Source organism: Nansenia antarctica (genome assembly GCF_963989245.1).
Source record: "Nansenia antarctica genome assembly, chromosome: 4".
Lineage (NCBI taxonomy): Eukaryota > Metazoa > Chordata > Actinopteri > Argentiniformes > Microstomatidae > Nansenia > Nansenia antarctica.
The window spans coordinates 46,332,570-46,393,517 of record NC_137689.1 but is presented as its reverse complement, the minus strand read 5'-3'; the positions used below and the strand labels follow the sequence as shown (position 1 = coordinate 46,393,517).

Genomic DNA, 60,948 nt, shown 5'->3' with positions numbered 1-60,948 from the left:
AATTGAGAGCAATCCCCAGAGCCCCTTTGGTCTTGATCAGAGGGACGACCCGCGTAGTGACTGTGGCATGCTCCGCCTCTGCCAGGGACACACACACACTTATGAGGTTAATTTTGTTGGTTATGAATCAAAGAATGAATTCTGAGTTTAAGACGATTTAATTAAACAAAGCACAGGTATACAAGATATGAGAGCTGGATTCTGGTCTGGCTGGTCAGCTGGGCTGGGGTGAAATAAGAGAGCGATCTGCCCCTGTGCTCCCACCTTTATGTCCTTTCGTATGCAAATATCTACCACAGTGATCCTATCACAGTCACTACATAGATGCCTGAGGTGTGAAAAGTAGGAGACCCCAATATGATGTCACCTGGCCTTAAGTCAGGGGGCAGGTCACAGATCACAAGAGCCATTTTATAACATTCCTTCATAGCATACATACAGGCCCATACCATATACAATCCATGCATGTGTGTGTGTTTAAGTAGAAATATACTACACACACACACACACACACACACACACACACACACACAGACGCACACACACACACGCACATACACGCACACACATGCAAACACACATGCAGACGCACATACACGCACACACATTCACACACACACACACACACACACACACGCAGACGCACACGCACATACATACACACACACACACACAGTCAGACTATGACACTAAACAAGTGCATTGTAGCTTGATAAACGTGTATGCACAGTAGTAGCTAGACAGATCATGTTATATAACATCTGCAATGTCAATGACACTCAATGAAACATTCTATCTGACACAACATTCTCTGGACCGGACCTGTGCATAACCAGGCGATGTCCCTCCTGATGAACACGGTGAGGTACAGAACTCCGTGGGCGGCGGCGTGGAGCAGCTTGTAGCACGACCCCAGAACCTCCTGGAGACGGGCCTCCCACTGCCGCCTGTGACACACACACACACACACACACACACACACACACACGCAAACACACACACACACATACACACACGCCCACACACGGACACACACAAACACACACACACATACACACACACACACACACACGCAGACGCACACACACGCACATACACACACACACATGCAGACGCACATACACACACGCATTCACGCACACACACACACACACACACGCAGACGCACACACACGCACATACACACACACACATGCAAACACACATGCAGACACACATACACGCACACGCATTCACGCACACACACACACACACACACACACACACACACACATGCAAACACACGCAGACACACATACACACATGCACATAAACACCTCAGTTTTCACAACACTTAACCTCATTGTTATGACGTTATAACTCATTAACATAATCATGCCGTCTCATACACACCTGTTTGGACATCCCTCCTGGACTCCAATGATGTACAAGTCTTGAGGCTCAGACTCAAACAAAAGATCCTCTAGGTTGTTTGGTCCCTGAAAATGACACATGATTTACTGTTGGTTTGGTAAATGGACCTCTCATGTCTACCTAGTGCCAAAACTGTGGGACGAGTAGCCGAGTCCAATTTTGCTCGAATAATAAATAAAGAAGAAAATGTACAATACTAATAAGCGCTGCTTGCTACTGCAAGCACACTTAATAACACGCTGACCCTTCACCTTCTCTCCCTGCATGTTCCACGTGGTGATGTAGACGCCCAGCCTCTTCTCTGGGAAGGGCAAGTAGCGGTCCAGCACGTCCGCCCCCAGCAGCGCACCACCGTCCTGCACACTGCGATGGGGGAAGTATAGAGCAGATTTGCATGACCTGTCTAGCCATACACTCAGTGAAGCTGTTTACCAACTTCAAATACTCATCAATTAATCCAAGGTGGTTGACAACTTTTATTAAGGCCTACTCCTGTTTAAGACAATAATAATAATAATAATAATAATAATAATAATAATAATAATAATACATTAGACTTTTCTAGACACTCAAAGACGCTTTACAAACTGAAAAGATCGAGTAGTAAAAATAAAAATAAACAAAAAATAAATGTGATGTTTATGTTCCCTCTCAGAAGGTAAACAGAGGCGATTCTCATATGGATCAGTGCTTTATCTACAAACTCCAATTCATGACTGTGAATCCTACACTACAGTATTCTGGTGAACATATTGGATGACTGAGTTTATGTGTAACCAAATGACTTACCTCACTGTCTCTGTGCCATCACCTGGTATAACAATGCTCGTCAGATATCTTGTAGATATCATCTCTTGAAGTAGATGTCTTCTCTTCATCTTCTCTTCATCAGTTTTAGCTTGGCCCCTAGTGGCTGTCATAGTGCATGCCTTATCAGATTCATGTTGACTGGTGTGAACCTGTGTATAGCTATGGCTTTTTGTTTGAATACAGTAATTTAATGTATTCATTTTGGGGAACCATAGCATGTGGTTATGTACAATACATATCAATTGATATTCAGTTATCATACATTATATATTTATATCATACATTATATTTAAAAAACAGTATTGTGACTGCATTTCGCCTGTTTGTATTATGAAATGGGATTGGATGGTTCTGCACTTTTCATTCCAAGTTTGCATTCAAGCCTAGCTTATTATAGGTGACAGATTACGGCCTCTCACCTTATTGCTTAATTATGACACTTATTATTTTCTTACAGCTACCTCAGTATTGATCTACATGGAAAAGTCATCATCATCTGCATCATCGTCTACACAATCTTCTACAAGTAGTACCACACTGACCACCTCCTTAAAGTGATTTGGTTCACTGTGATACACACATATCAAAGTGCATGGCACCATGTTATGAAATCTATGCGCGATCACAATTTGCTATTTATCCACCCGCTTATTAACTACACATTAATAAGCCTATGAAACTACGAAATATTCCACAACATAATCACATTTGCACGTTTCAAAACTGTCCTGCTCACCTCTACTACTGAAACAAACTGTCCTGCTCACCTCTACTACTGAAACAAACTGTCCTGCTCACCTCTACTACTGAAACAAACTGTCCTGCTCACCTCTACTACTGAAACAAACTGTCCTGCTCACCTCTACTACTGAAACAAACTGTCCTGCTCACCTCTACTACTGAAACAAACTGTCTTGCTCACCTCTACTACTGAAACAAACTGTCCTGCTCACCTCTACTACTGAAACAAATTGGGGCCCCAGGCCCACTAGGTTGTACATTTCGGCCTATGAAATTGGTAGCAGCCTCACAAACACTTCACATGCAATTACCTTTTCAGGTCCACGACTTGCCATTGTAATTTCTATTAGAAATTCTTGATATATCTTATATATCTAACTTACTTATTTACTTTAGTTTCAGATTGAGACAAATGTACCATACCTTTCATGGATCTTTCAGCATTAATATAAAAACTATACAACTGAGCATCAAATAAGGATTGCCATGTAAATTGTACGTAGTGTGTATGTATACCAGTGGTTTGTACCTAACCTGAGCTCAGACAAGATAACTCACCCAGTGACATCAGCACATTGTGATGTCACAACTAGATGGCTATTACAAGAATTAAAGCCTATAAGCATGGAAACCGCAGGGTTCTAGCTGAAATATACAATTCTATAATTACAATTTTAACAATCACAAATACTATTTGCCTATTATTATAGGCTATATGTAATAGTTGCCTGGTACAGAAGTCAAAGAAGACCACAACCAACCAACCAAGACATTTGTAGGAAGATTGTTCACAACAATGTTTTATGTGACAGAGAGTGCAGCAGAGAGTGCAGTTGAGGAAGATTGTTTTTCAAACTAGAGAAATATTCACGTGTAGCCTACCTCGTTTGTCAACAATACAGACAAATCCATGCTTTCTGTATCATGTTATACATTTAATTTTAATTTTGTTTTTAAAAAGAGTTCATATTACTGGGGATTTTAAAAACGTCCATCATTAAAACCCTGTATTGTAAATGGACTGCACAACCAAAGCGCTTTACAACGGCCTCTCATTCACCCATTCGCACACACATTCACACACCAATGGCGGCAAGCTACCATGCAAGGCGCTGGCCCCGCTCACTGGGAGCAATTTGGGGTTCAGTGTCTTGCCCAAGGACACTTCGACATGTGGCCAGCCGGTGCTTGAACCGCCGATCTGCCAACCTTGCGATCATTAGATGGCGGCTCTACCTCCTGCGCCACAGCTGCCCCACAACAGTATTGTGCATTTGTATCCAGACTCGTATTGGCCAGTTAGATTATAAATCATTAGAAATGATCATGAAGCTGGCTAGACTGATATTTCTCTGATATCATTTCTGAAAACAAAGGTAACCCCAGTGCTTTTTTCAACCATTGATCGTCTGATTAACCCTTCAGTGGTTGCGCCTGTTGAAAATGAGTCATTTTAAAAACTTAGGCTGGGTTGCACCAACCTGGTTTAAATTTTAAACCGGTTTAAATCAAGTCTTATCTACTAATCCTGTTGCAGCAAACTTTAATCCTAGCTTAGTTTTAATGACAATATGGCTGCATATCCTTGCTGGTTGGGAATAAAGGAAAGAGTTTCTCGCAGGAAAATTCAAGACAGATTAAACCCAATTACATTTTATTACATTTTAATTTGAATAATAATTTTATCGTGATTTAATAAGTGAATAATTCAATAGTGAGTTTTCCCAACGGTAGGCCTATAGCTTTACAAAAGACTGTTTACTGTCATATACCTCAATGGGAAGGTTGGACCAGCTATCAAGCATGGAAGTGAGAGGAACTCTCAAACGCCCTCCCAGTTCTGGGGGGCTGCATGTCTACTATAAACATGGATTGTACAGTATTTAGAACCATCTTCAAACCAATATGAATAATGAATATGAATACACCAACCAAAGAATGTGATTGATTTAGCTATTATTAGCTATATTATAGGGTCTGGTGTCTATTTCAGATGCATTGTCCTGTCCTTTTTACACATACTCAGTATTTAGTTTCTCTCAAAAGTAACACTGCATTGAACCTGAGATTTACAAATTCATATTACACCTCTTGGAAGAGGAAAGAGAAAGAAAAAAAAATCAACATAGACAAAGGTACAGTTATATTTTGTGTACCCTTGTAAATGGAAAATTGTCAGAGTGGAATAGTGCTAATGGTACAGGGGAGAGTGGTAACAACACTGCTCCCTGTTTTATTTTAGACTCAATGCATGACATTGAGCCATGGTCACAGAATTAATCAAGTTTATTGTTACATCCAATTATGCAAGTATCTTTTTGGAGTTCACAAGTCCACAGTGTGCAGAATTGTCAGCAGAGTGTCAAAGGTATATAATAATACCATGCCATCTACCGCATCGCCTAACCCTAACCCTAACCTTAACCCTAACCCTAAATGTGGCCTAACTAATTAATGCAAGTGCAGCCCGACAGGCGCACATAACAGGCGCATCCCTGCGCTTTCAGAACGAGCTACCCCAATGTCACGTCGGAATTCGACGTTTGTCCATAAACGTCGAATCCTGACGTCTGCCGTGTGAGACCAGGCTGAACGGGCAGGAGTATGGAGGTGAAGGAGAGGAGGGAACGGGCAGGTGTATGGAGGTGGAGGAGAGGAGTGAACGGGCAGGTGTATGGAGGTGAAGGAGAGGAGGGAACGGGCAGGTGTATGGAGGTGAAGGAGAGGAGGGAACGGGCAGGTGTATGGAGGTGAAGGAGAGGAGGGAACGGGCAGGTGTATGGAGGTGAAGGAGAGGAGTGAACGGGCAGGTGTATGGAGGTGGAGGAGAGGAGTGAACGGGCAGGTGTATGGAGGTGGAGGAGAGGAGTGAACGGGCAGGTGTATGGAGGTGAAGGAGAGGAGTGAACGGGCAGGTGTATGGAGGTGGAGGAGAGGAGTGAACGGGCAGGTGTATGGAGGTGGAGGAGAGGAGTGAACGGGCAGGTGTATGGAGGTGAAGGAGAGGAGGGAACGGGCAGGTGTATGGAGGTGGAGGAGAGGAGTGAACGGGCAGGTGTATGGAGGTGAAGGAGAGGAGGGAACGGGCAGGTGTATGGAGGTGGAGGAGAGGAGTGAACGGCCAGGTGTATGGAGGTGAAGGAGAGGAGTGAACGGGCAGGTGTATGGAGGTGGAGGAGAGGAGTGAACGGGCAGGTGTATGGAGGTGGAGGAGAGGAGTGAACGGGCAGGTGTATGGAGGTGGAGGAGAGGAGTGAACGGGCAGGTGTATGGAGTTGGAGGAGAGGAGTGAACGGGCAGGTGTATGGAGGTGAAGGAGAGGAGGGAACGGGCAGGTGTATGGAGGTGGAGGAGAGGAGTGAACGGCCAGGTGTATGGAGGTGAAGGAGAGGAGTGAACGGTCAGGTGTATGGAGGTGGAGGAGAGGAGTGAACGGGCAGGTGTATGGAGGTGAAGGAGAGGAGTGAACAGGCAGGTGTATGGAGGTGAAGGAGAGGAGTGAACGAGCAGGTGTATGGAGGTGGAGGAGAGGAGTGAACGGGCAGGTGTATGGAGGTGAAGGAGAGGAGGGAACGGGCAGGTGTATGGAGGTGGAGGAGAGGAGTGAACGGGCAGGTGTATGGAGGTGGAGGAGAGGAGTGAACGGGCAGGTGTATTGAGGTGAAGGAGAGGAGTGAACGAGCAGGTGTATGGAGGCTGATCATTGCACCCTTACCCCCTCCGTCCACTCTCCCCTCCATAAGGGGAATGATTTTCTCTCATTTTGCGTGTCTGTCTGTACACACAGAGCCACACAATAAAACTCGCTATCAATTGGAGATCACCTGCTCTTGTCTTCACTGGTAACATAAGCAGTTATGGAACTAAGTAGTAATTAGAAGGGTAAAAGAGAACTGATAAAATATGAATAAAACATTAATGGAATGTAATAAAGATAATTTAAATATAATAATAGGCTACAGTATGACATCACAAAGACATGTGACAGGTCTCTTGAGCTGAGGGGCATGATTTGTCCAAAACAAACCCAATTTATAAAACTGATCAATATCAGTCAAAACACTGCAGGTCAATGAGTTCGAGCTGAACGTCGCTGAGTGTATTATCCACACTAAAAAATGCACCACTAAGCCCAGCGGTGGGAAATTGAAAGGGGAAATGGTTCAAGGCCCATGCGCCATCATTACCTGGTCAAATCCCACTTGTCTGTGATTAGGAATTGCTTCCCACTTGAACCAATAGATTTGGAGGGGACACACCAGCATCCCTCGCTTGATGGGCCACAGCAGGTTCAACGTTTTGGCCTGAGCATGTTTTCTTTACAGATTAACAGTCTCGCATGAGACTATCAAAAATTGTCAAAGACAACTATATTTCAAGTCATCCCGACGGGGTATTGGGTTAAGTTTTCAACCAGCAATAATCACACCTCAGGTAAACTTCATAGGTTACGATATCGTCTCTGCGAAAGGATGACCCAAGAGCGTATCACAATTTTGTTGTAAATTTCCAGCAAGGGAGCTTGGATTATGGTATTATTTTATGGTTTTGCCCATTTAGTAGAATGTACCTTGGGTTTTTGCTTGCAGGGGGGTAATGCACTGGCCTGGAGGTCCCACTGAAGCAGGCCTGCCACACCACCAGTCACCACTCAGTACATGCAGTAACTCATTGGACAGCAGATGGCGCTTGGGGGCTGGAGAACCAGTGTAACACCCATACACACAGACCCTCCCTGCCCAGGCCTCTCTCTCCTCTCCCCTGCTTCCATCCCCTCTCCCCTCACCCACCTCCAGTCCCCAGGTCCTCCTCTCCTCTCCCCTCACCCACCTCCAGTCCCCAGGTCCTCCTCTCCCCTCACCCACCTCCTGTCTCACTGGCTACAGGCCTCCAGGACCCCTTCTCCTCTCCTCTCCATTGCTTCCACCCACTCTCCCCTCACCTTCTCTTGGGTTTATGTGCACCTAGCCCCCACAGACGATGCCAGACCACCAGTCACCACTCAGTACATGCAGTGCCTCACTGGACAGCAGATGGTGCGTGGGGGCTGGAGAAGCAGTCTAACACCCCCACACACACTCACTCCCTGGCCAGTCATAGGACTCCTCCACTAACATGGATGTCCCCCTCAACCACCCCTGCCACACCAATTACAAAGTACTAGCTGACAGGGTTCCCAAACTTTTGCACAAGGCCTTTTTCCTTGTTTTATTATTTTGAAACTGCAAAAAGTAAAACATTAATAGTAATCTTGCTTTAAACGTTTTTTGTTTGTTTGTTTCTTTTATGAAATTAACACCATTATATACAATATATACAGTTATTATTAAAATATGTATCCTTCTTTCTTTTAAGGATAACTAAAGAAAAACATTAAACCAAAGAAATAAACAAACATGAATGGCATATCTTTCTTCAGAAGTATCTTTATTGGGTTACCAATACCAAATAAACAAACTGTTGAAAGTATAAAATCACCCGATATGAATGACATATTTTTTAAGCAAAAGTTCCTTCTTGTTTTTACGGGTACAGGTTAGGTTGGGGTCTGGTAGGTGCTAGGGACGTGGGATTGATGTTGGGTCTGGTGATAGGTCTCAGGGCTGGAACCTGGAGTTGGTGCTGGGGTGTCCTGATGTATAGTAGTATAGTATAGTGGATAGTGTATATAGCCTTTATTTATGTAAACCAGATCTTTTCCCTTCTTGTTTTTAGTATTTTTTTCCTAGCACCCCCCCTCCTAAATTTCGTTGTATGGTACCTGTACTGTATTAATGACAATAAAGACCATTCATTCATTAATTCATGATGGCGGCCCAGGTCTGCTGCTGGGTCTGGAAGCCAGGGTAGGTGTCAGAGCCGGGCCTCGTGGCTGGGATTATGTCTGAAAGGACAGGATAGTGAAAGGTGTTTTTTATTGGTTTTTATAAAAACACAACACCATGTATACATTCAATCAATCAACAAACAAACAATCAGACATTTAAGACATTTCAGGCAATCAGACATTACATTCAACAACAACCAACATTAAACTAACTAAAGTGCTCAGTGTTCAGTGTATTGTTCAGTGTAGTGTTCAATGTTCAGTGTTCAGTGTTCAGTGTCCAGTGTCCAGGTTCCAGTGTCGGTAGGAGGCAGGGGTAAAAAACCTGTGCGCTGTGCATCCAGGAAAATTCCCCTGCAGCCCTCTAGTTCGAGAGCGACTAATATCCAGTTTGCCCACCAGTGCAAAGCCGTGGCTCCCCCACCTCCCTCCCCCGAGGGACCCCACACACCCGACTCACCCGACCCGCCCCAGCACCGGCGCATCCGGCCCAGCCCACCAGGCTCAGACTCCCGTAGCCCTTCACGAGGCTAGCCGGACCAGGCTCCTGCCAGTGCTGCGACAGAAACAGCTCACACTTACCCCTATTGATCAGGGCGCCAATGGCTGCACAGTAGTCCTCTACCACTTTCGTTGCTGTGGAAATGGAGCGACTATCTGTGCCGACGATGGTGATGTCGTCCATGTACGCCACCACCTTGAGCCTCTCCCCCCGGGCCCCTGGTAGAGGGTAGCCCATGATGTTGGGGGAGCTCCTGATCTTCCGTAGGAACGGCTCCAGGTAGATGACGTACAGCAGAGGGGCCAAGGGGCATCCCTGCCGTACTCCAGCTTTGATGGGGAAGGGGTCTGTCAACTGGTTGTTGATCCGAACTCTGCTCGTGATGTTGTTGTAGCAGAGTTCGGTCCAGTTGAGCAGGTGCTGGGGGAAGTTCATGCCTTTCAGCACCCTCTGCAGGAAACCATGGCTAACCTTGTCAAAAGCCTTCTCCTGATCCAGGCTGAGAAGGCCTAAAGGGGACCTCCGCTCCCGGGAGTGCAGGATGAGGTCTCTCACCAGGAGCAGGTTGTCATTGATGGACCTACCGGGGACGCTACAGGTTTGGTCAGGGGCTATAACTGAAGGGAGGAGGGTTTGAAAACGTTGGGTGAGGGCTTTTGTCATTATTTTATAGTCCACTGGGAGGAGATTGATGGGGCGCCAGTTCCGGAGGTCCTTGAGGTCCCCTTTCTTGGGGATCAGTGTGACCGTACTCTGTCGCATGACTCTCCAAGCCTCCCTTCCCTGTAGACGGCTTTGAAGACCTCCGCCAAGTCCTCCTTGAGGAGATCCCAGAGAGTCTTGTAGAACTCTGCTGGGATCCCATCCGGTCCAGGAGCCTTGTGTGTATTCAAGGAGTGCACGGCCCGGGTGAGCTCCTCCGTGGTCAGCTCTGGGTTCTCACTCTCACCACCCTCGGGGACCCGGTCCAGACCATCCAGGAAGGTGGCCATGAGAGTCTCGTCGGTTGTCTTGATGTTGTAGAGACTCTCGTAGAACTCTCTTGCCACCCCCGGGATGTTGCCTCTGTCTGACACGGTGTCCCCATTGGTGTTGTATAGGGACAGGATAGGCTTGTGTTTTGACCGTGCCTTCCGGAAGAAGTGGCGTGTGCATTTACATTTTACATTTACATTTTTGGCATTTAGCAGACGCCTTATTCCAAAGCGACTTACAATCAATACATTTGAATGCTAAGCATGTGAATCATCAGTCCACCATTCGTGGCAGGAAGAGTAATCTAGCTCAGGGCCACTGATAGAAGGAGAAACCTTCTTCTACCACCTTTTTCTAAAAAGGCCCTGGAGTTTTTCCCTGAACTGTTTCTTTTGTTGTTGCTCCCGGTAGAGGGTGGCAAGGTGTTGTTTGGCCTCGGCCAGTTCTCGGGCCACATCCAGACCACCCAGCTGTAGGAGACTCAGGCGTTGGAGGGCTGCGTTGTGGTGTTGAAACCTGGCCCTCTGTTCTGCCGCTTTCCTCTTTCCGACTGACCCGAAGTAGCCCTTTGTCCTGGCCTTAACCATCTCCCACCACTCTATCCGGGAGTCGAACAGTTCTTTTAGGGTCCTCCACTCCAGGTAGCGCCTGGAGAAGGAATGCACCACTGTTGGGTCCTGAAGGATCGATGTATTCATCCTCCAGGTTCCCCTACCCGCTCTTGTTTGGCCATCCCATTCCAGGGACACGGTCAACATCCTGTGGTCCGAGAAGTGGGCCGCCTGACTGGTCAGGGTTCCCATCCTCAGACCTGGCGAGAGCAAGAACATGTCTATCCTGAGGAAGAATTCCCGGAGGAACTCACCCTTGTGTGTGTCGGCGGGGAGGTGCCACCGGCGTCTACCAGTTGGAAGTCGTCTATGATGGATTGGAGTTCTGTAGTGGATCGGTCTCTCCTGGGCCTGCTGCGGTCCTCATCCCGGAGGGCACAGTTGAAGTCTCCCCCCACTAAGACTGGTGTGGGAATGAGGAGGAGAGACCGAAGTTTCTTGAAAAGGGAGACTCTCTCGGCCACGTTGGTTGGGCCGTACACATTGATGACCCTCAGCGGCGAACCCTGGATCTCTAGGTCCAGAACCAGGATTCGCCTGCTCTCTACAACCTCCCCCTTTTTGGTCTGAAGAAAGGGGTTGGCCATCAATATGCCGACCCCATCAGCTCTAGCGATGTTTGAGCCTGACCAGAGAGAGTCCCCCCGTGTCCACTCCTCCTCCAGGGTGGCGTCCATCTCCTTGAATGGGATGGCGCACTCCTGGAGGATATATATATATCTGACGGATGTTGGGTGATGTACTGGTAGACGACTTCCCGTTTGTCTGGTTGCCGGAGGCTTCTGGTGTTAAGAGTTGAAACCGTTATTGTCATGGTTGTTGGTGTTGGCTTGATCCAGTTTTTGCTAGGTTGTTGCAAATGTAGATTAGGCCCTCCAATGGGTCGTTGGGGGCCAACAGGTGTGGCAACTCCCCATGGCCGCTCATGGTGTGGGGGTTGTCTCCCCACTGACTGCCTGGTGGCCCCCTCACCTGTGTTGATGGAGTCGTTTTCGGTGGGCCGGAGGGTCCGAGGGGCATGGACTGGGGGTGGCTGGTGGGCTGTGCAGGGTCAGGAGCATGTGGTGACTGGAGAGAGGAAGAGGGTGGGGAGGAGGGTTTTGGGGGGGGAGCCGGCTTACCTGTATGGCGTTGGGGTTTGGGGTCCGGGGTACTTTTTTTGTCTGTTTTCTTCCGGATTGCTTTTTTTGGGGGTCTTTTCCGTTTTGTTGCCAGGTGCCAGTCTGACTGTTCTTCGCTGTCAGATCGGGAGGGGAGGTGGATCTGCAGCGTGCTGTTGGTGGCTATCTCTATGGAGGCCGGATCCCCCTTCATGGTGTTTTTGAAGGGGGTGGAGGTGGTAATGGGGTTTAGGAGGGGGGGGGGGTGGTGAGGTTGTCTATAGGGGGTACTGGGACGGTTGGTTCCTCTCCTTCTCCTTCTCCGTCGCTCGAGCTCAGAACGTCCCCCCCATCGCTCGAGCTCCGGTCCTCCTCCGTCTCTCCCTTCTCTTCCTCCATGTTGGGTGTGGGTTGGGGTGTGGGTGGGGGTGGGGGTGGTGGTTGGGTGGATTTGTCGTATTCCCTACTGGCCCGGGCTCTACCTGCATATGATCTTGGGCAGTCACGGAAAAGATGCCCCTGTACCCCGCACAGGTTGCAAGGTCTGGTCGTGGTGCACTCCGACGTCGGGTGGTCTTGGCGGCAGATTTTACATACTACGGCCCTGCAGGCCGCTGCCAGATGGCCCAATTGGCCGCAGTTCCTGCAGAGCCTAGGCATACCGTAGTAGTAGACGGAGCCCCTGTTGTTCCCCAGGTTGATGGTGCTGGGGATATGTTGGACTCCGCCTATCCCCGTCGGGTCCGGACGGAGTTGCACCAGCCATTTCTTGGCCCCCGTCCACACTCCGTCTTCATCCAGGACCATCCGGGCCCCCGATTTGAGGGTGGCATGACGGTGTAGCCACACCTCAATGTCATATTCCTGGATCACCTCATTATGGAATTGAATTGTGACCACTTTTGATTCTATATCCGTTAGTGGGTGGGCTGTAAAACGGTTAAGTGGGGGGTTGTGTTCATTTATCCTATGGAAATTCCAGAATTTTTCGAAGAGATGGGGGGTTTTAAAGCTTACTTCAAAACATTCCTTGGGCCCAGGGGGCTTCACCAGGCAGTTTAGATCAGACGGCACAAAGCCCATACCTCTCTGTAGAACCGCCCTGCTGAATTCCAGGCGGGTCATTGTTGTTACTGGTCTGGCAGTCTTCTGTTGAGGGGCTCCATCCCTGGCAGCCTCCTCCGTTGGGTTGAGCATCAACCTGACGGCGTTGTAGCGCCGCATCGCTCCGGGGTTCATCGTTGGAGTGGGGTGGGGGGGGGATGAGGGAGGAAGGAGGGAGAGGAATAGGGTTAGGGGGAGGTTGTAGATAATTGGGGGGGGGGAATAGGGTACTTGCCGTTGGGTTAGGGGTGTTGTTCCTCTCAGGTCCTCACGGCAGATTTTGGACTCTGGCTTGGAACTGGAACTGGGTTCCCGTCTGGGGACAAAAGAGGGACACCTGAGAGCGAGTGGGGACACCAGGTGGCCAAAGACCTACGGTCTTCAAAGCACTCCCCTGTGTCCCTCTCGCTCCTAGCTTAGATGTTATAGTTGTCCTCCCTCCTGGTCTGGTTGGGGTCCACTGGCTCAGCTGGGTCGGCTGGTGGGTGTTGGGCCCTCTCTCACCTCTGGTGTGCTCTGTAGCCAAAGGGTTGCCTAGGGGCCTGACTCGTCCTCCGGTGGTGGGCAAGCCACCTACCGGAAGAGTCGAGGTCTTCGACAGCCCCCCGGGGAGAGGAAACTGCTCAGGGGCCGAACTCGTGCTCCGGCGGCGGTCAAGCCACCCACCGGAAGAGTCGCGGTCTTTAGCAGATCCCCTCGGGATCCGGCCTTGTCCGCTCAGAGAGAGGAAACTGCTCAGGGGCCGAACTCGTACTCCGGCGGTGGTCAAGCCACCTACCGGAAGAGTCGCGATCTTTGGAAGCTCCTCTCGGGGTCCGGCCTTTTCCGCTCGATAGAGGGGTGGGCCGGGGAGCCCGTTCCCAGCAGGATCTACTGAAAACGATCCCCCCGACGAAGATGGAAGAAAAGAAGGGTCATACAAAAGAGGGAGAAAGGGGCGAAAACAAAAAACTGGTCCACACCACGAACGAAGAACCCAAGCCCAAACCAAGGACCCGCCAGAAGACTAACAGTCTTCCGGCGAAGTCTCTAGCAAAGGCGACAGGCCCTTCGCTCTCAAAAAAACCAAAACCCCACCCCCACCAAAGACTAAAAGTCTTTAGTAAAAGGCGAAAGGCTTGTGTGTTTTTTTTTAAGAGAAACCAGAGTTTTTTTTTCCAGGATAGTGAAAGAGGGGAGGGGTGCAGGGTTTTGAGGAATTGTGTTGTTTGTGTCCAGGTGCTCAGTACTTCCCTGTGAGCCAGTGGTGTTGTTCAACTCTGGGTTGTGCTGTTGGTGCAGGAATGGCTGGTTTAGCAGGAGGGGGTGGGTTGGGTTGTGAAGTGTGTGTGATGGTGTTCTAGTGGGGTAGGTAGGGGGTTAGTGCAGTTGTTGTGTCTGTGTGTGAGTGTAGGTGCAGTGAACTTGTGCTGGAATTGGGGGGTGTTAATCTTGCTTTAAAATGTGATGAAATGTGTCACTTTGTACCATTTAGAGGTTATGTTTGCTTCTTTTCACTTAGATATTAATTGTAAAAGGCATTTTGACTAGGGGTGCCCGAATTGTTGCACCCCTGCACAACAAGTAAGCATGGGACTTTCCTTAGAATGTCATTTCACTTTTCATTAAAATGTAATGAAAATAATTTGAACGGATCTTGCCATCTCAAGTGTCATAATATGAGAACACGTTGATTTAACATTATTGTATCCTCGCTATGCATCGCTGCAAACTGCAACGCGCTGGAACACACCCACATGTAAACAAACGGTGACGTGGAAGGACTTCTGGGGGACATTCCATCAACGTCGCTAAAGGAAAATCCAGGCTTATTTTGTTAAATCACGCGAGAGTTATCGAAATAAGGCTGGATTTTTGTTGGGTAAATCTCGCGAGATTTACCAGAATAACCCTGGAGATGATGGAATACCCCCCCCAGTCCCAGCTGAAACCCGACACAAGCAGTCCCAGGGGAAATCTCCGAGGCGAGGTACGGAGAGAAGACAAAAAGACTAGCAGGCAGGACAGTCAAGATAAGAACTACTGATTTAGCAACTGTGACAACAAAGCAAGCGGTAGCTAGCTAGTGACGGTGGCTCTTCTTGTATGGCGTGAATGAGTAGCGGTAGCTGTAGCTGCCTGAGATGACTCAACACAGGTCAGTCGTTTAGAAGCTCCTCATATCACTGTCAGTGCAAAGATAGACAGATAGCTAGAGTACAAGACAGATAGCTTGCTGCTAGGCTAACGTAACCAGTTATTAGGTTTTATTTACATCCTTCTTGTTCAAAAGCCATGACCAGCCGACACTTCAATTGAGTACGATAAGACCGGTCTGTTGTATAAGCTTGTTGTTAGCAAGCTGTACTGGTCTAGTGAAGCTGTTGTCTAGTTGTGTCGTGTAGACTGAGTCACTGAATCATTCATCGGGTTCAGCTACAATGGACACCAACGAGGCTCCGGCCAAGGCCGCCACGGATGATGATGGCATGTCATGGTGGTACCGATGGCTTTGCAAAATCGCTGGCGTCCTAGGCGGAATATGTAAGTATATGTACATGGTGCAAGGCAACACAACTGTTGAAGTAGATGATGATGACTCATATCGCACACAATGTGAAGTGTTCTGAGCTCTGTTCTTTTTCTTGGGAAATGATGAATGACTTGTGGACTACAGAACAACTCTGCTGATAGGCTTTTCTTCAGAAAGCGTTTTCTCTAGGCTCTTCGTCTTCCCACTGAGCCCCCCCCCATCATCATCATCATCATCATCATCATCATCATCATCATCATCATCATCGGTCTGCCGAGACAAAGCACTGTCACATCACCCACCGCCCTCGCATCTCTCTTAACAACAGTATCGGTCACATCATTGGTACATTCATTGTCCTCAGGGCGCAGTGCGCTTTCCGGGAACACAAAAGCCATACCATCTGTTTTAAAAAATAAAATAATATATAAATATAAATGTTGTTGTAATTCTAGCTGCACATCGGCAGACAGGAGGGGTTCAGTGAGACAGGAGATGGGGAGATTTGCCTGCCTTGCAGTTCCTCAGTAGTATTGAAGCTTCTTATGATGACCCCCCCCCCCTCCTCCCTCACAGTGATACCGGAGTAAGGCACCTGTATCACATTCACACACCAGCCTGCTGCATATTCAATGGACTCTGTATTATTCAGGAGGCTTCAGAGTGCAGGACAGGGAACGTGCTTCCTCTGGGTGGTGTTAGCAGCCACGGTTGTTGGTCTCTTTTTTACCGGCCGTGATGACATTTCTCAAGTTTGATGACATTTCTCAAGGCGTAGAAGCGTTTGCATTCAAGTCTACTACAGTACAGTGGAAGGCTGTGTGTCTCGATGCTGGTGTGTGGGTGGGGGGGGACCGCCTCTGTGTGTGCCAACGACATGTGTATGCTAACTCTGGTCTGAGACTGTGGGAGGTTTGGCCAGAATCATTTCTTCTCATCACCATTTGTATGCGATCTTCATCACCAGCGTGAGATTTCGCTGAAGAATCAAAAGCACTACTTCGAAAAGACTGTCAATACAAATATTTAAATGGGGAAATACAACCTAGATATGGATGGTGTGTGTCCACGTCTGTACCAGCTTGTACTGTGTTTGTGTGTGTGTGTGTGTGTGTGTGTGTGTGTTCTAGAACAGTACAGTATGTCTGTCTCATCTGTTCATTGTTGGTAGTGTGGTAGTAGTGCACAGCAGCCATGACACCAGGCCTAGACCCTATCAGGATCTTAACGGGTCTGTAAGATCACATGAAGGCTCATCATCTGCCTTCCTTGTTGGCTCCCCCATTTGTGGTTTGCAGTTTTCATTTCAGTTTAATATGATTAACGTCCCCAGAGTAACAGTGCAGTTAATCATCTCTCCCACGTCATGGCATCATGTGGAACAAAGCCCCCCCCCCGTTCATTCCGGTTCTGTTGGAATTGATGATGTTCCCTTCAGGCCCAAACTGCCTGTGTGTACTTGATGATTTTTCTTGAGAGAAATATAACAGTGCACTATTTCTCCCCCCCCCCCCCCCTTTTACTAAAGCCTGCGCCATCGCAGGAGTGTGGAACTGTGTTACTGTGAACCCCTTAAACATCGCTGCTGGAGTGTGGATGGTGTAAGTGTTCCAACAATCCTTCACAGTTCTGATCCTGGTGTTCTTATTGGTGTGCTCTCTGTGTGTGTGCCTGGCTGTGATGACATCCTCTCCTTCCTGTCTCAAGGTTAAACGCCTGCGTGTTGTTCCTGTGTGAAGTCCCGTTCTGCTGCCAGTTCATTGAGTTTGCTAACGCAGTGGCAGCGCGCGCAGACAAGCTGAAGCCGTGGCAGAAAGCCATCTTCTACTGCGGGTGAGAGGAACGCCGAGAGACTGTACAGGTGGATGGGCCATTGGGCCAAGACCCCACGGATCTTAGGTTTAACCCACACCATGGGTTTGTGTGTTAGTGTGTGTGTGTTGGAGCATTAAAGGTGTGTGTGTGTGTGTGTGTGTGTGTGTGTGTTGGAGTATTAAAGGTGTGTGTGTGTGTTGGAGTATTATAGGTGTGTGTGTGTGTGTGTGTGAGAGAGTGTGAGTGTGAGTGTGTGTTGGAGTATTAAAGGTGTGTGTGTGTGTGTGTGTGTTGGAGTATTAAAGGTGTGTGTGTGAGTGTGAGTGTGTGTTGGAGTATTAAAGGTGTGTGTGTGTGTGTGTGTGTGTGTGTTGGAGTATTAAAGGTGTGTGTGTGTTGGAGTATTAAAGGTGAGTGTGTGTTTGTGTGTGTGTGACCTTCTGTCACCATGGGTTTTCTGTTGTAACCGCTGACAATGCACAGTATCGCCGTTCGCTAGGTATGGTAAGAATTGTAGACGACATTAGCGTTATCTTTGACTATCTGTTCACTGCCCCTGTTTTTTCTCTCATTTTTAGGATGGCACTATTTCCCATATTCCTGAAATTCTCCATTACCACCTTGCTTGGGAATGGGATTGCCTTCGCTACCGGAGTCCTGTATGGCCTCGCCTCCCTGGGCAAAAAGTGAGACATACTTAAGTGCTACGGTTGAGATTTAAGCTTGCATTATGTGTAGCTATGTGTATGCATATGTGTGTATGCTTCTCACCATTTCTAAATATGAGTATTGTGAAGTACTTTATTACTTTAGTTACTTCTTTTATTAAATATAAATTATTATTATTATTATTTCTATAAATATAAAGGGTATATCAAAAGACATCATTTTCAGTGCATTTCTGTAGATCTTTAGATTCATTTAATTTAAGCAGATGCCTTTTGATTTCATATTTTTTGCCTTTTGTTTCCATCCTTCACAAACTTTCTTTGTATTTAAATAAAATACAATTTTCATAACCAACATTTAGATTCCCAGGTTTTATTATTAATAATTAATCACTCTAATAAGATTTATTTTAGATTCTGACATACAAGACTGGAACAATTCAAGATGACTGCTTTATTCACACTCTCATTGTACTGATACATGTAATAATCCATGCAATATATAATACATTTAATATCTCCCCTGTGTTGTCATGCATGCTATCTCCCCATCCTCCTCCTCCTCCCTCCATCCCTCCCTCTCTCTTCTCAGGGGAGATGCGGTGAGCTACGCTAGACTGCAGAAACCTGATGAGGAGAAGATGACAGGGACCACTGATGAGGCTCTCCAGTGACATGGTCCACTTCCTCCCTTTATCTGGTCCACCTCCCTTCATCTGGTCCAGCCTTCCACAGAGGAACATCTCTGCCTCAGCCTCCCCTCCTCCCCTCTCTCCCTCCATGTTACTGGGTTTAGTTAGTTACTGAAATTGAGGTATCTTCGAGATAGATAGATATCTATCTTATCTTTTTTTTCTTCTATTATTTGTCTGTATAGATCTAGATTTAATCTGTCATTTAGTCCTCATTGTGTGTGATTTATTTTGTGTCAATAGGATTTCCGTTAACATGTGAAAGATAAGTTGTTGTGGTGGTTTATACATGTGTTGGGTTACTTATTGTTTCTTTTCTGTTCTGTGCTGTCCAGGTAACTGATAAAGTAGGAAAGACACCATCAGCCAATCAGCCTTTCAGAGAATCGATGTGAAATTATAGTTATACATTGAGACAGACATTTTGTTCAGAAGTTATCCAGAACATGACTTTAAAAGCACCTATTGGAACTAACTCGGTGTGTGCCGGCATTAGGAATTTGCCACTGGAAATTTCAGAATGTATCCAGTCAACCCAAAGATGATGCGAGTAATTTTTATACCTTTCACTTGCAATATCAATATGCATTCATTTGTCATTATACATGTTAGCATGTTTGTTGAGATGACATTCTCCTAAAGTGGACCTGGGATACGAGGAACTATGATATACTGTAATACCAGTAACAGTGAATTCTAAGAAAAGCTTTCGATACATGGGCAAGATGATATTTTGGGCATTTCATACTTTTCTGCATTCTACAGGTATTTGCTTGATGTCAAACAGCCAACACGAACTGTTGGCTGCTGGTTTTGTGTCCCCTGAGAAGAAACTCTTCAGGAATGTGAGCTAATTCGCTATGCTGCTTTAGAAACTCTTTTTTACCTTCCTACTCTTGTTGAACTCTGCTGTGACCTGATGAATCGAACACAGATGATTCAGTGTTTGTGAAACTACTGAGTGCTTATGTTCTGACCCCAGGTGGTTGAGGGGAATGTGTTTTGATTCAGGGCCTATTTAGTGTGTTGTCACACGATCAACAGAACCACCATGTTTAGTGTGTTGTCACACAACAGAGCCACCATGTTTTGCCTTCAGTCAGTGAGAATAGTCCAATGTAAAGATGGTACAAGACAGGTACAAAAGCATTTTTCAGCATGACGCTACCGTTGGTGTTGTTTTTGTTGCTTTGCGTCTGTGAAGAGGAATGAGTCAAGTAAGCATGCCGTTCACACCTCTTACAGCAGTGCAGTATCTCTTTATGTATGGCTCGGAACATGTATCAATTTACTTACAGAGCAGAATAGTCTCTAATTTTTACCTCCTCAGGTATGTTATTTCTGCAGCAACAGCAAAATAAGCAAAAACAGAATTGCAGGTCACTCAAGCCGTTGCAAAGGTACTATCCCCACATATACCAGCTTTTATGAAGTGAGGAATCAAACTACTAATACACCAGCAGGACTCAACAGCATATACATACAGTATGATACTGCACCATTTGGCTTTTAGAAATCCTGAAGATGTAGCATAGCAACTAAGGTAGCCTCATGATGTGGTGTTCCCCGAGACCTGGAGCAAAGGGTCACCTCCCACATGGAAATAAAGATACCCCTGGAGATGAGGTTGTCAGCATAGTTTTCATCATGTTACCCCTTATACCTTTCAGGTCAGACAGTAATACACAAGTTCTCAATCTCATCTACAACACAAAAAGCACAGCAACGTATGTTATAGGAACAGCCTTAATATGTGGACTCAATTATGTTTTATAACAGTTAGCATCTGTAGCTTGGGATCTGCAGATGACATGGCCTGTTGTTGGCTGTAAGGGGTGTGTGCAAGTGCACGTGTGTAGTGATGTGTAACTGGAGTGATTTTATTGGTTTCTGTTGCTTTGGTATGTTATGTTGCGGGAGATCAAATGGACCTACTGTTTTGCTTATTTATGTGGTATTGTAAGTTTTTTCCCAATCTGACAAAAAATAATAAAATATTCAGCCTTTTTAAAAAGATATATTTTTTTGCAGTTCTCATGAAACACACATACTCCATCATGTGGTTTCACTTTTAATTCACAATAAAGTTTTTACAGGTTAAGGCAAAAATAAATGTCTTAATACCTTGAAATTGAGTCAACTACTAATTCAATACCAAGAATAATGTTTATATATATCTTTCCCCCCCAATTCTTGGTAATAAATGAGTAGTTGACTCAATTCCAAAGTTTTGAAAAGACAGAAACAGTTGATTTTAAAACATTTTTCTGAACAAAAACAAACATTTGACGTCGACAAGCTTTTGATGGGAAGCTGTTTATCCTGGTCAACGCACAGTTGAAGAACAACACTTTCTTTGTGTATCACCTTTGTGACTGACTTGGGATAGAGCGGGATTTGAATTCGGTCTCTGTCAGACTGCACTTAGGTCACTAAGAGTTTCCTCAAATGAGTCCTCAGAAAGACCTCTCTGTGTCCACTCTTAGTGCTCACTAATACATTCAGTCAATCCCCTCTGCTACCTCCTCTTGGTCCTCCTCCTTGATGCAGCTTCGATCCTGACGAGTCTGTTTCATTTGTTCTTCGGGGGCTTGGGCTTTCTCTCCTTCTTCTTGGGTACGTCAGTGTTCTTACGGCTGGCTTTGATTTCTGCCTCCCAGTTTTTCTTCACCATTGTGTAAAGTCTCATAGTCGCTTGGGCGTCTTGAACCTGCAGTACACACACACACACACACACACACACACACACACACAGGAGGGGTCAGTCAGACATGGGGTGTGTGTGTATCAAGAGAAATGTCTTGACAGGACAGGATGGTCTCTTACGGATGAGTGTTCTCCCTGCTGGACTTTGACGTTGAGGATTTCTCTACACAGGAGCTTGAGAGACGGACGACCACTCTGAATGAAAATAAACAAATAAATGAAAAGAACAACTAGAAGCATTAATTCATGTCAATGTTTAAGCATTTGTATTTCCTCGGGTTTTCTGTTCAAGTTTGCTTACCTTCACAGCTTTCCGGAATGGTTTATACTTCTGAGTGTCCCGGATTTTCTTTTTTGGGTGATCCAATAATAAAATCTGAAAGAGGATTTCAGCTGGAGTTTAGGAGCCAAATGTTGAAACACCTCAGAAAACGCTACATACCATATGTCATAACGTACCTTGAGATCATTGTGGATGGCGTGGCCCACTAGGAGTCTCCCCTCCAGGATCTCAGCCACCTCTCTCTGCACCGTCTTCACTTGCTCACCTTCACAGAAAGGCATTGTCAAAATCTACGCCTAGACAAACCTTCTCAGAAACAATGAAACCTCCTTCCTCTAGGATTTGAGTCAATTTGTTGAAAACCACAACTCTTATCATAGAAACCTTGACATGTTATATTGAGAAGACAAAGACTTTGGCTGGATTGCTCCAACATGGTTTAGGACTTAATGCAGGCTTAGTAAATCTAGGTTTAAACAAGGTTTAAAATGACTGGTGCAACAGACTTGAATTTAATCTAGATTTAAACCAGGATTCAATTTAAACTAGGTTTAAAAGTTTGGTGCAACAGGATGAGTAGATAAACCTTGATTGAACCCAGTTTAAAAGTTAAACCACGGTGGTGCAGCCCAGCCATTGTTGATATGAAGCCAACCGTGTTTGATGTCTTCTGGTCGGATGCCGCTGACGGCGGTCCTGTAGTCCGTCACCCTCTCTGTGGGCCTGACGTGTTTGTCGTAGATGCATTTCCCAAAGAGGTTGACGAGGGACACCCGTGCCACGATGCTGTCCTCTCCATCAGGACCCACACCCACCATCTCGCAGTCCATCGCCACAGCTTTGGTGATGCTGACAGAAAAAAGGACAAAAAAACATGTTTTTATCGTTCAGGAGAAATCGTTTCATGCAGGATAGAGGCACATGTGAGATGTGGGGAGAATCTGACAGCTTATCTGACAATCTGACAGCTTGGGGTTCTTGAGAGCTGACTGTACCCTGTCTGTAATCCAGAGGATCCTGTCTCCTATTCCAAAATATTTGTCGCTGTTCATTTTGGCAGGCTATTTTACATGTAGTCTTTAGTCTTTAGACGAAGTTGCACATTAGTTTTAGTCACATTTAGTCATTTTGATCCTTCTTAGTTTTAGTCTAGTTTAAGTTGACGAAAACTGAAAAAATGTTTAGTGTAGTTTTAATCATCGACAACGTGGGTAGATTTAACATGAACAAGTGCTGAATGTACTTCAGCTTACCCCTCAAACGCCCCGTCCTTCACCAGGGCTTTCTCAGTGTCCTCGGGGTTGATTTTCTTAATGCCTTGCTTCTTCCGCATTACATCCGCCGCCTCTGTCCCAACTGTTGCCTCGATGTCATCAGGATCCACATCGTCAAACCAAAGGTCCGCTCTGATGGAGAACAGATGGCATTCGTACTCATTCGATAAGTGACAGCCAACAGAGATAACATCTAACCATAGGTTATGTTGCATGCTTGCTTGACAAACAATGTCGGGAGTGAGTAGAGACGCAGACAATACAATAGACAACAGATAAATACAAAACACAGCTTTCTCAAAGGTTATCAACTTAAAATGCAGTTGCCTGCATATCTGATATTTTGGATATATGTTTTGGCTGAAAATGGAAACACAACACATACTCTGTCGTTTTTTTTTCCTCCACTTCCTCTGCTTTCTTCTTTTTGGCCGCCTTCCCCCTACTGTCTTCCTGTGTGCTGTCCTGTTTCCTTTTCTTGGCTTTTGGTTGTTTGGTCTCTGAAGGCACCTTGACAATCTCTCCGTTCACCAATGAGTTGCTGGTAACAGCCTTGTCCTTCCCTGCTTTCCCAGTGTTCGTCTGCGTGGTTGTGGCATTGCCCTTTAAACAGTCTTTAGTCTGCTTCTTATGGATCTGCTCTTTCTTTGAAAAGTCTTTAGTTGGCTTCTTATGGGCTTCCTCCTTCTTTGAGTTCTCTTGAACTGGTTTGCTCTTCACTGGAGGATTAGATTTGAACACCTGCAATCACATGAAGTGATGATTAACTTTAACACGTTAACTTAACACATTTGACAATAATTCATGTGACAGCAATGTGCTAGTTTTCAAAGACAACAAATACATAAAACTGTTAGTGAGGCAAATGACAAAGTTCTCACCTCAAGTAACGTTTTCCAATTAGCAGAAAACTGTTGAGCATCTTTCGGAGGGAGCAAAACGTTCGTTTTAACTTGCTCTTTTGACAAGGGCTCCTTCTTCCAGATCTTTTTCTTTCCTGATTTCTTTTTCTTTTGTTTCGGAGTGGAGTTTGTCGTTTTTATAGTGACGGCAGAGTCAGTCTTTTTTGGCTTAACCGTAGACATAATCTCTTAATGATCTTTAGTTGAACAAATGCTCCTACTTTTCCAATCCTTCCAATCCTTAGCAGTTCAATGTGTAATTTACCATGTGGATACTGTAAACAGTAGCTACCTAGCTAAACACATTTACAAAAACAACGTAATCAAGGTACATAGCATGCAGACGTATTATTTAAACGTGTAGCTAAACAGCAAATTTAAAATCTACAAACCCACAGTAAAAGTCATGCTGTCTAAAGATGAACACATTAGAACTGGTTAACTACACGTTTCCTCTCTGCAACCATGCTGTAATGTGTACTTCCGCTATGTGTCACAATGTTGAATGTCCGATATGAAACTATTCAATGCGTACTTGGTTCTTAGTATCTAATCAAATCTTGAAGGATGTCGTTTTGTCGACAGTTTTCACGACTATCGATTTAGATTGTACAACAATGCTGGATGAAATATTAAGCACGAGTATAATTTGCTTTAGCAAGGTATAAAGGGACCAACAAGAGAACCAGTGAATGGAGATAATTCGAAAACAAATTTTTACAAATAAAGTACTTTAACACCAGATGGCAGTGTTGACTTATTCTCTCCTTCCACGACGTGCCAGGCCTGTCCGTGGTTTACCCAGAGATGGCTTATCCAAAGCCTCTGTCACAGTACAGTCAGTCTAATAATGTAAAATCTATCTGGCTTATCATGATTTCAAGTCAGTCCATTTTTAAACATACATTAAAGCCAGTCAGTCGCTTGATTAATTTGATAATGTCATGCATTGATCATGAATGCTGATGAACACGATGTATGAGGAATATAATACACAAATGAGCTGTGATCTTGTATGGCCTTTTTTTGTTTTGTTATCAACTCTAGGTGCATGAACGACTATTTATTATTCATACATTATGTTGGTAAATATTAAGCAGTTCGTAGTCGCTGAATTTTCCTACTAAAATATTACAGGCATGCTCCTCGAGCGACCAAACCATCTGTGGCTCCATCCCCCCCGCTGCCCCCCCCCCCGTCTCCTACCTCCCGTGCTTGTCCGTAGTGTACGCGCGTAAGCAGCTGTCATTTGGCTGAGAAGCGGGTGCCCGCGCGCTGCACATACTCCGTTTGAAGATTATACTGCGGCTCCTGGCCATTTTGTAGAATACAGAATGAAGAGGTGAAAAGACCTCGCATTTACGCACTAGGAGGGAAGGACATATTCGCTGGGCGCTCACAAAGAAACGGTCAACCTCAAAGAAGAAACACATAATACCCGCTGCAGTGGTTTAGCATTGCATCAACCCGTCTGAATCGTGGATTATTACGAGGAAATCGCTTTGGAACCATGAGCTGGGGGTCAGAGCTATGGGTAAGTGCACTGGTTTGCGCCCACTGTTATTTAGAGATAACGGTTTTTTTTAGTGGCCAATATTGATCAATAGCTTGGAGCCTCAACTGTGCCTGCGACCCAAGCCCAAATGTTTATTCATACACACAGAACCGTACATTTTCAGTCCTAAATTACTTAATAATATTGAGGGCTAACATCCCAAACCATGAAGAATGGCTCATGTTCCTTGACTGGCATGATGCCTTCGTGTGGTTTTCATGGCCAGTTCAAAAGAGCAGGTTGCTGGAACTGGACGATGTGCATTTCTAGTTGTTGTGCATCATGATCATAATATTATCAGTTGTACATATATCTACATACGGTATACTATAGGTACTACAGTACAATAACATCACACGATAGCAATACTGCTTCAACACACACACACACACACACACACACACACACACACACACACACAACGCACGCACGCACGCACACGCACACACACACACACACACACACACACACACACACACACACACACACACACACACACGCACACACCCCTTGACGTTTTTCTCCGCCATCACACTTCACGTCGCTCTTCTTACGTTGAGCGAGAGGAGTACCATAGTGTTCATATACTGTTCAGTGACTGTGCTCAGATTTGACATTTTTAACATCGACATAGGTTTCGTCATGAGACGACAGACAGGAGACTGAAGTGACAGTTGGGAGTCGTACAGGATGTCGCACTGGCATGGCCTGTGTGTGTGTGTGTGTGAGAGATGAGAGAAGGAGGGACTGGTTTCTCAGAAGCTACTGAGAAATCGAGCTGCTTGTTGTCAACCATGTTACAAGTACATGTTTTACAATGCAGCTAGTCTAGTCTGCCCTAACAAGCCGGTCTATCAAATATATTGTGCCATGGATGAACATGAACTCGACTTGGCCAAACCAGGCAGACCAAGTGTTACTACCCTAGAGTCCTAGACTATGTTTAAATAAGGAGGAGGAAGACGAGGAAGAAGAAGAGAGGCAAAGGAGGAGTCCCTACCACCGTACATTCCAAAGCTGTGATGCCACATTTTAATCCACCCACTCATGGCACCAAATGTTTTGAAGTTGTTACATTAATGCAGACATCCCTAGACTCTAGATACAGTACCAGCCACTCCCCCCCCCCCCCCCCCCCCCACACACACACACACACAAATCCTGGACCTTTTGTAAACTACATTATGGTAATAAGGAAGATCACATGACTGCCACTGATATTTTTACTGTGTATTCATACGTGTTCCAGCTGATGTTGTTGTAAACATTAGCCACTATGACATCGCTGAAGTTGACCAATTGACTGGTAGGGGCACACTGGGCCAGATTCTGCTGGCCTTTTGTGGAGGCCTATCTTGTGTGTGTGTGTGTGTGTGTCTCACCTCCTACAGCTGAAGTCAGTTTCAGCAGAATGAGAAGCAGTGTGTGTGTGTGTGTGTGTGTGTGTGTGTGTGTGTGTGTGTGTGTGTGTGAGGGGGGGGGGGGGTGTGTGTGTGTGTGTGTGTGTGTCTGTGTCTCACCTCCTACAGCTGAAGTCAGTTTCAGCAGAATGAGAAGCAGCAGGGTCTGGAGATGGTTACATGTGGGACATGTTTCTCCTCATGAGAGAAATGGTGGGCAGGAGAGAGAGAGAGAGAGAGAGAGAGAGAGAGAGAGAGAGAGAGAGAGAGAGAGAGAGAGAGTGGGAGAGAGAGAGAGAGAGAGGGAGAGAGAGAGAGAGAGAGAGAGAGAGAGAGAGAGAGAGAGAGAGAGAGGAGAAGAGAGAGAGGAGAGAGAGAGGGGGAGAGAGAGAGAGAGAGGGGCCTCTCCTGACTTCTCCAATCATTTCCCTGGTCCAAAGTTCACAGAGAAGAGAACACTTTTAGTCTCACTTCAGAGGCCTAGTATTTTACCAATGATGTCAACCTATTTCTTGTAGTACCAGTTGACCAAGATCCCCTGCTGCTGCTCAGGTAATGACAGTACAATGCATCGCCCGAGGGTGTTTGAAACGCTATCATCTGTGCTTGCTCTGTGAAGAGCATGTGTCAGTGTCGAAGCGGTCTGAGCATTTGCAAAGAAGGCCTAGTGTATTGCAACCAGATGCTCTGCTTTTTTGAGAGTAGAATACCAGACACTTGTTTTTTCTAACCTCAGGTGTGAGTTAGCTGTACCTGGTGTGCTGTAGCTGCTAGCGTGTTCGGTGTGTCCTGCTGTCATGCTAAACCCAACTTAAAAACAACATCATCACCATTGTTACCCTGTGACTTCTTTGCTGCCGCTGACAAAGAACATAGCCTACAATATGTACGCAGATTTGGTTCAGATTCAGTGAGTGATTGATTGGCTACGAGTAGTTGACAGAGTGCAGCAGCTTGCACTGGGCCTGGTCTTCAAGATACGCTACACCACAAAGACACCCAAGTACCTGTCAACATACTTCCAAAAAGTGAACAACGTCCACACATACAACACCAGAGGAAGCTCCACGAACCACGTTCAACCGCGTTGCACCACAAACAAGGGGTTAAACTCGTTTGCAAACTATGCAGTAAAAATGTGGAACGCCCTTCCTATAATCTTAAAGGAGTGCAAAACACTGCCCACCTTCAAAACCACTCTCAAAAAACATTTACAGGAGGCTGCAATCCGTAACTGGACCCTCTAAATCAAAAATCAGATTAAAAGACCCGAACTACCCACTGTACATACTTTGTGTTTTGTCCCCCGCCCCCACCTGTGGTGTATGTCCCCACCTGTCCTACCCGCTGTACATACCGTATGTTTTGTTGTACTGTTCTTCCCATGATGGATGTATGTTTATCTTGTAGATAGTAATAGTTATTTGTCTGTATTATCTTGTAGATAGTACTATTTTTTTTATTTTGTCTGTCTTACATGTAACGATGAATTGAGAATCAAGGACCCCAATTGAAATAAGCCAGTGGCTTTCTTGGGTTTTTATCCTTTTAGTTGACCTTGTATGTAATATGTACTTTCATGTACCTACTTCTGCAAACCTTCTAATAAAGTTTTCAATCAATCAATCAAAACTAGAATGACTTTCTAGAATTCTGATTCAATGTATTCGGCTCAGGACGGCCTGCTACTCAGGCCTTTTAGGAGGTGTGGAATGATAGCCCTGCTGTCTTTAAGGCCAGTTTCTTTCATCGTTATGTTTACCGACACGAAAAAGGAGTTAAGGGATGCCACATGGATCTGATGAAGCTCAGCTTGTGGTGCGTTAGCTGAGAGGAGAGGGAAGGAAGTGATATGTCAGGAAATGAGGTCAGTGTCATAGTCAAGCTGCATTTCTCAACAACTACTCGAGAACTTTGTGTAGAATAATAGCGGAGCGGCTCTTCTTGTGATGTTCTCTCTGTGGCGCTCCTGTGCTTGTCTTGAGGGAAAGGGTGGATGACTAAAATAAGCAGGCTCGTGTGCCCTTTTGTGCCACAGCAGAGGTCGACAGAACAGATTCAGGCCGATGTGGTTAATAACTTTAATGATTGTTTTCTGTTGTCAGCAGGACACCTTTTAGGAGGTGTGTGTGCGTGTCTGTGTGCATACGTGTGTGTGTGTGTGTGTGTGTGTGTGTGTGTGTGTGTGTGTGTGTAAGTCACAATGAGTAATAGGCTGTCCGTGGACTAAATTAATGGGCTCTGAGAGTTGTTGCATTCCATAAGGGTCAAATCATGTTTCAGATAGATTATACCCTTCCCTACTGTAATGATACTGGGGGGTGGCGGGGGGAGGGGGGTAGAAATGTTGTCATGTTAGCCTACAGTAGAAGGATCCAGGCCTGATTTAGTCCATGGCTATGACCTCATCTAACATTCAGGAAGTGATGTCATCCACAGGTAAACTGTGGATGACAAACTGTGGATGACAAACTGGCCTTCCCATGTGATGCACATATACAGTAGTAGAGAGAGGACCCGTTAAATCTAACCCACATTGTTGCTCTCTCCTCTTTTGGATGCACTCCTTTTTTCCCCAGCCCTGCAGTTCAGAATCCAGTGGGGTTTTTTCTTCTTCTTTTTGTCAGTTTGGATGATGCAACTTCACATAGGCTATGTGAAATATGTATACGTACATGGATTATTAGGCCTACTCTCTTGTCAGTGGTGTGTTTGATGTGTTTTCAGTGAGGGAAATGTCTTTCTCTGGTACTAATTGTCAATGTGATGACATAGTGTATTAAGACTATGTGTAGAATAATATGACTAATCTTTCTGGATCATCTTGTTTTCGGGTCAGTGTTGGTGTGTTCCACACTGGGCTCTGAGCTCACCCAACCCCCGGTGTGTAAATTATCTCTGGCTTAAATTTCATCAGCCTCAGAAATGCCAATTGTCCTTTTTTGTGTAAGAAAACAGTTAAGTGAGGAGACCAGCATCTTGTGTATGCACAGCCAGCCCCCATGCCCCCTCTCTCCCCCCCCCCCCCCCCCCCTTGCTTTGGCTCCGCGCACAAACGCTGCAATTGAAGAAGGAAGTCAAGTGTGGCGAAACATGTGATTGTTTCTCAGTGGGATAGGGGTCAGGAGAAAAAAAAAGAAACAAATCAGAAAAGAGCATTTCATAACTAAAGGAGCACTGGACTCTGAACAAAGAAACACTTCAGATGAAACAGGGCTTGGGTAATGAGCAGCTCGAGAACCAGTTGAGTTGGGCTTCACAGGTGTACTGTATCTGCCATGTTGAAGCAGTCAAAGGGCTGATTTCTTGATGTTCTTTGATGTTAGAAAGAAAGTTTGAATGGAGTACTGGACTAGGTCTGGTCCCTATTTCAGATGAAAACATGACTGGTTTGAGATTACAACGGGTGCCATGGCTATCTTATGGTCTAGTAGTGACTAAATCTCTGGAGAAACCTATTTTAAAAGATAAGATGGTCTATGAAGTGCACAGTTAATGTTGTAGCAGTATGGATGTTCTAGGCCAGGGTTGGCCACCCCTGTTCTAGACTATGTCATTATGGATGTTCTAGACTATGTCAGTATGGATGTTCTGGGCCATGTCACTTCCCGTAATCTTAATAAGATATTTAAGCGTAACTCACTAAAAGAGAGTGTTCACAAGTATCCCATTCACAGTACACCGCACGTAAGCTGAGCCCTGAAAAGGGAAATAGGACATCGCCTAACCTTCAGTGAGAGGGAAAGTGGCTGGTTCTTTGTTGAAACCCCTTTAATGTTGCACTTCTGTCAGGAGTTTGATCAAGAAGGTTTAGGTGAGGAGAAGACATACACACTCAAACGTACAGTCCTGCAGACACATGGACTCAGGCAAGACCGACACGCTGCTGAAAGAGCAGAGACTGAAGGTGAGTTCGAGGCTGAACCGTAACACGCTGCTCCTGTGGTCAAAGCTACTTTTCTCATATTGCTTTAGCCATACATCGGCCTTGAAGTAATTCTAGACCGAGTGCTGCTCAATCAGGCTGTCAGGTTTGACACAAACTAACTGATGACGTTGATCAGCCTTGGCGTGGGCCGCATTTCATTGTTTTCCCACACATTTTTGTTGTGCCAGTCCAGGCTCTGAATAGAACGAGAGTTAGCTGACAGGCGGATGGGGACAGCAGGAGAGAGGAATGTTAGGACTGGTCTCCTCGTTTAATTGTAGCCACATGCCTGTCTGCTGGCCCTCGTCACCCCCCGAATGTAATAGAGAGAAAGTGGTTTGTTGTGGTTGGAGGTCTTTTAAAAGTAGCCCGACTGCCGAGTCGCTTTCTCTCACGCTGTTTAGTGCCACTCCAGACCTCAGCCGCTGGGGGCACAGACGGGTTCAATCTAAACCTCATGGCCGTTGTTTGTTTGAAGGGTGTTCATGCTTGGATGGTCGTAGCCTAATATTAGTGCTGATTCCTCTGTCGGGGTCGTCTGGGCTGTACGTGGGTCTGGTTGTAGACATTGCTTTCCTCTATGGTTTCCTGAGTCGTTCCTCCACACCATTGCCCTCCCTCAGGGCCCCAGGGTCTCCCCCTGCCCCCCCCCCCTGTCCCCCCTGCTGTTCACTTGACATTCAGGGCACTTCCAGGGCTGAAACCTGAGCCGGCTTGTTTCCTCCTGTGAGTGTGCCTGAGTGAAGGAGGGTCAGGGACCGGGGGCCCCTGGCTGGACACATCCTCCCTGTTGAGACAGGTCCCTGCCCCCCATCCCCATCTCTACCCACCTGCTAACTGTTATTAGTGTCCCCTCCCTCCCCCCTCTTCTCCCTGTCTAACCCCTCAGGAAGGTAGAGTAATGACGTAACGGGTTCACCCCTGATCTGAGTGTTCCACATTTCTCCACATGGGAGTGAGGGAGAGAGAACCACAGAGGGAGAGGAGGGAATGACATTTGTGGATTGAGAAAAATAGAGAGATCGGAGCAACAGAGTGGAAAAGAGGTGGAGAGATATGCAGATTTGTTATCCTGATAAATAATCATGTTTTGCATACATATGTGACTGAGGCTTGTCACCTTTTTATCCCATGACTTCTGCTTTTGTCAATCGATGTACTTCCCCAGGTGGGGGTCCTGGTCACAGTCCTGCCCTACTATGGGAAACTGTTCTCCTGAAACCAGCGGTCAACTGACTGTTACCACTGAAACCCTCTCTACCATACAGTAGACAAATAGCAGAACCTTGATTCTATTGTTCAAAAGGGGTTTTGTTTAATCCGTTTTTTGGATACATTGTCCAACACACTGAGCTTTGTTCAGGTGTTTTATGCTCTCTCCCTCTGAGCTGCTGGGGCCTGTGAGGGGTAGGGGATGTTTTTGGTGTTTTCCCTCCGCTGTGTCACTACACCAACACTTTATGAGTCAACCCTTCCTCCCCCTTCCTCCCCCATAGAACCTGTAATAGTCTGGTGCCAGCCCTATCTGTCTCTGTTTGTCACGGTTGCCCTCTCATCAGCTCCAGGACACAACGTGATAGGGTTGACAATCCCATTGGCCCCTGGTCATTGTGGGTCGCCAGGCCGACCCGGCACACTACCTGCGCCCCTAATCACTACTGCGGTTAGTAGTAGCTGCCCAAAAAAAACAGTTGGCAAATGACTGTAATTTGTCAGGCTGTGTTGGCTGAGCTTCTTGGCTGTGGCAGAATAGACAACATCACGCTCATTGTTCTTTCCTTGACTTGTCACGCACATCACAATTATCCCAAGACAACCCCCAAATCAGTTTGAAGAATATGTTGTCTCTTCTGAAAAAAAGAAACAAAAGATTATGAGTTATGAGGCTACATTTCATCTCTTTTTTTCAACTTGGTTCCCATGTTCAAGGCCTGAAAAAACAAAACGTTTTTTTTGCCTCTCTTTGATGGCATTAGATGTTGATATGTACCCCTCAGGTCATGGTCTTGATGAGCTTAAAGATGTGTGCATGTCTACGTGTCTATTAATAGCCTGTGTATCTCTCAAGTCAAGTGGGTGTTTCCTGGGGGTGAACAGTTCTCTGTTGGGAAGCTTCAAGACTATTTTGGTGAGGTGACTGAAGGCGTTCATTGAACTGAGCATACATGTGTTTAAAGTGAATGTGTGACACCTATACAGTACACTTGTGGGTCTTGTCAGAGTAAATAAACAGCGCAGTGTCATAAGACGCGAGAGTCTCTTTTAAGCAAAAGTGTCCCCTGGCCCACATGCTGCTCTCGCACCAGTGTTGCTTAGCAACCCGTAACCCAGGCACAGAATAAATATTTCATTTGAAATGAACTCCACTTTAGAGCCATAAGAGAACTACTACTAGGTCGCCCTCGGACGAGCCCTCCATCTGCACTTCCAGTCATCCTGATCCTCCATACATCTGGCTACCTCCCCGATCCTCCATACATCTGGCTAGCTCCCCGATCCTCCATACATCTGGCTAGCTCCTCCAGTCATCCTGATCCTCCATACATCTAGCTAGCTCGCCGCTCCTGCATGTTTCTTGATTACGTCCAGGTATGTTAGTGTGGGACGCCCTCGTGATCGACGCCTGTGTGTTGGCTCCCACAGTGGCAGTTTGCTGGCTGACAGCTCCTGGTGTCTCTGGCAGTGACACTGCCAGCCTCATTCTCCTGACTGCTATTTTCTTCGCTTATCCTTGGTGACCCCCCATACAGATGCTTGTTGGTAATAATATGCTCGCACACAATGATACAATTGTGATGTTCACACTTGTTTTTTATGTCGGCACAGGATTTCCCCCTGTGTTCCCTGCTGCTCCCTCTCCGCTTGGTCCTTGTTGCAGTCAGCCAGTCAGTCAGCCAGTCAGTCAGTCAGTTAGTCAGTCAGTCAGCCAGTCAGTTAGTCAGTCAGTCAGCCAGTCAGTCAGTCAGTCAGTCAGTCAGTCTGTCAGTCAGTCAGTCTGTCACTCAGTCTGTCAGCCAGTCAGTCTATCAGCCAGCCAGACAGCCAGTCAGTCAGTCTGTCAGTCAGTCTGTCAGTCAGTCAGTCAGTCAGTCAGTCAGTCTGTCAGTCAGTAAGCTGACAAATATGTCAGTGACTCCACCACTCTTCTAACCCTCTTCTCACCACAGTTCAGTGCAGTGAGTGCTCTGCTCTGCGTCATGTCTAGCCACATTGGTGGGTAACAGGCGTGGCCTGAGAGGAAGTAGTAGCCCCGTCTCCCAGGGTAACAGGCGTGGCATGAGAGGAAGTAGTAGCCCTGTCTCCCAGGGTAACAGGCGTGGTATGAGAGGAAGTAGTAGCCCTGTCTCCCAGGGTAACAGGCGTGGCCTGAGAGGAAGTAGTAGCCCTGTCTCCCAGGGTAACAGGCGTGGCATGAGAGGAAGTAGTAGCCCTGTCTCCCAGGGTAACAGGCGTGGCCTGAGAGGAAGTAGTAGCCCTGTCTCCCAGGGTAACAGGCGTGGTATGAGAGGAAGTAGTAGCCCTGTCTCCCAGGGTAACAGGCGTGGCCTGAGAGGAAGTAGTAGCCCCGTCTCCCAGGGTAACAGGCGTGGCATGAGAGGAAGTAGTAGCCCTGTCTCCCAGGGTAACAGGCGTGGCATGAGAGGAAGTAGTAGCCCTGTCTCCCAGGGTAACAGGCGTGGCCTGAGAGGAAGTAGTAGCCCTGTCTCCCAGGGTAACAGGCGTGGCCTGAGAGGAAGTAGTACTCCTGTCTCCCAGGGAAACAAGGCGAGGTATGAGAGGAAGGAATAACCCTGTCTCCCAGGGTAACAGGTTTTTCAACACATGCTAAACAGCCTCTCTGTTCTCTCAATCCCCTGCTGCCAGTCCTGGTGATGTCACAGCATGTGCCCCACTGCCAGGCCCTGTGTTGAGCTCATCCATCGACGGCTCACCCAGCAGCCCTGTCTGCCTGCCTACAGAGCTGTCTGACCCTACAGGGCTGTCTGTCCCTACAGGGCTGTCTGCCTGCCTACAGGGCTGTCTGTCCCTGCAGGGCTGTCTGTCCCTACAGGGCCGAGGCCAGACTCTGGTTGGGTTTATCTGTGTGGTCCTCTGTTGCTCAGTTGGTGGAGCGTGGCACTAACAACGCTTAGGTTGGGAGTTCGATTCCCCCAAATGCACTTGCTGCAATGTAGGCCTAAGTCGCTTTGGATAAAAGCGTCAGCTAAATGGCATATATTATTATTATTTATCTACGGTTCGTGTTCAGGATCTCTGTCAATGTATCTGACTTAATTCGATACCCACAGGTATTGCAGGTTGACTTTCAAGGTTCATATGAGATAAATAAAAACAGTAGCTCAATGTTTCTCATGAGACACCACAACCGAAACCATCTCAGCCTTAACGATGTGATGCTGTATCTGTTGGAACACTGTCCTATGCCGCATAATGGTGCACGGTTGTTTCAGGTGAGCATATTGCTAGGATTGATATAGGCCTATTTATTATTTAGAACACTTGACTGTACATTGATTTTTCCTCTCTCTGGCCCAAACAATGATTGGCTGTTGATTGCATCAGTCAGTTTGTGAGTCATGTCTCAAATGTTGACAGATGCCTCAAGGTTGACCGATTCTGTTGCTGTCATGTTTTTTTGTCAGGCATCTGATGACTTTTGACGACAGAGTCAGCATCACTTCATTTCGCCAAATGTTATCTAAAGTGCTCGTTTTGCCATTTAACTTCATGCGTGTAGTTTGTACTTTGATGTTCCTCTTTAGTGTTTCACTTCACCTGGCTCGCACAAAGAGAGGAACGCCTCCCCGTTTTAGCCGCTATTTCTCCCTCATTGAAGTTGCCTTTAGTTCCTCTTTACGCAAAGCTGATGTTTCACTACTCTTCTCTTTCACTACTCTTCTCCCCAACAGGAGGGTACTGTGGAATCGGATTGGCCAGTGTTACTATGCTAGGTAAAAATCAAATCAGAAAATGTTTTCTCCTCAGTGAGATTGGAAAAGTGGTAGCCTAATGCTAGCTCTATTATTAGCAGACTGCATCTTTATTACCAGGCTATTATGTTCATTGTGAGGAATTCATTGTGAATGATCTCAACATGCTTTAAAGTCATTGGCAGAAATATGATCAGGCGTATTCTGTCTTTTCTGTCATATCACCACCATCAAAGTCTTTTAGCGGTAACACATTTAGCCCTCCGTAGCAGTTTAGTAGAGCTGGCTGTTTTCTTTTTTGAGGAAAGCAGCCCAGTGATTGGTCCTGAGGGAGATCTATGAACTATTATTTCTTCTCAGCGGTTTGCTTGGAGTGAAGCCACTAACCATTGAGCAGAAGAGGAAACGTAAGTTAGAAACAGGAAGTTGTTGCGATGGCCTGATAGTTCTGCTCATTTTCCTATCGTGCACCAGAAGTATCTAAAATCTTTCTGCCAAGGACGATAGTGAAAAGACAGAATCATATCATCCACCAGTATCATAACTCGGCTCAGCACCTCCTGCATCCCCGGTGATAAAGAATGTGGAAAACACTGTTCAAAAACCTTTTTGTTCAAACCTCCAGAATTGAATTGGCATCATGGGCCAGATACGGAGGGCGCCCACAATATAGGCTACTCTTTTTTTACTCTCCAATGTCGTCATTTATGAGAGATACCAGATGTCCTCCATATGTCTGAGATAGGGCCCTGTACTTTTTTAAGCAGGTGGCTTTTATGACTGTTTGATGTGGAATGATTCAGAGGATTAATGGCCGTCTCTTGATTCGGTTAGATACAAAAATTAATGAAGGAGCTAAGATAGATCACCTCAAGCATTTAGGCAGAGCCAACTTCCATTTCCCTCTCTCATTAGCTTTCTGTTGTTCTCTGCACCGGTTCTCTTGCTCTATCTTTCTCCCTTTTTTCGCATTTCTCTGACTCATTAGGTCTCTCTTTCTCCTCCTCCCCCTTTCTCTGGCCCTCCCCCCTTTCAGAACTGGAACTAGCATAATCCTTTGAGGAACTTAAAGAGCTTGTGTGTGGTTCAGAGGGTTCTCTGCAGGGTGTTGGAGGGAGGGGCAAATGGCTGAAACAATGTTCAGTCTAAAATAAAAGCTTGTCCTTGCTCCTTTAAAAAACGGTGAATTAACCCCCTGTGTTTTTGTTTTTTTTTCCCCCAAGTTGACGGAATTATTCAATATCTGTCCATCCATGTCCAATTTTTCAGGAATGTAGACAGGGCAGATCCTGGCAGTAACCCTATATGGCCCCCAATCATTTTCTCACTGCAGCCCCCCACTTTGATCTGACATCCATAGAACTGCGCTGAACCTGCCTGTCTGCGCCAGCTTCCATTCCCTGCAAGGGCATTTTCTCCCCTCCACATAATACATCTGAGACATGTCTTGAGATTGGAGGGCTGCCCTGACTAGAGAGTGCATCTTCTGGCATGTGCCATTGTATTCGAGCAGTCTCTCTCTCTACCCACCATCCACTCTGTTGCTCTGTCTGCTTGAAAAGGGAGCTATTACCATATGACTAATACCTTGTCTATACAATCCTTTCGGATCGTGCCTAGGGGGAAGGAGCCAGGGCTTTATTGGAATTCAGCTCTGCTTATTAACAAGATGATAGCTGGAATGGAGAAAATCAAGCGTGGCTAATGGAAAGTTCACGAATAGTCTGAAGTTTCATCTCAGCCAATTGAGAGCACAGTGGAGTTTGACCAGTACCGTAATGATCAGCGTATGTCCCTGTCTGCACACACCTGCCCTACGTCTGAAACCATATCTGGATAGGCCGGGGGGTGCTGCCCGAAAACCCGGCCGCCAGAGTGGCTGGACGGTCCAGACACATCTAAAACAACACTCCTCTGTCGGGTGGGTCGACGCCTGCGGAGTACAGAGAATACCTCGTTTGCTGTTCTTATGAAGGCTGTCTAAATGGCTAATGGACAGAAATACTTTAGAGTGTATGAAACCCTCTGTTTGTGTGGGAGAGGGAGAGGGAGAGGGAGAGGGAGAGGTGGAGGGAGGGAGGGGGAGAGGTGGAGGGAGGGAGGGAGGGAGGGAGAGAGAGGGAGAGAGAGAGAGAGAGAGAGAGAGAGAGAGAGAGAGAGAGAGAGAGAGAGAGAGAGAGAGAATGGCTTAGGCCACACTAGGCTTGAGGGATGTTTGCTGCTTCATGTGGTTGTGCTGGTGTAAATCAGCTTACTGTTCACAGAAAGAAAGCAAATGTCTGTGCAAACTGTGCAAATGCCCTCCATAGATGTGGCATTCTCTAGGCCTATGTCATACAGGGAGTCTAACGACTGTAGTCACTCAAACACAATCATGTTACACTGCCCCTTAGCTCATGCTATTGAAATGCTAGTATTCTCAACCCATTAGCCTTTATTATCACCTCAGGAGGCCCATGTTGTGCATTGTCCATTTCTGTTTGAAACGACACACACACGCACACACACACACACACACACACACACACACACACACACACACACACACACACACACACACACACACACTCTGCAGCAAGAAGGCTTAATGATATCTTATTACTGTTTGTTTGTGTGTTTGTTTTCCATAATGAGGGTAACAACCTCTATTTAGAAGCGGGCAGGCCTTGGCATGAAGGTGCAGCAATGCAATAAAGGCTTTAATGTATATGACAGGCTACAGAAACATGTTTTTCAAGGCACTCTTTTAGAGTGAGCAAGTAGTGGTTAAAGTAGAAAGACACGGATGTTATGGAGGTGACATGCATACACCAGCCACGTCACTCTAGCGCATTGCTAAAATGCTCCAAACGTTTTCCCTCCCTTCGCCTTGACTGGGGTTGCGGTCGTGAGCCCTTGACACGGTGCTATCTCTGGACAGCTGGCCCTCTGGGCAGGGGTGCCACTGTGACACTACCCTCCGTGTTAAGCGACCGCCCTTTGCCCATTAAACTCCCCATGCCCAATGTGCGTGCCAGTCGACAGCCGTGGCAGAGAAACAGGGGCTGCCAGCTGGCTGTAAGGGGAGTCGATCCATGTCCACCATTTGAATGTGCTTGTAGAACCACTAGCTCACCGACTCTGTGAGCTACCTACCAACACAGTGCAGCTGGGCCGATGTGGACTCATCAGAAACATTCCTCCACCCCTGGCTCCCCGTACACACGTACACACACAAGGTTGTCAAACTCTGGCAGACTGGACAGTGAACAGAGACCCTCTAGCTTGCTATTGGCAAACCTGGATTGAGTTGCAATTCCCTTGTACGTATACTGATACTGTTAGGGGTGGCTGTGGAGGCTCAGGAGGTAGAGCCGGTGTCTAATGATCGCAAGGTCGGCGGTTTTGGCTGGTTCGATCCCCGGTTGGCCACGTGCCGAGGTGTCCTTGGGCAAGACACTGAGCCCCCAAATTGCACCCAATGAGCAAATTGCTGCCATTGGTGTGTGAATGCGTGTGTGAATGGGTGAATGAGAGGCCGTTGTAAAGCACTTTGGAATAAGGTGCTATATAAGTGTAGTCCATGTTGCCAGAGAGAGTCGATAACCTAAAAGGTAGCCATGTGCTGTATTTCATTTGGCCTCTGTTTTCAACCCTTTCCTCATCAAGGTAGCTCTCTCACATAGTCGGTCGCCTTCTTGTAAATAGCATTTTCTCGTTCTCCCTAAACCAAACAATATGTTATGTAAAACAAAATAAGACTTTGATCTCTCAAAAAGAACAGACCTGGAAAAACAACTCGAGAACACCGTCTGACGTCTGTCCATTGGTCCGTTGGAGTAATCCCCTAACGAACAGTGGATTTTTATTGGGAGGTGGGTTCGTTAAGGGGGGTGTAGTGGGTAAAGGGGTTGTAATCTGATTATCAAGCAATGTTTCTACTGAGTCACTTAATCTCTGGCCTCTGGACCTCAGACCCTTTCTCCAGCTCTCTCCTGCCGGTCCTTGGGGTTTCATCTAAGTCCTCGTCTTTTGGGCTTTGGTCCATTTCCTTCTGGGTGAAATCTGCTCGTGGTCTGTTGCTGTTAGAGGATCCGGTCGGATCTGCGGGATTCCAAAGTCCTATGAACTCAGCGGTTCTGGATCAATACCTTTTCCGTCCTTTGTTTCTTCGCCTTCGGAAATGGATTGACGTCGTCCGCGGCGTTCCTCCCTTCCTGCTGCGTTGCCGTGTGAGGGCCGTGAGCATGCTGCGCAGGCGGAGCAGCGAGTTCTTTGTCCTCCTGGCCGGCGTCCGCTCACCTGGGACGGACACGGAGGAGGGGGACAGTGAGCCCCGGCTGACCCCGCTGGAGGACTACCTGCAGGTGCTTCTCCAGATGAAGACGACCAGCGCTGTGAGTGTACCTGTCCTTACTGTCCTAGACAGATGACCAGGCTGTGAGTGTCCTAGACAGATGACCAGGGTGTGAGTGTACCTGTCCTTGTCCTAGACAGATGACCAGGCTGTGAGTGTACCTGTCCTTACTGTCCTAGACAGATGACCAGGCTGTGAGTGTCCTAGACAGATGACCAGGGTGTGAGTGTACCTGTCCTTACTGTCCTAGACAGATGACCAGGGCTGTGAGTGTACCTGTCCTTACTGTCCTAGACAGATGACCAGGGCTGTGAGTGTACCTGTCCTTACTGTCCTAGACAGATGACCAGCGCTGTGAGTGTACCAGTCCTTACTGTCCTAGACAGATGACCAGGCTGTGAGTGTACCTGTCCTTACTGTCCTAGACAGATGACTAGGCTGTGAGTGTCCTAGACAGATGACCAGGCTGTGAGTGTCCTAGACAGACAGATGACCAGGCTGTGAGTGTACCCTGTCCTAACAAGAGGGCCTCAGCATCTCGTCGTCATACTAACACAGGATGAAAACACCTGTCCTGACTCCTGATTCAGGACTCCTGAACTCCACACACAGTGTGGCGGTAGCCTAGTGGTTAGAGGCCGGCTAGCAATTCAGAAGGTCGCTGATTCGATCCCCGTCTCAGGAGAGAGCTGCGTGGGCACTTGAGCAAGGCACTTAACCTCTAATTGCTCCAGGGGCGCCGACTATGGCTGACCCTGTGTCTAGAGCAAAAAATACAGAATTCCAACAATTGACTGACAAGTTGATTGCATGGCAAATAAAACAATGATTATTATTATGGAATCAGTTGGCCTCCACAGAAAAACAAATCTGTATACCGTGATGAACCTGGCCCTGGTAAAAGAAGAGTCAAATGACGTGTCACAAGAAGGTGCAGCAGCAGCAGCAGCTAACGTGTTCAGCAGGCTAGTGATGTTTAATGAGCTTCCCACGGCTGTCAGAACTGCAGAGTCACTACCCATCTTCTGTCGGAGACTGAAGACCCATCTTTTCAGGTTACACCATAACTGCTCCTCCTGAGACATCTACTACCCCCCAGCACTGCGTCTCCTGAGACACCTGCTTTTCCCCTTTACTATGTCCCCTATGACTTCTACTGCCCCCCTTGTACTGTTTCTCTGTTCTCCAGTGTCTATATAAAAAAAAAAACGTTTTCCTTCTATCACTGAGACTGCCAATGGCCCCGGGCCTGAGCTAGATTACTCTTCCTGCTACAACTGGTGGATTGATGATTCACTTGCTGCGTCAAATGTATTGATTTGGAATAAGGCGTCTGCTAAATGCCAAAAATGTAAAATGTAAATGAGCTCAGGGACATATCAATGGTGTGTGTCTCAGGAGGAGTAGCAGGATTTTTTCCATTCCAAGGATTTCTAACCATAACCCTAACCATCCATAACCCTAACCCTTTTGAGCTTGGTGAATGAGTGGACCACCCTTTCCAGTTACTGTGAGTCACAGCAGCGCGGGAGCAATTTCCTTTTGCTCAACCGCTGTGAGGGAGGGAGGGGCCACTGAGGTCAGGTGACAGACAGGTCTGACTCAACACCGACATGATAGTCACAAAGTAGCCTATTTTGTGTGTAAACTTTGAGATAAAGGTGTAGCCCTGACCATAACCCATTTATTGGCACCACTCACGCACACGCACATGCACACACACACACACACACACACACACACAGACACACACCACGCACACATACACACACAGACACGCACACACACACACACACATACACACACACACACACACACACACACACACACACAGACTGGTGATGATTCTATATATATACAGTACATGGCATGCAAACAAGAGCACTAACACACATAGGGCCACACACTCGCCCTAACAGCTGCGTTTATGCAAAAAGTAAGCTGTGTGTGGTGTGTGTGTGTTTGCATTAGAAGACAGCTTTGAATACTATCAACAGATGAACAGGTTTGAGTGTAACCTTCTGATTGCTGAACCTGAATCTCTAACTATGGAGGCTGAATCTTGCTGACATGTAGGCCTATTCATGTAGGCTACTTAATCATAATGCATTTCTAATTTCTTGGACACTTCTGTTATTGTGTGTGTCAGATCAGCAGTGGTTGTCTGAGTGATGAGAACTCGTGGCTAGGGATGGGAATTGATAAGATGTTATTGATACCGATTTCATTATCGATTCTGCTTATAATCGGCTCGATTCTTTATCGATTCCTGATCAATTTTCTTTGTGGAAAAAAAAGGGCCTACACAGGTTTTCAGCGTCAACGCAGCTGTGTCTGAACACTCAAGCTCATTTTATTTATGTTCAAATAACATTTGAACATAAATAAAATGAGCTGGAGCAGCTGGCTGTAGCTTCAGGCATGGGAGAACAGGTAGGTTTTGAGGTGGGATTTAAAAGTGAGAAGTGAGGGTGAGTCTCTGAGTGGTTGGGGGAGAGAGTTCCAGAGGCGGGGTGCAGCTCATGAAAAGGCACGGTGACCGAAGCCTTTGAGTTTTGAGGGTGGGACAGTGAGGGGAACAATGGATGAGGATCGGAGGGTACGGGTAGGGCGGTGGGGGAGAAGGAGGTCAGTCAGGTAAGGGGGGGCCAGGCTATGGAGGGCTTTGTATGTGAGGATGAGGATTTTGAATTGGATGCATTCTTTGATGGGGAGCCAGTGGAGAGAGTGGAGGACAGGAGTGATGTGGTCACGGGAGCGGGTGTTTGAAAGGAGGCGTGCAGCAGAGTTTTGGACCATCTGGAGTCTATGGAGGGAGCGGGAGGTGATGCCGGTGAGTAGGGAGTTGCAGTAGTCAAGGCGGGAGGAGATGAAGGCGTGGATGAGGGATTCAGCAGCGGACGGGGAGAGGCAGTGTCTGATTTTTGCTATATTGCGGAGGTGGAAGTACTACTACTATACTACTAAACATGATTATTAGCCTACCTGTTTTGTTACATGTCGATGCGTGTTGAATAATACTCTAGAATACCAATTTCGCTGCAACCATAACATTTTGCAACGACTTGCTCCCACATTTTTATGTTGATTGATTGGTTTGATGTTGAGTGTTCAGACGCGCAAACTGTCAGCGCATGCGCAAAACATGCCGGCATCTATAAGAGGAGTCGATAACCTCAGAGGCATACCATTCCGACGCATCAAACAGTTTGTTATCGGTTCTCACCTGGAACCGGTTCTCGACTTCCATCCCTATTCATGACTCATGGTTTTGAACAGGCTGGACTGCCACACAAAGAAAGGGTAGGGGAGGTGAGGGGAGGGGGGGGGGGCGGGGGTGTCAGACCTCAGCCTCTCTTCTCAGAGACGGTGTATGTTAATGATTGCATTCTTGTGTTAAGTCATTGTTTAGTGGGAGTGGGCTGAAGAGGTTACGGGCGGCCACTTAAGTTCACTCGGGCCTTTTATGCCAGGCACAAAGGCAAATGTTTGTGGTGATACTCACTGGTCCAGCCGAGCTGTGTGTGAATGTGTGTAATGTTTGAGTGTGTGTGTGTGTGTGTGCCCCCCCCTTCTTCCGACCCCTCGTCCCAGGGGTTTATCGAGGCCTGTAGAGAGTATTGTTCCGACCCGTTCCGGTTGGACAAGAACCCTCTGTGTGCTCTGTGTGCTCGGGGACGATGATGGTCAGCATCTCCCCCCCAAATATTTGTCTTCGTGGTCGGACACCCACGTCCGTGAGACACGCCGAAGAAATGCGTTTGACGTCCCAGGCTGCACCGGGAGGAAACCAGCTCTCAGTGGGTTTCCCAGAGTTCAGTCTTCTCCTCTCTCTGTGTCGTGCTCTCCGTGTCGTGGGCAGACTGGGTGAGAGTGAAGCTGGTCTTTTGTTGTCATGACACGGCATTTGTCCGGTTGTTTTTTGAGCAACAACTGAGCGACAAGAGACTTTCCTCCATTCTGCCGTATTGGATTGGGCAGGGACGCTTTCTGCTGGAGCAATTAGACTTGTTTGTGGCGATGCAGCATCCACACAGCCCTAATGACCTATTGAGGAGGAAAGCTTTTCTCTTTTCTTCCTCCATTGCAATTACAATGGAGGTTGATGACTAATGAGGCTCTTCTTCGACCCGACCAGTGATCTTTTGTGCGTCCAAAGCCTCTCGTTGGGAGCATTAGAAAGACCACATTGAAACTTCCTGTCCTTCCCCCCCTCTTGTTAAATAGATGTGAGGCATTCTAGGTCTGAGAATAGGCCTATATCCTGTACACTGCTCGTGTATAAAGTTGTTATTATTGCGTTTATTTGTCCAATTCAATAAACTATTTGGTCCTGACCAGGCAGTAGCTGTAAACCACAGGGTCATGTGAGACTGGTTCCAGTCCAATGTCTCAACAACAAGTTCTGGAGAAACCAACCCTCAAGACCCAAGGTTTTATTTCTCAATCCAGTCAGCCTAACATGTGTCAGCATAACATGTGGTCCACACACATCAAGGAGTTAAGGGTCTTTGCTTAAGACAATGACACCGCTGCCCTCTTAGTTACGCTCCCATTGTCCTCCCTCTCTAAGCAGGACATCTGCCCCCTCACCCTGTGTCTCTTTTCTCTCCTCTCTGGTGGTGGGACATCTGCTCCCTCCCTCCCTCCCTCTCCACATGTTTCCTGTGGAAGTTTTATTTTTGGAGGAGTGGTGGGAGACTTCTGGATGTTAATATATATGTTTTTTTATCAACATGAAGTTGCTGCAACGTAGCCTATACCACAGAGCCCAAAATAACTATTTTGAGCTAGCCTTCAGAACCCTACGCAATAACCCTACACAATAATATATCACAAGAATAGTTTTGAGATGACCTATAGAAATATCACCCCATGTTTTAGTGATTAGGCAGTCAGCTTGTGTGTGTGTGTGTGTGTGTGTGTGCGTGTGTGTGTCTGTGTGTGTGTGCCTGTGTGTGTGTGTGTTGTATGACTCACAGAAACATGGCATGCACTCACTTTGACCACTAGAAGATAGCACGTCCTTTATTCAGCTGAACTGTTCTCCCCTCTCCTCTCTCACTCACTCATCCATGATAAGGGCTCCCCTACCCCTCCCTCCCTCTTCCTCCTGCCATATAGATAGATTTTTGTAAGGCTGACCTCTGAATTGATAGCGTCCCATTGTCTTGTGAGGGGAGTGATGGTGGTAGCAACACAGATAGCTTTACTTGACACAACAGCAATCCTAGTCTGTTCTGATCAAAAGGGGTCTTACAGTCAGCCCTACTCTTGGCTGAAGCCCGCAAGAAACAGCTTGTCTAAAAAAGCAGAGGCTTAAGAGGGATTCTATCTGTACTGTGCAACCTTACATGGCCTCCCTCGCTTTGAGAAATAGATTGATGATCTCATTTAATTTCTTTGTTATTTTTTTATCTTGTTTTCTCTCAAAGAGAAAGAGGTGACCATGGGACACGTTTTATCTGAGATCTGTTTCTTTGTTCCTACAAGGCCTGTTGTGATGAATCCATGTGCTAAGGCATGAAGGGCCGTGCTTGTCTTGTCTTTTTTCTGTCTAGTGTTTTAAACAGAGATGAAAAAGGAGCAACAGCAGCGGTCTCTGGGGATCTTTGTGTGTGTGTATGTGTCTATGTGTCTGTGTGTCTGTGTGTGTGTGTGTGTGTGTGTGTGTGTGTATGTGTGCATGCGTGCGTGTGTGAGTGTGTAATAATCCTAATAATTTAAATGCCGGCTTCGGAGCAGGGGTTGAATAGTGAGGCCGATGATGTATTCGCTATGCATTTGTGTGTGCAACTGGTAGGCTAACCCTGAAGAATTGGCAAAAGACAATAATTGTCCCACAACATCAAGGGTCAAGCATAATGGGGGCATTGTCGCTCTCTACTGCCCCCTGTGGTTGGAAGGGGAAACACAGGTACTAGTCCCATTCGGATTACCTATGCATCAACACACATTGCAGGAGGCCTTTTCCTTCGCTTCTCCTTCTATGTTCACACACTGCGTTGACTGTAAAGGTCTCTGAAGGGGGAGGAGGAGCGGAGGAGGATGTGGAGGGGAAGGTGGTGGTTTGGGATGCAGCCAGATGATCCATTCTCATACACAGCAGCATTCTGATGGCTAATGTAATAAGGGGAGCTGGCTGGTGTCCATACTGTGTCTGCCTGAGGAGAGGGAGAGCGGCCCTGTGGGTAATGAGGAGTGATATAGAGGAGGAGCACAGAGGTCAGGCAGAGGAGCAGTCGGTGGCCAGATCCTAAATGAGACGGTAGCAGCCCTGGGGAGACACGACCCGACTTCCAGGATTAATATCACTCTGCGTCGAGCCCTGCGTCAGGCTCATCTCTGCCAAAAAGCTTGGCACATTAACATGGCTCCATGGCTGTGGCCTGGGGTGGTCCCATGGTCTAGCACCATGGTCTAGCACCCCGGTCTACACCGCACACACATATGCCCATGTCGGCATGGGTTCGAATCCGGCCCATGCCCTGCTGACGTGCCCCCTCTTTCTCCCTTCTTCTTCTTACTTTCCTGTCAGTCTTCACTGTATCTGTCCAATAAAATGTCAACTTAAAAAAAACAAAACATGGCTCGATGGCTCCAACGTACGACTAGGGATACAGTGAGGACACATTCTAACTGATGGACTAGAGGGTACAAGACTAGGATATTAGCATGGATCAGACCAAGTGATCTGATCTGGAATGTGAGCTCAGTGACGTCCATTAGTTGAGATTAACAGTTTGTAGTGAATGAAACAGGCACTAATCTAGCCTACTTTGTTGTGTGTGTGTGGAGGGTGGGGGGTGGAGAGGGAGATCCACAAAAAGACCGCTTTTTGAAAGTATATTTTAGTAGGCTATACCTCTTTTGTAGTTCATTTGAAGCGATCTCACGTCTATTTGAGGAGTGGGGGGTTCTACTGTATACTGTATCTACCATAGTAAAGCACTACTAAAATAGTTCCAGTTTCAAGAGTGGCCTGAAACAACAAGCTGTGCATTGTTTGATGTGCCTGTCCCAGATCATACTGGGTCCCTGGGAGAGGAGAGAGGTCAGTGGTGAGGAGGGTGTGTGTGTGTGTGTGGAGAGGGGTGCAGCAGAACGGGTGGGGGAAGGGGGGGGGTATCACAAAGCGGGACTTCCATAGTCAGGATGTTTTCGTCTGCTTGGGGAAAAAACAACAACAACATCATCAGCGTTTTAAACACGAAGGCAACCATCGACATATTTTTTTTTGCCTGCCTGCCTGTGTAAACTTGTTGTTTTGACGTGTCAAGACAATATAATGAGGGCTTTTTCGTCTTCCTTTGAAACAGATTCCTATATTCTCTGGTGTTTCCCTTTGATATTTTGCTCACACGCACCAGCGTAGCCTAGGCCTGATTCATAATTCATCAGCGAGGCCTAGCCTAGTTTGTCGGCTAGTCGTCTTGTATCGAGGGAATTGCCTGGGCCGATGCCGTTCTCTCTTTACTGGAACCCCCCCTGTCTCCTTTCTCCTAGCTGTATTACATTCGCAAATATGAATGTATTTAAAACTACTAAGTGTCATCATTAGCATTAGCATTAGCATTAGCATCCCCACAAGAGGAGAGCCCCTCGGTCCTGCCTGGTGGTGTGGAGTACAGTAGTGTGAAGGAGTAGGGTTGGTGGTGTGTAGTACAGTAGTGTGAAGGAGATGTTGGTGGTGTGTAGTACAGTAGTGTGAAGGAGGAGGTTGGTGGTGTGTAGTACAGTAGTGTGTAGTACAGTAGTGTGAAGGAGAGGTTGGTGGTGTGTAGTACAGTAATGTGAAGGACGAGTGTTGGTGGTGTGTAGTACAGTAGTGTGAAGGAGAGGTTGGTGGTGTGTAGTACAGTAGTGTGAAGGAGAGGTTGGTGGTGTGTTGTACAGTAGTGTGAAGGAGGAGGGTTGGTGGTGTGTAGTACAGTAGTGTGAAGGAGGAGGGTTGGTGGTGTGTAGTACAGTAGTGTGAAGGAGAGGTTGGTGGTGTGTAGTACAGTAGTGTGAAGGAGGAGGGTTGGTGGTGTGTAGTACAGTAGTGTGAAGGAGAGGTTGGTGGTGTGTAGTACAGTAGTGTGAAAGAGGAGGGTTGGTGGTGTGTAGTACAGTAGTGTGAAGGAGGAGGGTTGGTGGTGTGTAGTACAGTAGTGTGAAGGAGGAGGGTTGGTGGTGTGTAGTACAGTAGTGTGAAGGAGGAGGGTTGGTGGTGGGGAAAGAGAAGGGCTGTTGTTGGTCAACAATGACAATGTTGCATCAAAATCCCTCTCTCTCTCTCTCTCTCTCTCTCTCTCTCTCGTCCCTTTAAACCCCTCCTCTTCTCTCCTCTCCACCTCTTTTCAACCCCCTCTCTTTTCCCCCCCCTGCTCTCTGAATCACTTGCCCTCTTTACATCCCACTGATTCCACCTCCATGCCTCACTGAGCATTATAGCCTGCTCTGAGGCAGCCTCACATGCATGGTCTGAGTGTGTGTGTGTCACTAGCGCATTTCTCCCTGGCTTTGCGGGACCCTCACCGCTTCCAGACAAACAAGGGGCTCCTCTCAGTCGACACAGTTGTGCCTGTGTGTGTAGGGGGGGGGGGGGCGGTGGTCACCTTTCAAACGCTCTCTGGACATCTCTCTCTCTAACCTTTCCTCCTTCTTTCTCCTGGCTCCATACCTTTCGTCATGGGCTTGCAGAACCCCTTGTTAACCTAACCTCAGTGAGCTGGCTGTTCCACTCTGGGCAGGGGAGGGTTGGACCTGGTTGGATTTTTGGACGTTGGGACACTGGTGGACAATATCCCACCTCTATCCTGAGACAATTAGGATATCATGATGGTGCCACTGAAAAAAAGGGTAAAACGTGACTTGCCTGTCTGGGGGAATGTGTGTGTGGGTGTTCTGGGGGGGGTGGGGGGTGGGTTTTGGGGTGTTTGTGCGTGTCAGCGAAGGGTGTGTTTGGGTGCAGCGGGGTGAGGATTATAGTCCGTAGTAGTTACATTGTGTATGAGGAGTGTTAGAGCAAATTATCAATAATGGCAGCCTGTTTCGTTTCAAGATGTATAAGAAAAGATATTTAATATTATTCTGCAGAAGGAGGAAGTTTACAGGTTCGTCAGACGCATCTGAACGATTCAAAGTTCCTCGTAAAAGTCCAGATCATTCATTACGTCTCAGTATTTATGCACTCAGGTACCCCTAGGTAAGGAGTCCGCCCTCGGGTGAGGTTTAGACCAATCATGAGCAAGGGGTGTGGGTTTGTACATGGATGAAGATGATGGGGGATGAAGGTTAAGGGGGAATCGGCCCCCACTTTCTCCTAGACACACAAAGGTGGAAAAGGCACACAAAGGCTATAACTGGTTTAGTCTGGTCCTAGAGTACTGGGTCTGGGGAACACAAAGGTCCAAAACTGTTCTAGGTGGCTTAGTTCATTCAGATGCAGGTCAGAAGTGAAAGAGAGCAATCAGGTCATTGTAATCATTTAAATGTGTCTGTTGTCTAGCCAATGTCAAGCTTCAAGTAGAGAAACTGGTTTCATTGTGTGACAACAGGAAATCATTTTCTATAGCTTGCTGTAGATATTCAATTTAAGATGATGGAGTTTGAATCTTAAATGTAGCTTATTACATATAATAATTTTCTCTCACAGGAGATCCTCTAGAACGGGTGATCCGGTGATCGGAACGCCGTAAGGAGATCTCCTGACTTTAATGGACACGGAGGCTGACAGTGAGACAGACAAACACGTGATGTCAGAGGAAACTAAGGGGGCATGTTTCGCCTTTTTATGTCGATAGAATAGCCAATTGTTTTGGATTCTTTGAGTAGGCTTCGGACGCGTGGGCAGATGAATGGCTGGTTGTTGCTCTTGGTTGCTGTTATCGAGCGACGGTATGGAAAGCCCCTCGCACTAAAACCATCCCTGTTGTTGTTGTCCTTGTTCGCCCCGGTTATGGGTACTTACTTTCATCAATTGCCTTCCATTGACTGTCATGCTGTACATATGCACTTGCCTTGTGCAGGCTTTTAGCATCGACAAGGTACAGAACTCACTCAAAAACCACAAAAAAAAGAAGACTCGAAAGTCTTGTGCGTCGATGAGCGAGTCAAAACTCACTTTGTGTCAACCACATCCACTTCTTCCTGTGCATATAAGACAGACAGTGGAACACTGTAAATGTGTCAAACGATGTTGTTGAACTGCAGCGACACCCGACCAAGACACATCCCTCCCAGAACGTGAATGTGCTGATCCAGTGGGTCAGAGGCTCGGTCTGAGACAATAGCAGTCTGTGAGGGGAGAGGGTGGAGAGCAGTGGATTACAGACATGGTAGAGGAAAGGATGGGGGACTGCTGGAGCTACACCAAGGTACATGTTCAGGCGTACGACTTCACTGTCTTGTTTTGCTCATTTGTTAGTGTCCTGTCAGTGTGTGGGGTATGCTCTAGAGAAACATTGTCTCAGGTTGTTTTTTTGTGACGTACTGGAGCGTGGCTATAACCCTCAGATATTATTTGCGTGTGCCGTACCGTGAATGTAGTACCGTTTTTTGGATGAAATGAAACAAACTCTAGGAAGATTTTTTAAAAAAAGTGAAATTATGTTTTATGCTTTTGGACCTAAGGGGCATCATGCCGGGAAATGTGATTTATAAACGTGAGCCACATGCTTCCATTCGGACCGCACCGCACCGAACCCGCGCAGACCTAACCATCCGCAACGGGGCCGGGCTCTAACAGCTGTATCGGGTTATGAATAATTGAAGTGTTACTAGGGCATTGTCAGAGCGGGTTAGGGTGCTCTGAAGGCACAGAGGGAGAGGATGAATAGGCTCAATTTGTTTCTGGAAAGTCCCTTGGGTCAGGCTCTTCAACCGGGCGGGGGGGGGTTTGACAGTAAGGCTTACTCCTCAACAAGACCGCAGGGCAGGTCCACAGCATCTGAAGAGTGAGAATAACATACTTTGGCGGTTTAGTCACTGTTTCAAGAAATATAAAACCTACAAAATGTCACAACAGTATCCAATGCATTAATAACACCAATCAGACTAGTCTATAAAAAAAAGGCAAATGTTTTGTTTGGTTGGTTCTTTGCAGGGCTATAATACTTTTAATGAGAAACTAAAACGTTCACATTAATAATAATAATAATAATAATACATTTTATTTATAAGGCGCCTTTCATGGCACTCAAGGTCGCCGTACAACACAGTTACAAAAATACAGTCAAACAGTTAAAAAATCAAACAATTACAAATTACAATATAAAAAGCAGCAGCAGCAGGGCATTCAATAGTCGGGAGGGTGGCTCAGAGATAAGCCTGCCTGAAGAGGTGTGTTTTGATGTGTGTTTTGAATGGATTTATGGTGTCAATGTTCGTAATGTCGGGGGGGAGGGAGTTCCAGAGGCGAGGGGCAGAGCGGCTGAAAGCTCTTGCCCCCATGGTGGACAGACGGGCAGGGGGGACAGTGAGGTTGATGGCGGAGGCTGACCTGAGGGACCGGGTGGGAATGTTGAGGTGGAGGAGGTCGGACAGGTAAGGGGGGGCGAGGTTGTGGATGGCTTTGAATGTGTGGAGGAGGATTTTGTAGTCAATGCGTAGTTTAATGGGAAGCCAATGGAGTTGTTGTAGAACGGGGGTGATGTGACTGGTGACAGGGGTTCTGGTGATTATACGGGCAGCAGCATTCTGGACCAGTTGGAGCTTATGGAGGAGTTTGTGTGGGAGACCAAAGAGAAGGGAGTTGCAGTAGTCTAAGCGGGAGGTGACTAGAGAGTGGACCAGGATAGCAGCGCTGTTGGGAGTGAGTGACGGGCGGAGGCGGTTGATATTTCGAAGGTGAAAGTAGGCAGACCGGATGGTGTTGTTGATATGGGTATGGAAAGATAGGGTGCTGTCGAGGACGACACCCAGACTCTTAACCTGAGGGGAGGGAGAAACTAAGGAGTTGTCGATAGAGAGGGTGAAACTGGGTTGCTTGGTGAGGGAGGATTTGGAGCCAATGAGTGCTATCTCGGTTTTGTTGCTGTTAAGTTTGAGAAAGTGGGAGGGGAACATTTTACAATGCTTTATTCAAACACTGCTTTATTCAACCTGATTGTCATAGCACTTCTTTGACCTTATTAGCCTGTTAGAGCCCAGGTGTGCCAGACAGACATGGGCTAATGAGGTGAAGTGGCTGCAGCAAAGCAGGAAGGCTGACTGTTGACTGTTAAACCCCTTGGCCTCGTCGATGGGAACATATTAGCATTGAGCAACGTGAGTGATTTGAGCGAACAACACCCTGCAGTTATAATGGATACTGGGCACTATTAAACGCTCTGGCGTTTCAACACTAATGGCAAAATGGCAAAACCTTCTGTCCACCAACACTTAGGCCTAGAAGAGGTCCTTAAACTCTGAATACTTATAGATAATGAGGCACGAGGTACAGACGCCTTTATCCAAAGCGACTTTCAAAACAACTATGTCTCTCTATATATTTTTTTTTGTTATCGTGTTTTATATCACTATTTGCACTTCTGGTTAGATGCTAAACTGCTTTTCGTTGTCTGGTACTTGGTACTCTGCAATGACAATACATTTGAATCTAATCTGATCTGATCTATAGCTTGGGAAAGATAGCGTACACTGCTGCAAGTGAGGTGTGGGTGGTTTAGATAGTCCAGTCATTTGGCTTTAGCCATTAGCGCTAAATCCTCAGGTACCAGACAAGGCTACCCAACCCACGGCTCACCAAACCGCCTGTGATACATGAACATACGAGGTAGAGAGAAGTTGTATGGGAACGAGAAGACTTGTGTGGAAGACGCGTCTCACACCTCGATGAAGCGCTTCCATGAGTGATGACGTGCATCGTTCCTAGGCCTCTAGATGGGTTCTATGGTCCGCAAAAACTACCAGTGAGATGCAGGTTGTCACAGCACATTCTCTCTCTCTCTCTCTCTGTCTCTCTCTCTCTCTGTCTCTCTCTCTGTCTGTCTCTCTCTCTCCTCTGTTTGCAGGATCAGTTTGATAACTTGGAGAAGCATACACAGTGGGGCATCGAGTTCGTGGAGAGGTACACCAAATTCGTCAAAGAGAGATCCGAGATCGAAATCAGTTATGCAAAGCAGATCAGGTGAGTACAGTAGCTATGTGTGTATGTCTTTATCCTAGCATAGCACACCTATATAGCACACGTTTCCAAAAGACAACAATCTCAAAAACCTGTGTGCCCCCCATTCACCAAGAAAATCACTACTGGGTTTCCTTTAGTGAGGTCACACCAGTCTGGCTGGCGGAGGGATGCTTGCCTAGCGCAGGTGGAGTTGCAGATGTTGCCTAAAGCGGAAGTCATGCTCTCTCTCTCTCTCTCCCCATATCTCTCTCCCTGCCTCTCTCTCTCTCCCCATATCTCTCTCCCTGCCTCTCTCTCTCTTTCTCTCTCTCTCTCTCCCCATATCTCTCTCCCTGCCTCTCTCTCTCTCTCTCTCCCCCCATATCTCTCTCCCTGCCTCTCTCTCCCTCTCTCTCTCTCCCCATATCTCTCTCCCTGCCTCTCTCTCTCTCTCTCCCCATATCTCTCTCCCTGCCTCTCTCTCTCTCTCTCCCCATATCTCTCTCCCTGCCTCTCTCTCTCTCTCCCCACATCTCTCTCCCTGCCTCTCTCTCCCTCTCTCTCTCTCTCTCCCCATATCTCTCTCCCTGCCTCTCTCTCTCTCTCTCCCCATATCTCTCTCCCTGCCTCTCTCTCTCTCTCTCTCTCCCCATATCTCTCTCCCTGCCTCTCTCTCTCTCTCTATCTCTCTATCATGCCTCTCTCTCTCTCCCTCCCCATATCTCTCTCCCTGCCTCTCTCTCTCTCTCTCTCTCTCGCATGATTTCTTTCATGACTGTTTCTCTTGCTGCCTTCCGCTGCAGGCAAGAGGAAGTAAGGTTGGTGGGGGAAGGGGGGAGCGGGGCGGGGGCGGGGGGGGTTGTGTGTTGTCATAGTAACGAGGTATCAGTGTTTTTTTCATCCCCAGCGCTGTGACCCACATTCTCTTCCTCCAACAAGTGTTAGTCCCGCCCCGCTTTCAACCCCCCTTTCAATCCCCCGCCAACCCCCCACCCCCCGTCCCCCAAAACCCCCCGCTTTGGTTGGACCAACGATTTTTTTGGAAGACAGTAATGTTGCGTGACTAGAAGAGACCCAGGAGGGGGCGGGGGGGGGTCCCTCTACTAAGGCCTCTTACACCCCAACAAGCAGTAGGAGGTTCCCCCCAAATCCCAAACCCTGTCCCCTAGAGAGGGCCAGCAAGATGGCTATGAAGCTCTTAGTACTGACCCCAACCCCCATCCAGTACTGACCCCCCCACCCCCTAACCCCCCCACGTCCTCTCTCCTGGAGGACCCTCTCCATACCCCCTAACCTCTCCTCTCCTACACCCCACCCCCCCCCCCACGTCCTTCTGTCTCCATAAAGACCGCCTGCTTTACTCAGGACTAGCTACCCTCCCTCTGTTTGGATGTACAGTATAGATACCCAGATGTAGTCTTAGGCAAGCTGCATGCACATGCCACACACGCACACACACACACACGCACAGTGCTCACAAACACGCTCGAAGGCGTAAGACGGAAATACATTGAGAGACACCACCGCATAATCTAATGAGTGTGTGTCTGACGTCTGACTGCAGTGTGACACAGGATAGGCTAGCCGCGCCACGTTTACCATGGGTGTTATTGAACCGGAGGTCCCACAGATGAGGATGTTTTCATCCACTCACGCTCACACAGAGGCCCCACTGTGGATCCGTCTCCCGGGCTGAAACAGGCATTTGTCTGGAACCTAAACCGTCCGTTAACACGGGGGAAATCCGATTTGCAGACAGGATAGCCCCGCTTAATAAAGGTCCTCTGGTTTTGGGTGTTTTTAGACACAATGTGCGTCTCTGTGGTGGTGCTTCTGGCTGTGCCCGCCAGGCTAATTATTCTCTCTTAACATGCTTAGCTCGTCAGCTCGTCGTAAATCAGGTTAAAATATTGCGAGCTCGCTCAAACCGATAGAAGGCACGGAACCTGCTAGATCTAATAAACAAACATGAATGAAATTGTGGCCTTTTTTGGTTTTGGATCCTCGCCACCCTCTTTGTGTTGCTCTACGTGTTTTCCCCCCTGTTCTGGTCCTCTCCCCCCCCCGGTCTCTACACTTTGAGACACTCGGTTGAACCACAAACGATACTACTCCACCGTACCTTTTGAGACCTTTTTCTAGAATATCAGCCCAATAGAGCTCTCAGGACTTCTGACGCTCTCTGTGTACCACATGTACAAAAGATTTGGTGATCATCTTTTTAATATTGCCTTTAAATGACTAAATAATACAATGATGATTCTATCATGATTGGAGCACTTTGAGATGCAACGTTTACAGGAAAAGTGCTATACAAATAAAAAGTTAGTATTATTACACCAAACCTAATTAGCTGGTTTAATCCATGATGGATCTGTTGTATTGAGGTGGCTGGATAAGATACATAAAACGCTTCAATACAGGCTAATACAGCACATGGTGCCCCCCCCCCCAGCACACCCCTAGCCTGACCCACAGTACAGTAGAGTACAGTAATCAATAATCTGAGCCCTTCATGTTGTTCAAGAGTAAGGAAAGGGAATATGTTTGGGGTACTTTACTTTCCAATGGTAATATACAGCCATAAAGCTAGACAAGACAAACCTTGCGCATAACTGGAATTAAAGCTATCTCAAATATATATCCAGCGGCACTAGTCTAATCCTCATTAAGTGCTCCACCCCGCCCACGTACCCCCCCCCGTCTCTGTGTTGTTTAAATACGGCACTGAGGACGATGGGCAAATGCATGGTGACATGACATCTGGCCCCGAGTGGGTGAGTGACATACAGGGCTAAAGGAGAGAGAGAGAGAGAGAGAGGAGAGAGAGAGAGAGAGAGAGAGAGAGAAGAGAGAGAGAGAGAGAGAGAGAGAGAGAGAGAGAGAGAGAGAGAGAGAGAGAGAGAGAGAGAAGAGAGAGAGAAGAGAGAGAGAGAGAGAGAGAGAGAGAGAGAGAGAGAGAGAGAGAGTGAGAGAGAGAGAGAGAGAGAGAGAGAGAGAGAGAGAGAGACAGAGAGAGAGACGAGAGAGAGAGAGAGAGAGAGAGAGAGAGAGAGAGAGAGAGAGAGAGAGAGAGAGAGGAGGAGAGAGGAGGAGAGAGGAGGAGAGAGAAGTAGATCTGCCTAGCAACACAGTAGACAACAGGGAAGAGGAGGGCAGGGGGGGGTCGAGGGCAGAGAGAGGGGGAGAGAGGCAGACACACACACACACACACATGCGTGTGGCGTTTGTCACCACACGTTATTTATTTATGTTTATAACGATTCATCCAGTTATGCTTTTGAAAACATGCCCGTCGAGCAGCTTTAAATGTCAGCTCTGTAGAGATGGAACACGCCAGGCGTATCGGCTCCAAACAATACAATGTTGTCTGTCCTGTACACAGTGTTACTAGTAGTCTAATCGTTGTTTTCAATGATATCCACCTTTATGTCACCTTTACGAACAGTCGTGACGGGTCATCCATTGTTCGTATTCATCAATTGCATTATTGCAACACCCCCGAAATCTAGGTGTAATTGCAGTGTACAGAGTAGATTGTCCTACAAAGACACTTAGATTTAGATTAGTACTCTAAAAATTAATTAGACCCCTATACTTTCTTTTATTTATCTTTTGTTTCTTTTTATTATTACTACTCAATCTTTTCAGTTTGTAAAGCGTCTTTGAGTGTCTAGAAAAGCGCTATATAAGCCCAATGTATTATTATTATTATGATTATTATTATGATTATTATTATTATTGATGTTGATGATATGGATGGTAATAGTATTGGTGGCAGTAGAAGTCGTCTGTGAAGCTGTGGTCGTGTCGAAGGCGATACTCCCGGCGTAGTAAACAGCATCCCGGACCATGCCTTGGTGATGACCTCCATGACCTCTCTGTTCACTGCTGTAATGGATGCCTGCCTCGCTGCATCCTGATTCGCTCTGCTGTCTTGTCTGCTGAAATCTAATTGGCCTGTCTAGTCCTGGGCCGTTTCTAGGTAGATTCTAACAGGCATGGCTGTTGTCACTGGCAGTATGGTGTTCTAAGACTGAGCGTGTCTTACTTACTGTGTGTGTGTGTGTGTGTGTGTGTGTGTGTGTGTGTGTGTGTGTGTGTGTGTGTGTGTGCGCGTGTGTGTGTGCAGCGTAACTGCTCTTTTCACCAGACGTCATCGCTGTATGAAAGACCTCGCTCCTTGGCCATTGGCCCGCAAAAAAACACGCACACACACAAAACCAATGACGCCACGTTGCCGGTATCTTTACCAGAGAGCGGGGATAGAGCTAGCTGATGTGTTGATCACATTCTCATCATTAAACAAACAACCAGCAAACAGAGAGAGAGATAGAAAGGAAGGAAGCAAGAGAGGGGGAGGGAAAGAGAGTGGAAAGGGAGAGAAAGGGAGATGAGGAGAAAAAGAGCTTTAAGGGAGAGGTGGAGGGGAAAGAGATGACCTGAATCACATGAACACGGGGAGAGAGGGAGGGAGAGAGAGGAGGGAAGAGAGGAAGTGATTAGTGATGAGAGGAGAGCAGAGGGAGAGCCACTGTGTGGTCATGTACGGTCCAGTACCCCCTGTCCCCTCATTTAACCCTTCACCCTGTCCCCTGATTTAACCCTTCACCCTGTCCCCTGATTTAACCCTTCACCCTGTCCACTCATCTAACCCTTCACCCTGTCCCCTGATTTAACCCTTCACCCTGTCCCCTCATTTAACCCTTCACCCTGTCCCCTCATCTAACCCTTCACCCTGTCCCCTCATCTAACCCTTCACTCTGTCCCCTCATTTAACCCTTCACCCCGAGCTGGCACAGTGACATGTCTCTGTCAGACCTGGGGCTAACACCCTGGGGCTAACACCCTGGGGCTAACACCCTGCTGCCGAAACGTCGGTTGAACACATAATCAGCGTCGGAAGCAAGAGTTTCTCTTGACTATCTTTTAGGTTCGGGTTCCATATTATCATCCACATCTCCAACTTCTACGGTCAGAACAGGGGGAGGCCGGTGGAGGTCGAAATCAAATCGGAGGACGGTCTGGCTCATTGCTCGGAATGGAATGAGGAATGGTATCAAACACGTGTTTACAATGAGCACACGTCCCCTGATTTCCATCTCCACCAGCCAGAAAACCCTCTAACAGTATGGTAGGCTTGGTAAACCTATTCTATGCACTAGTGCCAGGCTTGTACGTTTGATGTCATAAAGGGGTCACCCACATGGAGAGGCAGACATGCTTCTTTCTGGTGACTGATTCAGTCCCAGGGACTAAAAAAAGCATTATTACTGCAAGAGGGGGGATGGTGCTGGATGTGGGGGAGCAGAAAGCACTCTGTCAGATTGCACATTACATAGTGGATGATTCTTTGGCACTGACACGCACATCAGTAATGGGGGAATACAATGGATCCGCTGCATTTCCAGTCAGCCCTGCTGTGCTTAGTGAATAAACCCTGCCCTGACACAACAAGCACATCGTAAAACACAGAACTAACTGATGATGTGTTTGTGTCTCCTGACAGGAATCTATCAAAGAAGTATCAACCCAAGAAGACCTCCAGAGAGGAGGAGGAGAACAAGTGAGTTTTTGAGAACCCCAGACCCCGACCAATGCGATTCATCTGCACTGTTTAAAAAGCGTGTAACGTAAGATGCGTAGGTCCGCCGGTCATCCCTCGGTAGACCGTTTGAAAGTGTCCTCTGACACGACCAAGAATGTTTTTCACATAGAATTAAAACCTTAGAACTAGGCCCTAGACCAAAATGTGACACGATCTAATGCTTTGGTCCTCATATCGGCAATACAATCAAAATGTTCGGACTTTTCTTTTGGAAACACGGAACTAAGTTTCAACGTTGTTGAGAATCACAACACAAACTCGCCAGTCAAGTCAAAATACTGCAACAACGCAATGGGTTCGGCGAGTAATCCCCACCTGCTACCTAGTTAACTAGAACACTACTTTACTACTTGATTTTCAACAACGCGGAAATTGATTTTTCGAAAGAAAAGTCCAATCATTACATCAGATCCCGATATGAGGACCAAAGCATTAGAACGTGACACCAATGCCCTCTCCTTGGTTTGCCTTCGCCCCTGACCCCTGACCCCGTCTCTCTGGTGGCGTCGGTCAGGTATACATCATGCCGGGCGTTCCTGACCACCCTGAACGAGCTGAACGACTACGCGGGACAGCACGAGGTCATCGCCGAGAACCTGACCTCGCAGATCATCGCCGAGCTGTCGCGCTACCTCCAGGAGCTGAAGACGGAGAGGAAGACGGTAAGACTTGACTTCCTGTTCAAGATACGCCTCAACTATCTATCTATATCTACGTCTATGTCTGTGGTCTGTGGTTGTGTGTATCAGTCTGCCTTTAGAGCTTCTGGACTATCTTTCTGGTCTTTTTTCTCTTTCCTAACCTGTGACTTGCAGTTGAGTATGGTCGCTTAGACGATAAACACGTTGTACAGAAACCAGCCACGCTCGCCCACAGGAAAGAGAGAGGCCCTTTCCGTCCGTGGCACCTATCCTCTGAGCACTGAGGTCATCACTGAGTAAATATAGATAGATACACACACACACACACACACACACACACACACACACACACACACACAGCCGCCCAAAGGCCGGCCACCAGGCCAAAACATGACTCTCTCTGAGTCTTTTATATGGAACAGAATCATGGCTTCTCTTTCATTAAAAGCTTATTTTTTCTCTCTTATAAACCACCTCACAAAGATACACAGAGCATTTAATTTCTCTCCGTTATGAAGTCATGATAGAGGCAGCCATGTCTGGCTCGACCATATAGCAGCAGTCAAACACAGCCATGTGGACTGCGTCAGTGATATGGTCCTCTCCGCTTTTTTGAGAGTTTTGGAATTTAGAGGGGTAAACTGCTTGACTGGAAAAAAAGAGCAGTGTGTCAAAATACTGTCACGGACAGTGTCACAGAAGACCACGCAGAGGAAATTGTGCGTGGCGAAACGAGAAAGAGCAGGCCGCGACCTCTGAGTGTTGTATGTTCCCCGGGTCAAGGACGGAGTCTGAAGCCCTGGGTTGCCCCTTCTGCCTTCTGCTCTTCTTCAGCTTCCTCTCAGACACGGAGACAGGAAGCGCTATGGAAGATTGATCGATTTAGCCGTTTTTCGGGCTTGGCTCGGCTCAGTTCAGGTCTGTCTAGTCTCTGTGTTTGGCCCTCGTCCCAGAGGGCCTTCATGCAGTCCGATGCTCCTCCTCACGTTACAAGATGCTACCGAGACCCCCCCCCCTCCAAACACACACACACACACACATTCTCTCCTTCCTCCTCCTCTGCTCTCTGCTCTTTTCCCAGACCAACGCCTTCTTTTGACTGTTCTCCGTTCTCTCTCTCTCTCTGCCCTTGCGAATTACTTTGCCTTCTTTCCATCTCTCTCTCTCTCTCCCCCACCTCCGCTGCGTTTCCTGTCTATCTCGCCCATCTCCAAATCAGCCCCACCCACCCACCCCCAGAGCCAACAACGCCCTTCTCCACAGATGAGAGGCCCTCTCTGTGAGCACAACATTGATGTTTTTTTTTCTTCATCACCAGATCCCATTAGCTTTTGTGTGTTTATGGGTTTGGGGAGACACTGAGCGATTATGTGTACATCATGAGATGTGTCGCCCTCGGTTCTCCTATTCATTCTGACTGCTGATGTCACCATGGCTCACACTACTGGAGGCTAAGCCTTGTTCACTGGTGCACACGCATAGATAATGTTCCAAATGGCATACTAACGTACTATTCATACT

At 47.0% G+C, this 60,948-nt stretch overlaps 3 protein-coding genes across 3 annotated transcripts in view; 2 read left to right on the top strand and 1 right to left on the bottom strand.

Moving 5' to 3' along the window:
• The first annotated feature begins 15,061 nt into the window (after positions 1-15,061).
• Positions 15,062-19,785, top strand: cacfd1 (calcium channel flower domain containing 1). Its single transcript, XM_080528343.1, has 5 exons — positions 15,062-15,606; positions 17,124-17,196; positions 17,303-17,428; positions 17,989-18,096; positions 18,671-19,785. The coding sequence occupies exons 1-5, from the start codon at positions 15,504-15,506 to the stop codon at positions 18,750-18,752; spliced, it is 492 nt and encodes a 163-aa protein (XP_080384469.1). The 5' UTR covers positions 15,062-15,503; the 3' UTR covers positions 18,753-19,785.
• A 149-nt stretch (positions 19,786-19,934) lies between these two features.
• On the bottom strand, positions 19,935-24,372 carry rexo4 (REX4 homolog, 3'-5' exonuclease). The gene is made up of 8 exons (XM_080528342.1): positions 23,915-24,372; positions 23,419-23,774; positions 23,013-23,165; positions 22,415-22,608; positions 21,936-22,024; positions 21,778-21,852; positions 21,597-21,671; positions 19,935-21,480 (listed from the first exon to the last, which is right to left on the bottom strand). The coding sequence occupies exons 1-8, from the start codon at positions 24,116-24,118 to the stop codon at positions 21,343-21,345; spliced, it is 1,284 nt and encodes a 427-aa protein (XP_080384468.1). The 5' UTR covers positions 24,119-24,372; the 3' UTR covers positions 19,935-21,342.
• Positions 24,373-50,404: 26,032 nt separating this feature from the next.
• The window catches only part of fnbp1b (formin binding protein 1b), a gene marked incomplete at both ends in the record, with an annotated part of 62,299 nt that continues 51,755 nt past the window's right edge, over positions 50,405-60,948 (top strand). Inside the window, 4 exons of the mRNA XM_080527951.1 lie at positions 50,405-50,446; positions 53,084-53,199; positions 58,688-58,744; positions 59,301-59,448. Of these exons, the coding sequence (XP_080384077.1) occupies positions 50,405-50,446; positions 53,084-53,199; positions 58,688-58,744; positions 59,301-59,448 (363 nt within the window). The remainder of the gene's footprint in view (positions 50,447-53,083; positions 53,200-58,687; positions 58,745-59,300; positions 59,449-60,948) is intronic.

Bases quoted from the DNA above. Each gene is read 5' to 3' on its own strand.
- rexo4 (XM_080528342.1), bottom strand. From the start codon at position 24,118: ATGTCTACGGTTAAGCCAAAAAAGACTGACTCTGCCGTCACTATAAAA. The intron at 22,609-23,012 runs GTAAGCTGAAGT...TTTTTCTGTCAG, and splicing joins AAGGACGGGGCGTTTGAGGG to CATCACCAAAGCTGTGGCGA. The intron at 21,481-21,596 runs GTAAGAGACCAT...TGTGTACTGCAG, and splicing joins AGCAGGGAGAACACTCATCC to GTTCAAGACGCCCAAGCGAC.
- cacfd1 (XM_080528343.1), top strand. From the start codon at position 15,504: ATGGACACCAACGAGGCTCCGGCCAAGGCCGCCACGGATGATGATGGC. The intron at 15,607-17,123 runs GTAAGTATATGT...CTTTTACTAAAG, and splicing joins TGGCGTCCTAGGCGGAATAT to CCTGCGCCATCGCAGGAGTG. The intron at 17,429-17,988 runs GTGAGAGGAACG...TCTCATTTTTAG, and splicing joins AAAGCCATCTTCTACTGCGG to GATGGCACTATTTCCCATAT.